The sequence below is a fragment of the Rattus norvegicus genome, chromosome 7, assembly GCF_021556685.1.
Source record: "Rattus norvegicus strain SHRSP/BbbUtx chromosome 7, alternate assembly SHRSP_T2T, whole genome shotgun sequence".
In the NCBI taxonomy this organism is placed as follows: domain Eukaryota; kingdom Metazoa; phylum Chordata; class Mammalia; order Rodentia; family Muridae; genus Rattus; species Rattus norvegicus.
In genome coordinates this window covers 24,689,978-24,762,066 of record NC_141540.1, presented here as the reverse complement: position 1 = coordinate 24,762,066, position 72,089 = coordinate 24,689,978, and the positions used below count along the sequence as shown (strand labels likewise).

The 72,089-nt window shown below is 43.5% G+C and overlaps 1 long non-coding RNA gene and 2 pseudogenes across 3 annotated transcripts; all 3 read right to left on the bottom strand.

Moving 5' to 3' along the window:
* Positions 1-34,629: 34,629 nt before the first annotated feature.
* LOC148004551 (uncharacterized) lies at positions 34,630-35,498 on the bottom strand. The gene is made up of 2 exons (XR_015624550.1): positions 35,302-35,498; positions 34,630-35,138 (listed from the first exon to the last, which is right to left on the bottom strand). It is a non-coding gene; the product is annotated as an uncharacterized LOC148004551 (long non-coding RNA).
* Positions 35,499-39,887: 4,389 nt separating this feature from the next.
* LOC148004550 (putative sperm motility kinase W pseudogene) lies at positions 39,888-52,970 on the bottom strand (annotated as a pseudogene). Of its 2 annotated transcripts, XR_015624549.1 has the most exons (11): positions 51,373-52,970; positions 45,559-47,533; positions 44,846-45,045; positions 44,567-44,707; positions 44,090-44,307; positions 43,733-43,861; positions 43,531-43,645; positions 42,563-42,716; positions 41,243-41,280; positions 40,436-40,604; positions 39,888-39,994 (listed from the first exon to the last, which is right to left on the bottom strand). The product of XR_015624549.1 is annotated as a putative sperm motility kinase W pseudogene, transcript variant X2 (transcript). The 2 variants fall into 2 exon arrangements; XR_015624548.1 differs by having other exon boundaries at positions 44,846-47,533.
* Positions 52,971-53,678: 708 nt separating this feature from the next.
* On the bottom strand, positions 53,679-55,837 carry LOC148004549 (nucleolar RNA helicase 2 pseudogene; annotated as a pseudogene).
* Between the last annotated feature and the right edge of the window lie 16,252 nt (positions 55,838-72,089).

Here is a 72,089-nt window from a genome sequence, read left to right as displayed (position 1 = left end):
TTGAGTCTGTTTTGTGTGCTTTGTTTTGTTTTGTTTTGTTTTGTTTTGCTTTGTTTTGTTTTGCAGACAGGGATTCTCTGTAGACCAGGCTGCCTGAAACTCAGAGTGCCACCTGCCTCTGCCTCCTTAGTGCAGGGCCTAAGAGTACATGCCACCAACCAGTCCAGAATCTTTTTTTAACGTCTATTTTTTTAGATTAAGTGCCAATCAAGTATTGTTCTTTGAGAACGTGGCTTCTGAATTGAGATGTGCTATGAAGTGTACCATACAGAGCAGGAGGTGAAGATAGTATGAAAAAATAAAGGATCTTAACTTTTATATTAGTGCACTGGCTACCATGCCTTTATATTATTTTTCAGTCTCTTTGTGCTCTGGTCTGTCTGCTAGAGAATTGAATAAGCACCACCTATGTCAGCCTTTGTATTTCTCGGGCACACATTTGCTCACTGGCGGTCCTACATGCATCGTTAGCACCATTTTTGAGTATACTCATGTTATACTGTCATGTTTCCCCCCAATAGTCTGGCTTCAAGTTGTTGACATGAGGCCTAATTTTGTTTGTGTTATTTTTTAGGTGAGAAGAGGTGAACGGTACCGGAGGCCTCCCCCCCCCCTTAAAGCACAGTTTTTAATGTTATTTTTTCCTTCTTAGCTTTTTCTTCAGTTCAAATTGTTTTAGAAATGATTTCAAGCCTACAGAAATGCAAAGCTGTTCAAACGACTCTGGTGGAATCTCCCCGCACTCAGCATTGACATTTGAATGTTTAGAATTGGCTTCTACGTGTCTGGGGTGTACTCAGTGCAGAGTGCCCAGCACCCTGGAGTGGGGAAAGCATTAATCATTTGCTCCGTTACCATTATTGTATTTGTTGCTGATCTGCCTGGAAGTCAGTTGTGTACACCACCCTCGTTGCCCCTGAAGACCCACAGCAAAGGCATTCTCTTATGTAACATCAGGACAGTTATGATCTGGGAGATTTAATATTGATATATTATTCTGTGTTGTGTCTGTGCATCAGTCTGTTAGTTGATCTGGTCAATTTTGTAAAAAAAAAGTAATATGTTTTTGAGCTATTGGCATTAGTATGTGAAAGGTTATATAATTTTTCCAAATATAAAGATCAGATTTTTAAATTACCTGATAGTTTCAACTTTAGAAAATGAAAACATAACTTTTCAAGATTCTTAATGTACTGAGTTCTCAGGATGTCATACTTCTTGCGTATTTAAGATGTGGGGTCTTGTATACCAGGCTGGGCTAATGTCATGGTTTCTTCTACCACCCCCACCCCACTTGGGGCTGCCGAGTGCTGGGACTGCCTGCCTGTCACAACCACAACCGGCTTGCATTTTTTCTCTTTCAAAGGAACACAAGAGAAATTGTGTAGGTAATGCATAGATAGTCATTGTAAGATGTAAAAAACAAAACAAAAATAAATGAGAAATAGCTTGAAATTATATCATTCAAAGAGGCCTGGACAACATTCTGGTGAGGCTTCTATTTCCAGATGTAGGATGTGTAGAAGTTTTGTAAAAGTGGCACACACTGTGTATTGATGCCGATATCAGCACTTGTTAATTCTCTTAAAATGAACTACTCACAGAAAATAACATTTCTGTGTGACTCAAAGCAGGCGAATCTCAGTTCAGATTGCAGTTGCTATGGAGGGCCAGCTGAGAAGAGGATTCTAAATGGCCTCTAATTCCATTTTCATGTTCTTTTTTAGTGAGATAAACTAGATCACTTGAAAACCTAATTGAGTTTAGTATACTGGACCTTGATTTATAGCTTAAATTGGAAAGTAGACCTTTTAGCTTCAGATAGAAGGGATTCCAGTCCTGTACATCAAGCATAACAAACAATTTCTTTTCTGTCCTTTTGTTTTGAGAAGTGAGGGTTTTTTTTGTTTGTTTTTGAGGCAGGTTCTCACTATGTACCATATAGCTTTGGCTAGGCTGGAGCCTTGCTATGTAGACCAGGCTGGCCTTAAACTCCCAGAGCTCTGTCTGAAGGCATGCTACTACAGCCAGCTGAGGAGAATCTTAAGAATATGTAAAAACATACTAAACAAGCATTCTACTCCTCATGTCCATCTCTAGCTGAAGCTGTTTTTAAAATGAGGTTGTCTTAAATACGACTGTAATCTACTGTTTTTATTATTATTACTATTGCCATGTGTGTATGGTAGTGCCTGAATGTATGTCTGTACCACATGTGCTCCTGTACCCGAAGATGCCACATTAGGGTGCCAGATCCCTGGGAACTGGGTGGCTGTGCGTCACTCTGTGTGTGCTAGGTATTGAACCTGGGTCCTCCCGAAGAGTGACCAATGCTCTTAGTTAACCTCGAGTCACCTCTCCAGCCCCTGTAACCTATTTTAAAAAGGGAGATTAGGAAGCTGATGGTTCATTTCCTATTTGTCCAGCTAGTGCTAACCTTATTGGTTCAGTACAGAATGCCAGATGGTGCAGCGGTGGAAGCTGCAGCGGTTGCTTCCTGCCGTCCAGGTGTACTCCATGTGACTAAGGATTTCAGTGGCCGCATCAGGGATGCTGTTTCCAAAAGCTCCTCAGGCTCCTGAGGTATAGAGAAGAAACTAGGAGAGGAGTGTTGCTCCCACACCAGGGTAGTCTGGTGAAATAGTTGTTCTTACTGCCCCCAAAAAGTGCGGCCAGTAGATGAATCTGTCTTATTCCAAGTTCACTGCTCTTTTCATTCTTCTCAGGGAGTCTCCTGTTGTTATTGGCTGTAGGTTTCTGTAAATTCAATCAATTTATGTTATGGCCTGGTTCACACCAAACTTACCTCTTTGAAGTCATTGTCACAGTACTGAAGACTGTACCCATTACATTTTCCACTGATTATAAAGATCTTTTAGTACAAGCTCCCTTTAATAGTAAGCTTGTTTTATCTTTATTTACTTATCTATCTACGTTCTTTGTTTGCATGTATGCCTGCATGACAAGAGGGCATCAGATCCCATTATAGATGGTTGTGAGCCACTATGTGGTTTCTGGGAATTGCACTCAGGACCTCTAGAAAAGCAGCCAGTGCCCTTAACCACTGAGCTCTGGTTCTAGCCCTTTGTATTCCTTCAGCCCTTATCTTTGTATTCTAACAATAAGAAAATAATTAAGACATAATCCTATGTCGGGGGTTGTATCAGAATTGGGGTTATGCCATTATTCTGAGAAGAGGCTGCCAGATTTTTACAAATCTTCATCATGTGCTGTGTAATTAGTAGACTGAGGTTCAGAAAAAAAGTTACTTAGATTTTGATAAGGGACAGCAGTATGGCTAGCTTATTAACCGAGCAACTCGCCACCAACCTTTTCACTTGGCCTTCCTGAGACTCACTTCTCTGAGGATGGTAATGTCCACAGGAAGAGCACATTGCCTTGTATATCTCCTTTTGTGTTGAGGAAACATTTCCTAGTCGGGTGGCACAAGACTCTGACCAATGCAAGGCTCCTCTGTTGAGGAGGGATAGTCCCACGTCAATGTCTCAGGTCCCTAGGACCTGCCATGGAGGAGAATGGAGCAGCCTTGAATCAAGTTGGGCTTGGTTTGAAGAGATATTGTTGGTAGAAACCCAATGCCTGTCTGTTACTCGAGCTCTCTCCATTGGGAAGCTCTGTACATGAGTTGGCTTAAAGAGAAACAAGCGATTCCTACCTACGGAGTTATTCTGGGTTAAAAGTTACCTGATGAGCTTTACCATGTTCCACTTCCTTCTAAATACATGTGAGTGTGTGTGTGTGTGTGTGAGTGTGTGCGTGTGTGTGTGAGTGTGTGCGTGTGTGTGTGAGTGTGTGCGTGTGTGTGTGTGTGCGTGGGTGTGTGCGTGTGTGTGTGTGAGTGTGTGTGCGTGTGTGTGTGTGTGTGTGTGTGTGTAAGCCAGAGGTCAGCATCAGGAATTTTCCTGATGGTGTGGTCTCCAATACCTCAACAAAGAGACATTGCCTTAAAATCATTTAGAAGCCTGGTTTCTAGGATAAGATTTCCATAAAAATATTATCCCAACTTAGACCTGTTTTCCTAGACTGGCTCATGCCACATGTTGGCTAGAATGATTCTATCCAAATTTACCAGTTTTATGTCAACTTTCTGTTACCAATGTTCCTTTTTTTAACCATATCCAATAACTTAAAAATCCATAACCAAGGCATGTAGAGAATATTTATACATTTAAAACCAATCAGAAACAAAATTGAAGTGGCTACACATATCTTAAATATTTAAACCAATCACCATTTTTACTTTTTCTAGCTGTAGTTTTAAGAGAAACACCTCGTCACCTGTTGAGTCCAATAATCACGGTCAAAGATTTTTCTAAGAGAAACAGCCATCAGTTCCATTACCTTAGAAGCTGTGAAACTCCTGGTGTCTTTAGGATCGGCTAGTATAAACATTTAGCCAGCCCCCTGGGGAGCTTGCCCAGGCGACTTAGGCTTCTAGCTACAGATGCAGGCTCCAAAAGCCAGTTGAAACTTTTTATTTATTTGTTCCTTTCTTGAAAGGAGTTAAAGCTGCATCAATGGGTGAATCAACCAGCATTTAAAATTTTAACCTTTTCTTTTAAACATGAAACACAAAACATTCAAGCAATGAGAAGCAAAACCCAGACATAAATTGACATACATGGACAGCTTGGTGCACCAAGGACAGACAATAGACATAGAGGAAAAGAACTAGATGGTGTTCCACCAAAGGGACCCAGACATCCTACCTAAAGAACCCAGAACCAGAAATAAGCACTTCTCCAATAGGAATCAGCAAGGCGGCAAGACGTCTCCCACCTCCTTCTGTTCCCAGGAGAGCTCCAAAAAGTTTAAGCTCATTTCCTTCTTTTGCCAAAGCATCTGTGGAGAGTTCGGGAGGACTGTTTTTCTCAACCCCATTCTCTCTCTTGTCTAGGGTGTAAACTGTCTCTAGTCAGGGTCCAAAGACTAAAAGCATCTATGAGAATCGACTTTGCTTCTCTAGATTTTAACATAATTCTAAGAGAACACATACACAAAAACATTTTACCATTATTACCTTGTCCCCTTTTGACCACTACCACTACCCCAAATCTTTATCTTTGTACATGCTTTCAATTTCTGCGATCCTTCTGAATTCTGCTTACTGGGTCCTTTAAAATCTCTATCCACCACCTGAGTTCCCATTCGATGGGTCAATATGAGTCTGGTGGTGGAACTGAGGTTGAGTCCTGCGCTTCCTTTTGTTGCTCTGCAGGGCGGCCCCAGACCCAATGGTTGTACCTTTAGTTTCACTTTCTCTAAGCTGTTGGCGATGCTTTCTAGATTGTCTGACATTTCTAAAGTCAAGGCTTTTAAAGAAGAATATATCTTATTTGTTTCCTGGTCCTGATTATCCTCTTTTTTATCTCTGCCTTCTCTCTGTTCCTTTTATCTCCTTTTCTTTTCTTTTTTTCTTTTGAGACCTTTTCTCCCTCTGACATACTTTCTTGTTGCTCTGCAAGGACCCTCTGACCTGTCCTAAGGGCTTCCCACACAAAGAAAAAAAATAAACAAAATTACAAGCCTTACCTACAAAGGATTCATTGGAAACAACATTGCCTTAGTTTACAAACCTTTTGGCCTCTATACCAAGACTTTCATCGTCTCTGCTTACCTCCAGAGAACTTTATTCATCGTCTCTGCTTACCTCCAGAGAACTTTATCGTCCCTTACCCGGAACTTTCGGACGTCGCTGTCCTGGAGCTGAAGAGTTCAGAAATCCACGAGGATGTCCTCGGGTCTCCGTGCAGGCCACCACTTGTCACGCCCACCTCGGCCGGCAAGGAAGACGCAACACGGTCTGATTCTTCTCAACAGCCTTTACTGCAGGACCACTACATTGTTGACACAGGGACCATGAGCGGCAAAGTCGCTCGCCTTATATACACAACAGTATGCTAATAATCCTTCAGGGATTGGTGTAGCACGAGTCACCCCACTATCATCCCAGCTACTTGTCCTCCAGAGATTGGCGCAGCATGAACCACCCCATTAGCATAGTACCGCCCCAGCCAGACTGACGCCAGGTGCAAAACCTGTGCATGCGCAGTACTGTTGTTCACCATAGGAGGGCGCCAGATCACCTCATTATCCTACGGCTGCCCTAGCAAGGGGACAAGTCTGCGCATGCACGGTAAATTGTTTACAATCAGACAGGGCTGGATGTCGGCACCCTATTTGCTTTACCGCGCCGCTCCCTACACCTACCAAGTGTGTTTTTCTGTGACTGAGTTACCTCACTCAGGATGATATTTTCTAGTTCATTCCATTATCCTATGAATTTCATGATATCATTGTTTTTGATAGCTGAGTAGTACTCCATTGTGTAGCTGTACCACAATGGCAACCCCAACAGTACCCACTGGGTCCTGAGAGAAAGAAGGATAAGCCCAGGTAAGGCAGAAGTTCTCACAGGGACCTGGCATAGAAAGTGAGCAGAGGTGCTCTAGGCAACACCCTAAAGGCTCTCCCCAGTGACAAGATAGAGGTCACAGCTTCCAGTACAGTGAGAGAAAAGATTAGAAGCAAGCATCACATGGCAGCATTTCCCTGCCTGAATTCATGCCCAGAAGCCAGGGTTACAGGGCCCTGGCCAGATAGTCAGCCTTAACTGGCCAGAGTCCTGCTACTCAAGTTGCCCAAAATGTAGCTGTTTACAGATTCCTAACTTGTAGATACCAGCCTCCATCACTGTCCACAGGACCAGCAGAGTGGCTGTTGGACCAACTGGAATTATTTCCCAGCCTCCTTCATCGTAGGATAAGAGATTCTAAGTTCTGCATCTTCCTTTCTTTTGCTCCAATAAGACTCCATGACCAAGGCAACAAATTTATAAAACATAGCGTATTCAGACTCATGCTTACAGAACAAGTCCACTGTGGTACAGCAAAGGCAGAGTGAGAGGAACAGCTGAGAGTCTCTAGGGCCACAAGTGGAGACAGATTGGGAATCACTTGGGCTTTTGAAAACTATAAAACCAACCTTAGGAACACGCTCTTCCCCAAGAAGCAGTGCCTTATCCTTCTGAAACAGGTTTACCAACTGAAGCGCCCACCTCGACCAGCAAGAAAGACGCAACCCTGTTGGATTCTTCTCAACAGCCGTTATTGCAGGAATACCTCATTCTTGATACGGGGGACCACAAGGAACAAAGGCACCAGCCTTATATACAAGACAGGCTGTGGCTGTAAACTTGTCCTCTGGGGATTGGTGGAGTATGAAATACCTTATTAGCATGAATATCACTCCAGTCTGATACCTGCCAGAGAAATGCCAACACATGCGCATTGCAGGTGTTTATCACCAACGACCACCAGATGTCGGCGCCATGTTTAGCCGCTCCCTACAACCAACTAGGAACAAATACTGAATCACATAACATAAACATTCTAGACTTCATGGAGCTCTAGACCAATGCATATTTTGGCTAGCCCCTCCACCTTGCACTATATGTCCTTACTGCAAGTCCTGGTTCTACCTGGTAATTTGCTGCTTTGTTAGCTTCTTAGATTCTGGCTTCTTCACTTCTTTCATCTGCATATAAAAAGTCTACCTGGAATAATTCTGTCCCTGATACCTCTGCCTCCACAGTTTTCAGGCTGGAAACTCTGCAGTCTCTACATCTCTTTATTGAATAGAGACTTCCCAGTCTTTCAGAATGCATCAGTACCCACTCACCTCTTGCAGTTTGCACTACACCACACTGCAGTCCCTCTTATTCTGTCATTCCTGTTAGGCCCCAGGAACTCCTGGGATTCCTTTTAGGCCCCTACAGATGAGCATAGTGTCTGGCCTACACCCAAGTAAATCATGAATAAATAACCAGGTATCTCTATCGGTGTTAGTCTGTGTTCCTAGTCTGGCCAGGAAAACGCTCCAAGGTTTCTTCCTTTGCTTCCGGATAGCTGGACATAGAAGACTGCGTAAAAGATCTGAGTCCCAGACCCAAGGCAAGGCAACAGGTCCTGAGGGACCAGCACACAGCAGGTTCAGGGATCCAGTGTAGATCACCAACACCTGCTGTGGTCTCAGTTTTCCAGAGATAGCTGGTGGCCAGACCCAGTGCTCCCATGATTCCTACCTGTTTCTCTACGTTCATCCTTCTGGCTACCCCTGCTCCTCACAGTACAGTTGTTGTTTGTTTCTTTGTTTGATTGATTGATATTTTGAATCTCCATCCATGCTTGCATCCACTTTCTTGCATTAGTCACCCAATCATTTCTGTTGCTTTGTTCCAAGACCTTGATGGATTCAGGAAACAAAGATTGCCTCATACAATAGCAAATGAACAGTTTAGATCAGGGATCTGTGCACAGGCAAATGCCTACCTGGTAACAGGTGTACACATCCCATCCTCACTCCATAAAAAAATCACACCCCAAAAGATGGTGGTAGCAGTAGCATCTGAAAAGGATAGTTAGAACCTTGAATAGAACCCAGAAACTGTTCGTAATCAGGTCTAAAAAGTGAGCTGGCTCTTTAACAACAAACTATTCCAGACCCGAGCTCTCTAGTGTAAGGTTTACAGCTTGCAAGTATTTCACATTTCATATGCACAGCTTGCAATTGACAGAGCTGTGACTGGAGCCTGGGTTCTAACTCCTAACAGGTCTGGGTTTACTGGGCTATATCGTGGCTTGGCTTGTCAGAAAAGGTAGAATTGTTCTGTTTTCTATACATGGCAAGAGTTTTAAGATGATAGGAAGGTTTTATTTTTCAATATTTATTTTAAAGATCTACCTGACTACAGATGAATTATGGGATGGGGAATTGGGTTAATGAATAGAGCACTTGCATGAGGACTTGGATCAGCATCCTCAGAACTCAGGTAAAATTCAGGCTCGGTAGCACTCCTGCAATCCCAGGTCTTCAAAGGCAAGATGTGAGGTAGAGACAGGAGCAGACCCAGAATCTAGCCTATGTGAAGCAGCAAAAAACAAAGAGACCTTATTCAAACAAGGAAGAAGGAGAATATGGGCCGACACCTTAGGTTATCTCCTGAACTCAATGTGTCCCCCTAACATGCACACTGTAGTATGTGCCCATACCGTCACAGGGAATTAAATAAGACTCATATTGAAAGCTTGGAAAACAGTGAGATTGGGAACAAACTTGGTCGGGATTCTGGGGGATTAGAGTTGCTTTAGCAATTGGAGGGATACAGAAACCAGGAGCTTTGGAGTCTATACAAGGAGGATCAGTGGTGCAAGAACTTTTCAATTCCATCTGCCCCCATGCCTGTTCCACCTGGATAGGTGATTACAGTGTTTCACTTCTGAGCCCTATGAAGCGGAGGGTATAGCAAAGAATCCCAAAGTGTGTGGTTATTTTGTTGAATTTCTGAGTCAAGGCTCCGCAATACAATGCTTGAGGCTAAGACTGAGAGAGATTCTGAGCTGAAGACTTGGGGGAGGCTTCTGCTAGCTTGTGTGTCTTGTGGAGTATTTCTGCTGACACTGCAAAGAATTGCCATGGCAACCAGTAAAATAAATTTCTGAGTTCTTTCAGTCTCCCCTCAAGGGAGGCAGATGCCAGTAGGTGTGGCTGTGTCATTAAGGGTGCTAGGAAGTCTCAGATGATCATGTCCCTCTGAAGGTCTAATAAATTGTCCTCCAGGTCTCAGGCAGAAGCAGCTCCAGCATGGTAAATGGGGGAGTCCAAGGCTATGGGACAGGAGATGGAAATAGTTTACCAGAGATTCATTCCCATAGCAGGCTGCACATGTCAACCACCTTCCAGTTTAAAATGCAAGATGCATGGATTACTCATTTCCTTACATACAAATAAATAAACTGACAGGGGTGTGGCCAGGACATCAGCAGGTAGATATTTTATCAGAGTCAGTCACTTTTCTGTTGCTGTGAAGAGACAACACAACCAAGGTAATTTATAGAAGGAAGAGTTATTGGGGAATACAGTTCCATAGGATTAGAGTCCAGGGCCATCATGGTGGAGAGAATCCCAGCAGCACTGCAGACAGAGATGGTGCTGGAGCAGTAGCTGAGGGCTAAAACCTTATCCACAGTTGCAAGGCAGAGGGAAGTCACGGGGAACTGTATGCTCCTTGGGAACCTACAAAGCCCATTGTAAGAAGTAATACTGCCTCCAACAAGGCCACACCTCCTAATCCTTCCCATATAGTTCCACTGATAGGTGAGTGAGTGTTGAAACACATGAGGTTACAGAAGCCATTCTCATTCAATCTACCACAATCAGTATTATGTAATCAATGTTGAGGAACCCCGAGTGAGAGAGTCCATATCCAGAGCATACTGTGTCGCTGTGTCGTCTTGGGCTAACGTTCATCACTTCTCCAGGCTTTGGGTCCTTTACCTGCAAAGTAATGTACTTGTGATGTGCCATCAGCCTTGTCACCTGACACAACACAGAATCACCCAAGAAGGACAGCATGCCAGTGAGGGACTGGGTCCATTGGTTTATCCTGGAAGCGTGACTTTAGGGGATTGCTTTAATGAAATTAATTGTGTAGGAAGATCCGTCCCGTTGAGGGTAGCAACGTTCTCTAGGCAAGGGCTACTGAACTAGGTAAGTCAAGAGGTTGCACTGAGCACAGTCAAGCCAATGCGCAACTGAGCACACACAAATCCATTTGTCTGTTCTTGGCTGTGAATGAGACATGGCCAACTGTCTCGAGCCCTTGCTACTAAGACTTTGCCACAAGGATGGATTTTAACCTAGAATTGTTAGTGAAAACGAACCCTTTCTCTCCCAAGTCTCTTTTTGTCGAGATATTTTATCATAGTAAGACAGAAGGCACTAGGACAATCATCCAACTCACTGTGACTCTTAAGCACAACATTCCACCCACCACCTATCATGCCCTCTGTCAGTTATGCTCTGGATCAACCCACTGTCATGTACAGACCCTACCTCTCAAGACTCACTGCCTGCTTGTATCCTTCCTATTGATGGTGAGTCTGTTTTTGACATCCTGTAATTCTTCTTAGTTCAGACTATTATTTTGCCTCTGTGATCCTTCACTTTCTGTGTCTCTCTTCTGCAACTGGGCATTTCCACTTCACAGGAACCTTCTAATAGCCCTGGGACTTTTATCAAAGGAGTGCTTCTCTCACAGGAGCTCTTAGATCCTGTTGTAGGAATATAAGGCTTATATTTTGAGGTAGGACGAAGGGCACGAATCAAATTAATTTCTTTGTACACAAGCTTATGGCACTTCTGGCATGATTTACAATACCCATCTGTGTTTGTGAATGAGGCATTATTTAACCAAGAAAATATTTTCTCTCATTTCCACTTTGCCTAGGACAAGTTTGGCAGGAGAAACCCCAAAGAGATGAGGAGGCACCAAGACCATGTTGAGCCCATGGCAGCCTGGGAAATGCTTGCAGCTCATCCCCCATCTCGTTTATCTCTAGGAGTCTCATTATATTGCAGGGTCAGTGGTGTGCTGAAGTATGTGTGCCTGTGGTAAGGACTTACTTTGTAGCGCTGTTTTAAACCATCTCTGTTCATGGTTGTTAGAATGGATGAGTGGGCAATAGCAGGTCCATGCCTGTGCAGTAATATAGAACTGAAAAGGATGCAGTTGATTTCTATGTACTAATAAGTATTGGCTCATATTGCAGTACATATGGTACATTTTATAAAAAGTAAAGGAAAGTGCTACAAAAGATTGTCCTCAAGGGTAGGAAGGAGAGACTTACTATGTGTATTTGCATAGGTGGGTTTCAAAATTCTTTAGTTTTATCCATTACACGTAAGTGATTATGGGATTGTGTCAATTTTATTGATATAATTAAAGTTGACTTCATCTAATCAAAGCTTCAAACTCTTGGATTTCTCTTAATTATGACAGTGAAATATTTATAAACAGAAACCTGAAAATGGTGCAGTGTAGAAGGAACACTAGGTTGAGAGACCTCTGCAATCTTGGTTATCTTCCTGGATTCTCAGTGGCTTCTCTTCGAAATGAGAAGGTATCTGTCCGTATATACAATTCCGTGAGCCTACCCTGAGATAGATCAACGGTCATTGTAATGTGTGTGTGTGAGTGAGTGTGTGTGTGTGTGTGTGTGTGTGTGTGTGTGTGTGTGTGTGTGTTGGTGGGAAGAAGCACCTTGGCAGGACATCTCTAACTTGTCACTCATCCTCTGCACTAACACTTTCTGCCCGATATCCTGTCATATAACTCTCACTGGGATCCCTGTGTTGGACTCTAGAGATATGGATGTTTCCTGTCTTTAGTGTTGAGTAGAACAAACATGAAGAACATTCAGACCACTGATCCTTCTGATCACTTTATGAGGTTTGAGTCCAGTAACTGTCACAGTCACCTTTCCTATCAGCTCTAAAGATGGAGTTTCTTCTTTCGAATCTCATGCCCTTGGCAGAACAGAGCCTGACATCTAATTTCCACAAGCAGACATTTTTCCTCCACTAACAATTTCCATCTGGATATTAGAGCCTGGACCATCCCTTGCATGCCTGGCAAAGTGCTGCTTGGCTGTCAAAGTCTGGTGTAGTTCTGATAGGTCTGTCCCTTACTACTTTAATATTCTTTATTTGGAGCATTTAATATTCTTTATTTAGTGCATTTGGAGTTTTCAGCAATTTTATGGTCCAATTTATTAGGCGTTCTGTAGGTTTCTTGTATGCTTATGGGCATTTCTTTGTTTTTGGTAAGGACATTTTTTCTATAATTTTCTCGAGGATATTTACTGGCTCTTTAAGTTGGGAAACTTCACGCTTCTACACCTAATATCCTCAGGTTTGATCTTCTCATTGTGTTCTGAATTACCTGGATGTATTGGCTTAGGATATTTTTGTGTTTTGCATTTTCTTTGACTGCTGTGTTAATGTTTTCTATGGTTTCTTCTGTACCCAAGGTTCTCTATTCTATCTCTCACTTTCTATTGTGATGCTTACGTCTATGACTCCTCATCTCTGTCCTAGGTTTTCTATCTCCAGGGTTGTCTCCCTTTGTGATTTCCTTATTGTTTCTATTTCCATTTTTAGATCCTGGGTGGTTTTGCTCCATTCCTTCACATGTTTGGTTGTGTATTCCTGTCTTGCTTTAAGGAATTTTGGTATTTCCTTTTTAAAGTCTTCTACCTGTTTACCTGTATTGTCCTGTATTTCTTTAAAGGAATTATTTATATCCTTCTTAAAGTCTTCTAACTTCATCATGAGGTGTAACTTGAAATCAGAATCTTGCTTTTCCAATGTGTTTGGGTATCCAGGACTTTCTCTGGTGGGAGAACTGGGTTCTCATGATGCCAAGTGGCCTTGGTTTCTGTTGCTTAGGTCCTTACACTTGTCTGGCCATCTGGTTATCTCTGGTGTTAGCTGGTCTTGCTGTCTGTGACAGTGGCTTGGCCCTCCTCTAAGCCTGTGTGTCAGCACTCCTGGGAGACCAGCTGTTTCCTAGTAGGATCTGGGTACAGAGAGCTCTGGCACAGGGTCAGCTCCAGCTGCAGACCGCAATTTCATTTTGAATAAAACTTGCATTCTGAACAGGTGTCAAAGGTTCACTTCCCAAGCCCTTCCTGAATGAGTGTCATCTTGGTTGGCAAGTTGAGATATGAATGCTGGGCAAACCACTCTCCCGCAGTTGAGCAAGCCAACCAATGAGACAAGCATAAATGTACCACGAAGAAAAGTTCCTAGTATAGTCCTGATTGACAGACAATGAAACTGCAATGTGGCACAGATGATTACAGCCATTGTTCATATTTGATTAAAAATTCTATAACATTCTGACTCAGGGTCAGAGTTTATCTCCAGATTCCTGTCCACATCTCTGCAGTGGCTCATTACAATAAACTTTTCTGCATTAACTTTATGATTACATTATGTTAGATACAAGGGGCCACCATAACAATACTACTTTGGTAAGTTGGGGCATATGTAGGACCATAGCCTAGCTGGAGAAAACAGGTATCTTGGAGGATAGACTTTGAGTTATAACCTGGCTCTGATGCCAACTTGAGCCTTCTGCTTCCTAAACAAGGCTCAGGTAAACAATCTCCTATGCTTTGGTTCCCATCACCACAGGCCACATGCTCTAACCACTGTGTCTTCCCTGACACAGTACTGAACCTTTTGAAACTGTAAAGCAAAATAAATCCTTCCTCATTAAGGTGCTTTTGTCATAGGGATAAGAAAAGCAGGCAACACTGACTGAAGGACTCCAGAGTCATTGTATAAGCTGCCTGTTTCTGAAAACACTTCTCGGGAAGTGCCGATATAAAGCATGACTTGATAGGTGCTGGCCTGATGTTGGTGTGCTCTCGCTAAACAGCCACGTGAACTGCTATCACCTCAGTTTTCATCAGTGTAGCATTGACTCTCTTCATGTTAATTCCTAACTCTTGTTCAGCATCGCCTGTCCCAGGCTGTATTTAATAATCCACAAATCTATAATCTGTTGACTCAACCCTCAACAGGCCCGAGCAGTAAATACTGTTCAAGAGAGCCCTGGGTCTGGACCGTTTTCAGCTGAACTCGCTGACAGTACTCTACACAGACATTTCTGGACATAGAAGATAATCAGATTTTTCCCCCTGCAGCGGTCTCAAGGGATCTGTACTTACTGCCATTAGAGTTCATATTTTTGTCAATGGTGGGAGCATGATGTCAAGTCTCATCAGATTGAAACAGGTCATCTTCTAACCAGCACTTTGCCCCACAGGATATAAAATTCGTGGTGAAATGCCTCCTATGCCTGTCAGGAAACAGCTGAGTATTTGGGTATATTCTCCTTAAATTTTCTTTCTGAAGCTTAAATAAACATTCCTGACCCTTTTGCTGTTTTCTTTCACTAACAGAGGAGAGAGACAAGTGTCTCCATCTCTGTTATCAAGCAAACTGGGCAGATATCCTAAAGGGCACCACACATAAGAATCCCTGAGGAGAGAACCTGAACCAATAGACTCCTCTTGGCTCTTTTTGTTTCTTTTTCTTCTAGAGCTTTCAGGTGTGCCCTTACATTGCTAGTATGAGATCTCTCCATTTTCCTTATGAAGGCACACAGTGCTATTACTGTTCCTCTTACCACACTTCTTACTGTGTGCTGTAAGTTTGGGTATATTGTGCTTTCATTTTCATTGGATTCTGAAAAGTCTTTCATTTTTTAATGTTTTCTCTAACCAAATGATAATTCGATACAAAGTCGTTCAGTTACCCTGGGTGTGTGTTTTTGCTGTTTCTGTTGTTGTTGACGTCCACACTCAATCTGTGCTGATCTGATAGAATGCATGGGGTTATTTTAATCTTGTGTCTATGGAGGTTCCTTTTATGCTCAATATATTGTTGATTTTGGAAAGGTTCTGTGAGTGCTGAGAAGAAGGTATATTCCATTATGTTCGGGTGAAATGTCCTGTAGATATTTGTTAATCCATTAGGTTTATAGTCTCTGTAATTTTCATTGTTTCTCTGTTTCACTGACCTGTCCATTGATGAGAGTGGTGTGTTGAAGTTCACCGTTATTATTGTGTGCTGTTCAGTGTGTATTTGAGCCTTAGTAAAGTGTCTTTTATGAATCTGGCTGCCCTTGCAATTGGGCATAGATGTTCAGAATTGAGATTTCATCTTGGTAGATTTTTCTTTTGAAGAGTATGGAGTGTATTTCGTCCTCTCCTTTGATTATGTTTGGTTGGAAGTCTATTTTATTACATATTACAATAGTAATTCCATCACATTTCTGAGGTCCACTTGCTTGGAAAATCATCTTATAGCTTTATAGTCTGATATAGTGTCCACTGTTTTGCTGCGTTTTGTTTCATGTATGGAGTAGAATGCTCAATCTTGTTTTAGGTTTCAGTCTGTTAGTCTGTGTCTATTTTTATTGGTGATTTGACATTGAGAGATGTTAAGGACCAATGATGGTTAGTTGCTATTATTTTGATGTTGATGTTGGGGTTGTTACTATGTGTATGCAATTCTCTTCTCTTCTCTTCTCTTCTCTCTCTCTCTCTCTCTCTCTCTCTCTCTCTCTCTCTCTCTCTCTCTCTGAGTGTGTGTGTGTGTGTTTGTGTGTGTATGTGTGTGTCTGTGTTCGTTTGTGTGGGTGTGTGTGTCTGTGTGTGTGTGTGTGTGATCATTAATCTCTTGTATTTTCTCAGGTGTAGTTATCCTCGTGTGTTGGAGTTTTACTTCTAGTACACTCTTTAGGACTGGAATAGTAGAAAGATATTGTTTAAAATTTGCTTTGTCATGGAATTTCTTGGTTTCTATATCTATGATGATTGAGTGTTTTGCTGAGTATTGTATTTTGGGGTGGCTCCTGCCTTCTCTTAGGATCAGAAGGAATATGTCCAGAATTTTTATCTTTTAGAGTCCCTTTGGAGAACTCAAGTGTAATTCTGATACTGTTATTGCCTACTTGTCCTTTGTCCTTTGCAGCTTTGAGTACTCTTCCTTTGTTCTATCCATTTAGTGTTTTGATTATTATGTGGTGGAAGGACTTTCCTTTCTGGTACAATTTCTTCCTTTAGTTTGGGAATGTTTTTTCTAGGATTTTGTTAAAGATATCTTCTGGCAGTTGGTACTGAGAATCTTCATCTCTTCTACTCCTATGATTCTTTGTTTGATCTTTCCAAAGTGTCCCAAATTTCCTGGATGTTTTGAACTAGGAAATTTTTTTTTACATTTATTTATTTTTTTTTTTAAAAAAGAAATTTTTTTATTAACTTGAGTATTTCTTATATACATTTCCAGTGTTATTCCCTTTCCTGGTTTCCGGGCAAACATTCCCCTCCCCCCTCCCCTTCCTTATGGGTGTTCCCCTCCCCCCCCTCCACCCATTGCCGCCCTCCCCCCAACAGTCTAGTTCCCTGGGGGTTCAGTCTTAGCAGGACCCATGGCTTCCCCTTCCACTGGTGCTCTTACTAGGATATTCATTGCTACCTATGAGGTCAGAGTCCAAGGTCAGTCCATGTATAGTCTTTAGGTAGTGGCTTAGTCCCTGGAAGCTCTGGTTGCTTGGTATTGTTGTACATATGGGGTCTCGAGCCCCTTCAAGCTCTTCCAGTTCTTTCTCTGATTCCGTCAACGGGGGTCCTATTCTCAGTTCAGTGGTTTGCTCCTGGCATTCGCCTCTGTATTTGCTGTATTCTGGCTGTGTCTCTCAGGAGAGATCTACATCCGGCTCCTGTTGGCCTGCACTTCTTTGCTTCATCCATCTTGTCTAATTGGGTGGCTGTATATGTATGGGCCACATGTGGGGCAGGCTCTGAAGGTGTTCCTTCAGTCTCTGTTTTAATCTTTGCCTCTCTATTCCCTGCCAAGGGTATTCTTGTCCCCCTTTTAAAGAAGGAGTGAAACATTCACATTTTGATCATCTGTCTTGAGTTTCATTTGTTCTAGGCATCTAGGGTAATTCAAGCATTTGGGCTAATAGCCAGTTATCAATGAGTGCATACCATGTGTGTTTTTCTGTGATTGGGTTACCTCACTCAGGATGATATTTTCCAGTTCCAACCATTTGTCTATGAATTTCATAAAGACATTGTTTTTGATAGCTGAGTAATATTCCATTGTGTAGATGTACCACATTTTCTGTATCCATTCCTCTGTTGAAGGGCATGTGGGTTCTTTCCAGCTTCTGGCTATTATAAATAAGGCTGCTATGAACATAGTGGAGCACGTGTCTTTTTTTATATGTTGGGGCATCTTTTGGATATATGCCCAAGAGAGGTATAGCTGGATCCTCAGGCAATTCAGTGTGCAATTTTCTGAGGAATCTCCAAACTGATTTCCAGATTGGTCGTATCAGTCTGCAACCCCACCAACAATGGAGGAGTGTTCCTCTTTCTCCACATCCTCTCCAGCATCTGCTTTCACCTGAGTTTTTGATCTTAGCCATTCTCACTGGTGTGAGGTGAAATCTCAGGGTTGTTTTGATTTGCATTTCCCTTATGACTAAAGATGTTGAACATTTCTTTAGGTGTTTCTCTGCCATTCGGCATTCCTCAGCTGTGAATTCTTTGTTTAGCTCTGAGCCCCATTTTTTAATAGGGTTATTTGTCTCCCTGCGGTCTAACTTCTTGAGTTCTTTGTATATTTTGGATATAAGGCCTCTATCTGTTGTAGGATTGGTAAAGATCTTTTGCCAATCTGTTGGTTGCCATTTTGTCCTAACCACAGTGTCCTTTGCCTTACAGAAGCTTTGCAGTTTTATGAGATCCCATTTGTCGATTCTTGATCTTAGAGCATAAGCCATTGGTGTTTTGTTCAGGAATTTTTTTCCAGTGCCCATGTGTTCCAGATGCTTCCCTAGTTTTTCTTCTATTAGTTTGAGTGTTTCTGGTTTGATGTGGAGGTCCTTGATCCACTTGCACTTAAGCTTTGTACAGGGTGATAAGCATGGATCGATCTGCATTCTTCTACATGTTGACCTCCAGTTGAACCAGCACCATTTGTTGAAAATGCTATCTTTTTTGCATTGGATGGTTTTGGCTCCTTTGTCAAAAATCAAGTGACCATAGGTTTGTGGGTTCATTTCTAGGTCTTCAATTCTATTCCATTGGTCTATCTGTCTGTCTCCGTACCAATACCATGTAGTTTTTATCACTATTGCTCTGTAATACTGCTTGAGTTCAGGGATAGTGATTCCCCCTAAAGTCCTTTTATTGTTGAGGATAGTTTTAGCTATCCTGGGTTTTTTGTTATTCCAGATGAATTTGCAAATTGTTCTGTCTAACTCTTTGAAGAATTAGATTGGTATGTTGATGGGGATTGCATTGAATCTGTAGATCACTTTTGGTAAAATGGCCATTTTTACTATATTAATCCTGCCAATCCATGAGCATGGGAGATCTTTCCATCTTCTGAGGTCTTCTTCAATTTCTTTCTTCAGAGTCTTGAAGTTCTTATTGTACAGATCTTTTACTTGTTTGGTTAAAGTTACACCAAGGTACTTTATATTGTTTGGGTCTATTATGAAGGTTGTCGTTTCCCTAATTTCTTTCTCGGCTTGTTTCTCTTTTGTGTAGAGGAAGGCTACTGATTCATTTGAGTTAATTTTATACCCAGGCACTTTGCTGAAGTTGTTTATCAGCTTTAGTAGTTCTCTGGTGGAACTTTTGGGATCACTTAAATATACTATCATATCATCTGCAAATAGTGATATTTTGACTTCTTCTTTTCTGATCTGTATCCCCTTGACCTCCTTTTGTTGTCTGATTGCTCTGGCTAGAACTTCAAGAACTATATTGAATAAGTAGGGAGAGAGCGGGCAGCCTTGTCTAGTCCCTGATTTTAGTGGGATTGCTTCAAGTTGTTCTCCATTTAGTTTAATGTTAGCAACTGGTTTGCTGTATATGGCTTTTACTATGTTTAGGTATGGGCCTTGAATTCCTATTCTTTCCAGGACTTTTATCATGAAGGGGTGTTGAATTTTGTCAAATGCTTTCTCATCATCTAATGAAATGATCATGTGGTTTTGTTCTTTCAGTTTGTTTATATAATGAATCACGTTGTTGGTTTTCTGCATATTAAACCATCCCTGCATGCCTGGGATGAAGCCTACTTGATCATGTTGGATGATTGTTTTGATGTGCTCTTGGATTCGTTTTGCCAGAATTTTATTGAGTATTTTTGCGTCGATATTCATAAGGGAAATTGGTCTGAAGTTCTCTTTCTTTGTTGGGTCTTTGTGTGGTTTAGGTATAAGCGTAATTGTGGCTTCATAGAAGGAATTCGGTAGTGCTCCATCTCTTTCAATTTTGTGGAATAGTTTGGATAATATTGGTATGAGGTCTTCTATGAAGGTCTGATAGAATTCTGCACTAAACCCGTCTGGACCTGGCCTCTTTTGGGTTGGGAGACCTTTAATGACTGCTTCTATTTCCTTAGGAATTATGGGGTTGTTTAACTGGTTTATCTGTTCCTGATTTAACTTCAGTACCTGGTATCTGTCTAGGAAATTGTCCATTTCCTGCAGATTTTCAAGTTTTGTTGAATATAGGCTTTTATAGTAAGATCTGATGATTTTTTGAATTTCCTCTGATTCTGTAGTTATGTCTCCCTTTTCATTGCTGATGTTGTTAATTTGGACACACTCTCTGTGTCCTCTCGTTAGTCTGGCTAAGGGTTTATCTATCTTGTTGATTTTCTCAAAGAACCAACTTTTGGTTCTGTTGATTCTTTCTATGGTCCTTTTTGTTTCTACTTGGTTGATTTCAGCTCTGAGTTTGATTATTTCCTGCCTTCTACTCCTCCTGGGTGTATTTGCTTCTTTTTGTTCTAGAGCTTTTAGGTGTGCTGTCAAGCTGCTGACATATGCTCTTTCCTGTTTCCTTCTGCAGGCACTCAGCGCTATGAGTTTTCCTCTTAGCACAGCTTTCATTGTGTCCCATAAGTTTGGGTATGTTGTACCTTCATTTTCATTAAATTCTAAGAAGTCTTTAATTTCTTTCTTTATTTCTTCCTTGACCAGGTTATCATTGAGTAGGGCATTGTTCAATTTCCACGTATATGTGGGCATTCTTCCCTTATTGTTATTGAAGACCAGTTTTAGGCCGTGGTGGTCTGATAGCATGCATGGGATTATTTCTATCTTTCTGTACCTGTTGAGGCCCGTTTTTTGACCAATTATATGGTCAGTTTTGGAGAAAGTACCATGAGGAGCTGAGAAGAAGGTATATCCTTTTGCTTTAGGATAGAATGTTCTATAAATATCTGTTAAGTCCATTTGGCTCATGACTTCTCTTAGTCCGTCTACGTCTCTGTTTAATTTCTGTTTCCATGATCTGTCCATTGATGAGATTGGGGTGTTGAAATCTCCTACTATTATTGTGTGAGGTGCAATGTGTGTTTTGAGCTGTAGTAAGGTTTCTTTTACGTATGAAGGTGCCCTTGTATTTGCGGCATAGATATTTAGGATTGAGAGTTCATCGTGGTGGATTTTTCCTTTGATGAATATGAAGTGTCCTTCCTTATCTTTTTTGATGACTTTTAGGTGAAAATTGATTTTATTTGATATTAGAATGGCTACTCCAGCTTGCTTCTTCCGACCATTTGCTTGGAAATTTGATTTCCAGCCTTTCACTCTGAGGTAGTGTCTGTCTTCGTCTCTGAGGTGTGTTTCCTGTAGGCAGCAGAATACAGGGTCCTCGTTGTGTATCCAGTTTGTTAATCTATGTCTTTTTATTGGGGAGTTGAGGCCATTGATATTCAGAGATATTAAGGAATAGTGATTATTGCTTCCTGTTATATTCATATTTGGATGTGAGGTTATGTTTTTGTGCTTTTCTTCTCTTTGTTTTGTTGCCAAGACGATTAGTTTCTTGCTTCTTCTTGGGTATAGCTTGCCTCCTTATGTTGGCATTTACCATTTATTATCCTTTGTAGTGCTGGATTTGTAGAAAGATATTGTGTAAATTTGGTTTTGTCATGGAATATATTGGTTTCTCCATCTATGTTAATTGAGAGTTTTGCAGGATACAGTAACCTGGGCTGGCATTTGTGTTCTCTTAGGGTCTGTATGACATCAGGACAGGATCTTCTGGCCTTCATAGTTTTTGGTGAAAAGTCTGGTGTGATTCTGATAGGTCTGCCTTTATATGTTACTTGACCTTTTTCCCTTACTGCTTTTAATATTCTTTCTTTATTTTGTGCGTTTGGTGTTTTGACTATCATGTGACAGGAGGTGTTTCTTTTCTGGTCCAATCTATTTGGAGTTCTGTAGGCTTCTTTTATGCCTATGGGTATCTCTTTTTTTAGGTTAGGGAAGTTTTCTTCTATGATTTTGTTGAAGATATTTACTGGTCCTTTGAGCTGGGAGTCTTCACTCTTCTATACCTATTATCCTTAGGTTTGATCTTCTCATTGAGTCCTGGATTTCCTGTATGTTTTGGACCAGTAGCTTTTTCTGCTTTACATTATCTTTGACAGTTGAGTCAATGATTTCTATGGAATCTTCTGCTCCTGAGATTCTCTCTTCCATCTCTTGTATTCTGTTGGTGAAGCTTGTATCTACAGCTCCTCGTCTCTTCTTTTGGTTTTCTATATCCAGGGTTGCTTCCATGTGTTCTTTCTTGATTGCTTCTATTTCCACTTTTAATTCCTTCAACTGTTTGATTGTGTTTTCCTGGAATTCTTTCAGGGATTTTTGTGATTCCTCTCTGTAGGCTTCTTCATGTTCTCTAAGGGAGTTCTTCACGTCTTTCTTGAAATCCTCCAGCATCTTGATCAAATATGATTTTGAAACTAGATCTTGCTTTTCTGGTGTGTTTGGATATTCCATGTTTGTTTTGGTGGGAGAATTGGGCTCCGGTGATGCCATGTAGTCTCGGTTTCTGTTGCTTGGGTTCCTGCGCTTGCCTCTTGCCATCAGATTATCTCTAGTGTTACTTTGTTCTGCTATTACTGACAGTGGCTAGACTGTCCTATAAGCCTCTGTGTCAGGAGTGCTGTAGACCTGTTTTCCTGTTTTCTTTCAGCCAGTTATGGGGACAAAGTGTTCTGCTTTTGGGCGTGTAGTTTTTCCTCTCTACAGGTCTTCAGCTATTCCTGTGGGCCTGTGTCTTGAGTTCACCAGGCAGGTCACTTGCAGCAGAAAAGTTGGTCTTACCTGTGGTCCCGAGGCTCAAGTTTGCTCGTGGGGTGTTGCTTATGAGCTCTCCACGGCGGGAGCAACCAGGAAGATCTGCGCTGCCCTTTCCGGGTGCTTCCGTGCACCAGGGTTCCAGATGGCGTTTGGTGTTGTCCTCTGGAATCAGTAATGTGTGTAGAGTGCAGTCTCTTCTGGTTTCCCAGGCGTGTCTGCCTCTCTGAAGGTTTAGCTCACCCTCCCACGGGATTTGGGTGCAGAGAACTGTTTATCCGGTCTGTTCCTTCAGATTATGGCGGTGTCTCAGGCGTAGCGGTCCTCCTGCTCCTGGGCCCTCCTCTGTGGGAACCCAGTTTCCGTTTGGGCCCGGGATGTGGGCAGGGGTGGGCACTGTTGGTGGTCTCTTCCGCTCTGCAGCCTCAGGAGTGCCCACCTGACCAGGCGGTGAGGTATCTCTCCCATGGTGTCTGGGAGCAGAAAGCTGCTGCCGGCCGGGATCCGCGGGTTTGGGGTTCCCGGTAAACACAGGCAGTGCCCGGTCCTAGAAGAATTCTGCCTCTGTGTGTCCCGAGTTCACCAGGCAGGTCTCTTGTAGCAGAAAAGTTGGTCTTACCTGCTGTCCCGAGGCTCAAGTTCGCTCGCGGGGTGCTGCCCACGAGCTCTCTGTGGCGGGAGCAACCAGGAAGTAAGTTATTTATTTATTTATTTATTTATTTAGTATACATCATACAGCTTTCTGCCTATATGTATGCCTGCAGGCCAGAAGAGGGCACCAGACCTGATTATAGATGGTTGTGAGCCACCATGTGGTTGATGGGAATTGAACTCAGGACCTCTGGAAGAGCAGACAGTGCTCTTAACCACTGAGCTATCTCTCCAGCCCCAGAGCTAGGAACTTTTTACATTTGGTGTTTTCCTTTACTAATCTATCATTTCTTTCTTTCTTTTCTTTTTTGCACATCACTCCTTTATTATACTGATCTGGAAAGAGAGTTAGTTGTTATGCCCAAACGAGTTCTGAACCCACACATCCTCCTGGTATGCATAGGAAACTGTGGACTGGGACTTTGTGCACTGCTTATAGCTGCAGGTGCAGAGGTTAGAGGTCATTCACTGGGAATCAGTTCTCTCCTTTTGTCTGAGACCTGGGAATTGAAGTCATGTCTTCAGGCTTTGTAAGAAGTGAATGTCTTTATGTGATGAACCATCTTATTAATCCAAGTATTTTAGGGTTTGGTGATGTTGTTTTCTGGTACTGGAAACTGAATTTAAGGCCTCATATATATTAAGCAAGCCGCCTACCACCAATCTATGTTCCTAGCTCTGTATCCTTTATATTCCTTTGAGTTTGCATAATAAATCTATAAGAAGTGCGACTACAAGTCAAACTCCAAAAATTCTGGACAAATTTTTTTTTTAAAAAAGAAAAAGAAATAAAGAAGAAAAGGTTTATTTTTCTTACAATGCAAGTTAGAAAATATAAAAACTGTCCCCACACTATAGTTTTTAAGTATTGCCTCCTTTGTGTGTGTGTGTGTGTGTGTGTGTGTGTGTGTGTGTGTGTGTGTGTCAGGAGAGCAGTGTGAGCATCACAGAACATAGCCCTCAGACTGCCAGGCCAACAGTGTTCCCCAACCTTCATAGGGCAGCACTGTCTACTTCCATTCCTGTTAGGAGCTTCTTTCATTGTCTACCCTCCTACTCCCTCTTAAAGTTCATCCCAACCGTTATCTAAAACTGTGGTGAGTCATATTGTGTATCTATGCAGGGGAATGATGTCACCAGGGACTGAATGTGTCTCGTTGAATCCTCTGAGGTTGAACTTAGCACATGAAAACGCTGGAAGAGAGTACATGCTTGGGGTGTATGCCCCTGTACTCGTGTACTCAGTCTTCTTCCTTGTATCCAGAAAATCTTTCTCTTTCAATAGGACCCTTGTCTACCTCTTTCTTCTCCACGAAATTGCAGGGTTTCATGCATCATTGTAGTGTGGAATAAGAGTATTGACATGATTTTTCCAATGGATATTATCAGAATAGATGGACAATTATACAAGACACCATCTAATAGCAAGTAGATCTACAGAAATGATGCCTCCTCTCGGGAAAATAAAATTTATGCTTTTTTCAATGGTCTGTTTTGGTGCTATTGTATACCAGATAACATTCTAAGCAGTTTTTCTCAACTTCACTTTTAATAAACAAAACCTCCTTGTAAAATTATTTATAATATTCTGGTTCTTCAATGTGGCATTTCAGGCTTGGAGCTCTTACATAACAATTAGTTAATTTTTTAATTGATGTAATAAAATCCCTGACAAAAGAAAACTCAGGGTTTCTTTGGGTTTACAACATTACTATACATTTTATATCTCAGGGAAGGATATGTTGGCCAGACAAGGAGGTAGTTGCTTCTACTGTGTCTGCAGTCAGGAAGCAGAAAGATAAATCTATTCACTTTCCCCTTTCCTTCAGTCTGGGACCCTGTTCCATGGAATGGTGCCTTTGCATTCTATCTGGATGTTTCTATTTCAGGCAAACACTTTTGAACACAAATTCACGAATATGTTCAGAGGTCAGTCTCTGACTCAGTTACTTTAGCATTGTTATAATATGGCACTATGACCTTGGCAATTTAAAGAATAAGGAGTTTCTTTGTGGCTAATAGTTTTGGAAAGTAGTACCTGACCATCTTGTCAGGGTGTATGGCTACAGGAAGGCAGTTATGGTATGTCAACAGTAGCTAACAAATTATTTCTTGAAGCACAAGCTAACTGGGAAAGATTTAGGCTTTAAAATCTTTTCAGGGGAGGGTGGGGAGGGGAACACCCATAAGGAAGGGGATGGGGAGGGGGATGTTTGTCCGGAAACCGGGAAAGGTAATAACACTCGAAATGTATATAAGAAATACTCAAGTTAATAAAAAAAAAACTTTTCAACTGGCTCTTAATGACATACCTCCTCCAACAAGGTCACCCTTCTGATTTAATCCTAAACAGTTCTACTCCCTGGAGACCAACTATTCAAACATGTGAGCCTTTATGGGCTGTTCTCATTCAAATGACTACAGCTACTATTTTATCTGAAACTCAAATAACTCAAATAACTCATCTCAAATAACTTTTCCCAAATGACTCAGATGAGTGTTGGAACTAGAATTTCCATTTAGACCATGAATGAACCTGTCTTATTAACCAGTACAAAATACCTACAGTATTAATCCATGTAGTATATTGATTATATCAAAATAGTGGTTACAATATCTTGTGACTAAGCTGACTCTTTATAATCTAGAAATGATAGCCAAGCAAGACGAGAAACATGGTAGCTGACATATGACAAGAATAGTGCTGAAACCAGATTCCACTCCACATACTTTGATCTTAAACGATAGGAGAGTTGGAGAATTTCATTAAGATGACAAAGGAAATCCTGTCTGCCTATATGGAGATTTCCTTCATTCTTTTTCCCCCCAGAAATAGGTCCAGCTCTCTTAGTTGATTCTCATTTTTAGACTCCCACTATATGACATCACGTAATGTCAAATAGTCTTGTTATCCCTCAAAATGTCTCAGTGAGGGTCCTCAGCATATGAATAGGGTCACCAAAGCTTAGAACTGTCAGTAACTTTTTATGATTATGTAGATAATAGGCATTAGAATCCAAATGATTATTGAAGGGATCTTAGAGAAAACATACATCAAAAGAGAGTCCCTTGGAAAGGCTTACAAGGATTAGTGCCATAAATATGGATGTGCATGATTAAATATATGTCATAACTTTTCTTTTCCAAAGATACTTCTCATGACTGCTTTAATGGGTGTACCAGAGCTGTGAAGCGAATGAAACATTTCCTTCTGTGAACTCTGGGTATTCTTCCCCTAAAATATACCACCCAGACAGGATGATATCGACCAGATTACACAGGTACACAGAGAATGCTTGACATGCTCACTTTGAGTGAATCACCTTTCTCTGGATGGCAGAATTAGGCAGGATCAAATCCAATAAGCATTGAAAGTCAAGAAAGAATTCTGACGTGTGTAATGAGGTCAGACAGGTTCAATGCCTAGGGCAACTTGGATCTGTTTCTCCTTTAATTAACCTTGAGACTTTATCTTATATTATAATGGTAGTAAATTAACAAAAATGCAGGAAGTAGGAAACAATAATAACATAAGGGGGAATATTTCTTGTAGTAGAGCTTAAATGATTGCCTTATTTCTTCATTTACCCTGTCTTAAGAACTATAACAAAAATGCCATTGTCTTCCAGGTATAGCCAGTGTGTCCCTGCATGATGTCAATCATGCAATCATTTTTCAGGCAGATGAGCTCAAGAACTTGATTCATGGCTTCAAATGTGGCTCTGTGGATGCAATTCTCTCTCATAAACGCTAGCATTTCTGTAGGAAAATGCTTTCTTTTGTTTATCGGTATTCATTTTGTTCATAAGTATAAATTGCTTTGCTAGTTAATAGGCTTATAGATCTCATTGGTCCCTAAATATTTTGATTTGTTTATCTTACTAGTTCCTGCCAGTCATATCGGCATCTTCAGAAACTTGGACAGACTCCACCAGCCTTAAGAAAGTTTCCTTTTTCCCCTTTAGTGAAAATTGTAAAGATCTGTTTCTTCAAGATATGAAAACAGGGACTGGAGAGGTGGACAAATGCTGAGAGCACTGACTGCTCTTCCAGAGTTCCCTAGTTCAATTGCCAGCAACCACATTGAGGCTCACAACCATCTGTTATGGAACCCGACACCTTATTCTGTTATGTCTTAAAACATCAGCATACATTGTTCTTTCATGAAACAAATATATATATATACATATATATATATATATATATATAGAGAGAGAGAGAGAGAGAGAGGTTTTTGTAAAAAAAATGTAAAGACGCATCTTGTCTCAAGACATACATGCATGTGTGCTCCCCTCACATCAACTTAACAATCAAAAATTCTTAAACAGCATACCAGAAGTCACCCAAGAAAAGTCCCCAGAACAGGGTCAGGAACCTCCCATATAAACAAGAATTTCCCTAGAGTCACAACATAATTTAACAGATTTAGGACTTGTTCCCATCATGCCACATAATTTCCATGATCTTTTCCCAAACAGTAACAAGATATGTGGACTTCTTCCCATGTGGGTATCCAATGAACAGAACTGTTTCTCCTGCTGTTTCATTATATCAAATGTCTCTCATGTGGATTCCAATAACAAGGCTACTTCCTATACGGGTAAATGTTCATCTACAACATGCAGGAATTTCTGGTATGTGGATTTGTGATATCTAGGAGTATCACAAACACACACACACTCACACACACACACACACACAATATAAACAACTTCTTCCTATTCAAGTAGCAAACATCCAAGACTGCTTTTTATGTGGGTCCCTGATATGCAAGAATTCTTTCCATGTGGGAATATGATATCCAGTGCCTCTTACCATGAAGGTATAGTATTTCCAGGACTTCTTTCACTGTGGGTGAGTGAGATCCAAGACTTAATTTCATGCAAGTAAAATATATACAGGACTTTATCATTTTGGGTTTGAAGTAAACAGGTTTGTGCCCCACCTTTTTGGATGATATCTATTGCTTCCGTCCATGAGAGTACCATATCCAGGATTGTTTTTTTACATATGTGGATAATATACACGGCCTTTCCTATGTAGGACCGTGATATCCAGAGTTTTTATCCATATACGTTCCAAATTTCCAAGACCTCTTTTCCTTCCATTGCAGGTACATGATACATAGTATTGCATGAATTCTTCCCATGCACTCCTTACCATGCATGTACGAATATTGAGGAATGATTCTCACACAGTAACATGATATCTGCAATTACATCCCATGTGAGTGCATAAATTTAAGGACAGCTTGCCTTATTAGTCCAACATATCCAGAGCTGGTTCTTATGAACGTATATGATATCCATGACTGTTTCCAATGCTTATACAAGACATATAGATCATTGTCCTATGCAGTTGTGTAACATCCTGGACTTCTGAACATACCCATACACTATAAGCTCTCAGAGGCCAGCCCTGATGATGACCAGGTCCCACAGAGGAGGTAAGGAGTCAGAGAGAAAGAAGTGAGTCAGTCATGGTGGTTTGGAGGAATCTTGCAGCCTGACTGATTGGCAGTCTGGTTGCTTCTTTATTTATAGAGAACTCAGTAGGCAAGGATAGATTCACGTTCCAAAACATAGAAAATATCATTTTTATACCCAAACACGTTTAATCTCTATTGGCCAGAAGTTAGGCAACATTCATAAATCATGACAGAGCAGAGTTATTTTTTACAATTATTGTCCCTCCTTAACCCCAGAACCCAACAGTTAGGATATTGTGGATTCCAGAGCACTGGACAGAACAACATCGATGCCGGCCTGGGTGTCATGTCCTGAGCAGTGGAGCAGGGTGCTAATCGTCATTAGGCCCAAGAAAAACTTTGAGCCAAAGCTAATACAATTATTATTCAATTTCCAACATAGTACGATGTTTATATTTATTTATTTGTAGAATTTATTCATATGTACAATCTTGTTCTTTGGACATAGGACACCACTTCATGAGAAAACTTTTCTAAGAAATGGAGGTCTTGACACCTCAGTATCCTATCATTTTTTTCAAACCATCCTCTGTTTGTCAGAAGAAGCTGGAGATGACTCCAGGCCATCTAACTTTCTTGCTGTATCTTTTCCTGCAGAGTCTTGGTATATGTGGCCACCAATCTTTTATGCCACATGAGTGCCTGAGGCTATAGTAGTGAGAGGCTTTTGCCTGTTCTGCTGCTAAATTTTCTAGTCCACTGAATCTTGTTCACCTTTTTAAGTTTAGTTTGCTCTGATTACCTTGCTGCTGAGTAAGTACAGGGCAGATGTTCCAAGAATATCTATGAGCCAGAGACCCACTACGTGATCTCTGGTGTCTTTGAGTTACAACCTTCAGAGTGCAAGGATATCTTTCGAGTAGGGCCAGAAAGGCTAGCTCCCTAAAAACAGTAGTAATATGCTCAGGACTGTTGTGGGAAATCTTAGAAACAACTGAGATATCCCTCAACAGAGGAATGGATACAGAAAATGCAGTACATTTACACAATGGAGTACTATTCAGCTATTAAAAACAATGACAATGAAAGTTGCAGGCAAATGGAAGGCACCAGAAAATATCATCCTATGTGAGATAAACCAGTCACAAAAGATCAAATGCGTGCACAGTAAGTGTATATTAGGAGAAAAAGCTTAGAATACCAAAGATACAGCTACCAGACCATGTGAAGCTCAAAAGGAAGGGGGATTAAAGTATGGATTCTTCATTCCTACATAGAAGGGATAACAAAATAATCACAGGAGGTAGAGAGAGGTAGACACATGGAAGCGAAAGGGAGGGGGTGGGGAAAAGGGGAGCAGGATCAGGTGTGAGAAGAGACAGAGAAATACAGAGGAACAGAAAATTACAAGAATGTGTGCAGCAATGCGGAGTGGGGAACTAGGGTAGCCACCAGAAAGTTGAGATTCTAGCAAAGCAAGCGGCTCCCAGGACACATGGGGATCACATTAGTTGAAATACCCAACAGTGGGTTTCGAGATCCTGTAGAGATCATATCCAGAGGTTAGGCATGGTTCACCCCTCGGGTATGGGGCCACCCACTCATCTCAAAAATATTAACACGGAATTAATTGTTCCTACCTGAAGGAAATGCAGGGACAAGAATGGAGCAGAACCCTTGTTCCTTAAGTACCTTGCAGGGATCCCTGCCCCTAGTTGAGAACACTGTCCTGTATCAAGGCTGAACTGCAGAAACATGCCACACAGCTATTCCACCTAAGTCTGGGGTACTCATCCAGTGGGTTCACAGGAGCTCCATGCTGAAGTATGCACATGGAGTCAATTATGGGAAGGAGTGACTCAAGGGCTGCTGATGTCCAAATGTCTGACTCAGCTCTGGCTTCACCTTACAAAATCTGTATTTCTGGAGCCTCAGGTAACCCGATATTAGCCATGCTGGTCATTGTTTTGGCTCATAGGCATCTCAGATGGCTGGGACTATGCATTGCCTCTCTCTTCAACTACCTACTGTTCATCAGTCTGAAATGAGATGATAAACTCAACAGCAAAGGACACTGAAGTACCTATAGGCTTTGACTCAATGAGTAAATGTCAGCCTGCTTGATCCATGAAAGCAAGAGCTTCTAGTTCTGCATCTTCCTTTCCTTTGCTCCTTAAGACTCCATGACCAAGGCAACAAATTTATAAAAGATAGTGTGTGATGCAGACTCACGTTTACAGAAAAAGTACATTGTGCACAGCAAGGGCATAGTGAGAGGAACAGTTGAGAGCTCTCTGGACCACAAGCGGGAGGCACATTGGGAATCACTGGGAATGACTTGGGCTTTTGAAATCTATAAAACGAACCCTAGGGACACAGCTCTTCCCCAAAAAGCACTGCCTTATCCTTCTGAAACAGGTTTACCCACTAGGAACCAAATACTGTATCACATGGTTCTATGGGCACCAAACCCCTAAAGAGATCCTTAGCATCATCAGAAGGAAGGAAAAGGCCCTGACGCAAAAGTCTAGACCAACACTGTGGAGATGTGCTGAGGGCACTGTCCATTTCATGTTCACATGGAGCATTTTTGCAGAAGTTATAAGGGAAAAAGGAACACCATGTATATAAGTCTGTAGTCTGGGTTGGGATTTCATCCCTATTGTCCAGAGAGCTGTTTTTTGCATCCAAAGGACTCCTATGTACCAGTCTTGGTTTAATTTCTAGTCTATGTGTCAGGATTTTCCCTGGACCTGTCAGCAGAGGCCAAGGAAAATACTCAACCTCGCTGCATGGCCAGCCTCTTCAGAAGGACAAACCTCAGGAGTAATCATAGCTCCCTGGGCTTTACATTGTAACATTAGCCTGTCCTGGCCTTGCAGGGACCTGACAGGCATAATCCTACCACCCTGGAAACACAGAGGAGCATCAGTACAACATTTGTCTCGATATTGCTGTTCTCCAAAAGTAAGAGCATCCAAATTTAATGTTCACATTCCACGTCCTGATGACATCTGTATTTTATTTTAATCTTTGATGGCTCCTCCTGGGAAAACATTCTTGCCACATCTGTGAAGAACATGACCAGAAAGTATCTGAACAGAACCTAACATCAAATAATGCCCCCAAATAAAGCCCAAACCACTTATTAAATGCAGGAAACACTGGACACTTACTAGAGCAGTAAGGAGTGGACCAGTTCTGAGAGGGGAAGACAAGAGATATAGTGGCCAAAATCAGTAGGCATAGTGTCTAATGTTTATGACCCAAGGTTAGAGTGAGGAATGGATGGAGACCCACAAATCAGTGTCAGGAAAATAAACAGGGCATGGGTAAGAGAAAGCAAATAAGACACATTGCATGCACAAGTGCATTCACAGAAGCTTGCACATACACGCATACACACACACACACACACACACAGAGAGAGAGAGAGAGAGAGAGAGAGAGAGAGAGAGAGAGAGAGAGAGAGAGAGAGAGAAAGAGAGACTGACTCTACAGGACATGGTGACACGTATGGTGTGTCATCCTGGCTGGTTCCTTTTCTGAGCTATAGTGAACAATGCAACAATGATGCTGGATGTCTGAGGATCCCTGCATCACATCGATGGATCAGACAGCTGTCCTATTTTACTCCTTCTGAGGGACAAAATAGCTGGCAGCCAGTTGGGTGGCCCCAGTTTCATTTCCCACTATCAATGTGTAAGCCACCATGATTCTCCCTGTCCTACCCGTTGTTTGTTGACCTTGGTTTCCTTGTTACCTGTCATGGTGGACAGGGCACAGGTCACATAAAGCACTTTAAATTCCTCTTCCAGGATGATGAGGATGGGGAACACTTGTTTATGTATCTACATTTGAGGGTCTGCTTTGGAGGACCATGTCTTTAGTTTTCTAGCCCCTGTATTCATTTGATGACAGGGTTGGTGTGTGTGTGTGTGTGTGTGTGTGTGTGTGTGTGTGTGTGTGTGTGTGCATGTGTGTGTGTGTGTCCACATGCGCACTCACGTGTGTAGCTTTATGTGGGTCAGTGGTGTCTGCCACAAGACAGAAGAGCTGGCACGGATGAAATAGGTTTAAAAAATTCCAGGAATTCTCCTAATTGAAAAGTGTAGGCATTAGTTACAACTCAGGCCTACTGGTCTCAGAACAAGTGACATGACATTTCACCAGGATGATGATGTCACTTAGGGACAACACCTGAGATCCTCCCCCCTGCAAATGAAGCATCCTAACTTCTCAGATTGAGCCAAAGGGCAGCCTTCTTCCCTGTATCTCACCTCACCTCACCCCATGATGTTTTGAAGTTCCCTGTTCACAAGGAAAAAGGTCCATGAGTTATTTCACCGAGAATCGTGAGAGCATCCATTTACTGGGCTGCAATTCTCCCAGGAAGAGTTTTCTCTTAGGAAGTGTTCCTTACTGGATCTTGGCACCATCCAGCAGGCTGGGTTTGAGGTTTCTCTGCAGGTTCTTAGCTTGCTACCGAAGATTCTGTTGGCTATTAATTGCACACTATATCCTGCCCCTGACGTTGTAACTCTGGCTCTGGTCCTGGGGATCCATATAATGTGTAAAACACTCACTGGACAAGCACTGTCGAGTCAGGAACCAAATTCCTGGCCTGTGTCAGCTTTGATAGATTTTTCTTTGTGGTGTAACCCGTGTGGTCCTCTTGAGCAACTCTCAGGTCAGTCTTAAGTGCATCTCAGGGTGTGAACTCAGCATGCAGGCTTAGGGTGACTTTGAGGTCCATGCTTAGCACCAGGAAATAGGCAGCAGAAGGGTTGAGTAAGAGGCCTGGCTTAGATGAATCCCAGAGTATCATTCTTGATAAGACTCCCGGACTGACAGGTTTATTTTGGCCTCTAAGAGCAGGAAATCCAAGGTTAAATATTTCCCTGATACACTATGGGAATGGTCAGAAGTCCAGGCCTAGGGATCTGGTCTCCTGTCCCTAGTCCAGCACATAGGTAGGAGGAGAATACATTCTTGCATGCTCTGCCTTTAACGTGAACAAAGACCATGTGATTTCGGGAACCAAGGCAGTTGTTTCATGATGCTGTGAGTTGCAAGAGAAAGAAGCAGCTAGAGCCAAGGTACAGGTAGAGGCTGAGGCAGGCCATGCTTTGGTTCTGCTTCAGAGCAAGAAAGCCCATCAGGCCAGCTGTGTAGCTACATACATAGCTCATGACACCTGGCACTTGATCTCAGTGTGTCCTATACTTCTGCTGGCTTGTCAGCCATCCTGTGTGGTACTCAACCTATCCTGTATATTCCAGAGATTTCCCCTATGCCCTTGGTGTGCCAGTTCCTATAAGGACAAGCTATCTTGTGGCTGTTCTGGTGTAGTGCAAGATGTCATGTAAAGCACTTTCCTCTTGTGAGCATTGACCCTTTGTTCCCGGTCACATTCCTGACCTGAATCCTCCATACAGAGGCAGATGTGCCCTTCCAGACTGATAGCTGACACCTAGGCTGCTTTGGGCCAAGAATACAATCACACACTCCCTCCCGTGTTCCTCTTCCTTTAATTCTAGATGTAGAGGGTGGTGTCATGTCAATATCTCCTGGAACCACCCATGACACCACCCTAGGACCACTGTACTGCTCTGCTGCCCTGCACTAGTATTCTACTAATGGTGACATCCTATGGAGTTTGACAGAGAGCATGGCAGTCACAGCACTATGGGTCATGGAGGCCATGATATGTCAATAAGAGTCTCCAATGGTCATTTCAGTGAATGGCAGCTCCCAAATTCTAATGTTGGAATCCCTGAATGATTCCACGTAGGTGTAGTGTTGGTGAGTCCTGGACCTTTAAATAAATCTGTAAGATTCTCATGTCAGACACCTTGTCCTTGGATTCATTTCTGAGTGTTATCTGTACTGCTTTGAGCTGTGGGTATCTGAATTTGTAGGGGTGAATCTTGGAAATATCAGGCTCTGAGCCTTGTTCCCAGTCAAACAAGTTTTAAAAGGGCCAATAACCACAAAGGACAGAACTTCAGTTTTAATGGTAACTGTGAGTCCAGTCTATTTCCAGCCCCTTCAAGGGGTAAAAATCTTTCTTGGACTATATGTCAAGTGAGATAGCATAAGGACCCAACACTTCCAAAGTCAGGACTTGCAAAGTTATACCAAGGAATGTATGAAAAAAGGCCTGTGGATACCTGGGCACAAGATTCGTGAATCTGTTATCCACAGACACAAGTTTCACAATCATAGTCCTGGTTGCAACAGCATCAGCCACAGGCTTCTCCTGTGGAGTGGGGCCTTTTTCATGATCTAGGCTTCAGACGTAACCTTTGACCTGAGTCTGTCAGAACCTCTGAATGCTGGAAAGTCTGAGGAGACTTTGGTCCTTGCACCTTTATCCTGTGCACACATGCTTTCAAATATTTCTTAAAGATGTGACTTGGCCTTAGATGGGCCAGGCTTCTTGGATGTAGTCCATCTTCTAGGCCTGGGCTCATCAGGTAGAACAATCTCTTCAGTATCAAGAAGCTGAATGTGGAGAACAAAAGGAAGGAGATTGTGTAAATGGAGGGAATATTTTTTTCAGAAGATATGTTCCCAGCTCTTTCCCAATAGTTTTTGAACATACCAGACATTCTACCACTCTACCAATGAATAAGAAAACCCTCATTGCCATTCCTGTCCCTCTAACCTGATGTCTGAAGGATCAGAAGCTCTGAAATGTTAGCCAAGGAGACATGCAGGAGCTGAGGGAGTCCGACAGGGAGCTTGTGTGTGCTCTATCCACTGTGTCATCAGCAGCCTTTTTTTTTTTTTGTTTTTTTTTTTTTTTTTTTTGGAAAGAGTTGATTTCTGCCATGCTGCCTGTCCAGAGGCTTGCTAGACATCCTGTAGAAAATGACAGGGTTTGAGCACTCAGAAATTCTGCTATTGGTTGCCCAGTTTTCTTCTGTATGGCCTGTACTATGGAACAACATGACATCTCCAGGTCTTTGTTCTCCTCCCTACAATGGGGTAAAAACTGGAAGCAACCTGTCAGGGGTGTCCTCAAGTACACATCAAATGCCTGGTCACTTGTGGACAGACCATCACTGGGGATCAAGTTTTACAAAACTTTGAGAATGGGGTGAGCACAGAGAACATGAAGATCCTGGGTACTGAGGGAGAGAGACACAACTACACCTTCAGGGACCTACGCCGAGTTATAGAAAGCATCACCTGTGCTATCAATGTACAGAAGACAGTCAAGGAGACCCACTGCACATCCTGCAGTAACATAACCAAGATTCCCCCTGGAGACTCAAAAGCTCAAGTTCTGTGACACAAATATAAACACATCCAGAGGTGAAGATGATGGCCAAAGGGTTTTTCTCCATAGCTGAAAAATGTTCAAATGGTATTTCTGAAGAATGACCACTCTACTGTGCACAGCCCAACAGTCATACAACAGAGTTTATATTTTAATGTGATTGTGTGCTCTCTCTTTTTCCTGGTCTCATAGGAGCATCGTGAAGATGTAGGGACACATTGCAGATATGCCACTGTCCAGAGTTTTCTTCGCAGAGCAGTACCTTGCTAAAGACGCAAGCAGGGCTCTAATGACCCAAAAGACTTCTATAGACTTCTTACGCCTTTTGTGCAAATGTGGGTGAGGAGGGTAAAATAAACTTTCTGAGCACTTACTTAACAAACAAAGGGTCTAGATCAACTTAGTACATTTGATAAAAGTCGCCTGGAATCTGCTCATCACGAACCAGAAGAGACTCTTTCCTCCAATGACGGACAGATCTCTATCCTCCACCAGGATTGGCTTATGAGGGCACAAAGATGTCATTGCCATCCAACAATGATCTACTTTCTGGAAAATGAATTCTCAGAGATGGATGGAAGGTTTATACATGATGATAAATGTTGGGAAGAAGTCTGGAGGGATCACATGACTTGGTGATGCCAAAGGCATGGCTCAAAATGGAGGCACACAATGGTCTACAAAACAGTATCCGTTGAGAATCCTAACTCATCAACCAACCCATAGAGAGAAACTTATAACACACTAGACTGTGCCTTGATCAGAATCAGTGTGGTCCAAGATGAAAACCTGTGAGAGAGTAGTGAGGAGCAAGCCAGCTAAGCGTCCAGTTCTCGTTCTGTACTGCCACCCACAGTAGAGCAGTGTACATATAAAGCTTGACCAGATTCCAGACTGTGGGTACTTGTCCTGCCTCACTCTACTCAGGTACCTTGAACTCAGGAAATCCCCACAACTCAATCAGCTTCTATTTAGGGCATATGCCAGCCGACCCCTCATTGCAACATCATCCAAACTTTGTAATGTTCCAGATTATGGGAAGGCTGGTACTTCAAAGAAGGGAACATGACATAGTCTTAGAGACAGCAAGGACACATGACAGATTAGGTGATAAAACCCTAAAAGATGACAGTTACCTACAATAAAAGGATCATTTGTGACATCCAGTAGGACCATCTGTCTTTACACAGTTCTGGGAATGCCAAAGACTTTTAGTAGATTTGTCTTTCAGTACTGGAGAACAACTGTTTGGACTCTGCCTGGCTATGCCTGAGCCTAGCCTTTTAAAAAGGACTATTTAGGCTCCACACTAACAAATGAGTTCTCCAAATCTTAAGCACCATCTTGAGCATCACACATTTGAACACATCACTGGGAATTTGATAGAATTTCACAGTTTTTTTTCTTTACTCACGTCGGTCTCATGTCTACGAGTTTCCTTAACAATTAAGCCCATGACACAACATTACAAGTGGTCTTTTCAACTGCTTCTTGCAAGCTATGTTATACTGACTGCACATCAGACAATACAAGTGAGAGGGCCTTCACAACAACCATCTGAGAAAAAGGACATAGTCTGCCTGCCTAAAGCAGCAGGGTCATTGCTAGGAACCAGGAGGAGACATCCCCAGGAAACACTGGCCAGATGCGACAGAGCCAATCTTGGGGGTTTGATAACTCATAGGGATGGAGCAGTGGTTCAGGAGTATAATGGCTTAGAAAAACAGCATTTACAGTTTTTGAATACATCTTGTATGTAGAGTTTTGTGTTGATTTTCATGAATGCTCATATGTACCAAACAATAGTAAAAGCATTTAATGGCATTATGAAGAGCACATGGCATTTCAGGATGCAACCTCCAAAAAAAGTGGTAGTACCAAGCCAGATTGAGTCCACCTTTGAGACTGGGAAGCTTAGAGTACAGCGTAGCATTCTGTGAACCCAGAGAGCATGGTTGCAATGTAGCCACAATGTGCAGCAAATGGAGGCACAGCAACATTAGAGACCACACTGACCTGTATCCCAGTGGCTGCCTATGTTAAACTCAGAGGATCCTGGGATTTCCAGGGACCAGAAAGAATCAGATATGTGATCCACGGATCTGTCGTGAGCCAGAAGAAATTGACAACCCTGCTCACATCTATAGGAGAAGGAGCCCACCTCTCCCCCGAGTTTTAAATAGACAGAAGCCTCTGCTATGAAGAGTATGGGGCATTGCCCCTTTAGAGACATCCCAATGTCATTGCTTCATGTCCCGAGAGGATATGTTGCTCACAAAGGTCAGCTTGCAGTCATGGTCTCCCTCTATTTTGGTCTTAATAGCTAAATTCTCTGAGGATCATCATGAGAGGATCTGTCACCTCTGCATTCCCTTCAAGTGCCAGCTCATAATCTGGACCTCAGAGAATTGAGAGATGGATTAAGTGCTCTAAATAGTTTGGAGGTGAGATCTGGGCCATGTCTGGAAAGAATGGGGTGTGAGTTACTGCCTTTTGCAATGGATGGAATTGCGGCTTTGGCTCACCTCAAAAGGCCAAGGACATGATGGAGAAGCTGTGAAGACTTACATGGTGGAGGGATATCCTGAGATATCATTCCCTTGTCTACTATACATGGAAACCATACAGAAGGAAGAAGATGTCCACACGGCTCACAGTACAGCCTGCTGTGACAGGCCTAGTTGAAGTGAAGTGGGCTCATTCTAGCGTTGTTAGGACACTGGGCATGGCCGACATCTGCCCATGTTACACAAGAACGAAGCCTGCTGTGACAAGTCTAAATGTGCAGTAAAGCAGGCTTACTCTAGAATTGTTAGGACACTTGGCATGACCAAGAACTTTCCCTGTTACACAAAGAGGGTGGTATGAGTTGGAAGATATCGAGACTGTGTCAAAGTGATGGCTGTGAGAATGACTGAAATGGCTGTGTCTGGGGAGGAGACTGTTTTCAAAATAAGCCAGGAGGGAAGGAAAGATCCTGAGTCTGTGGCCTGTCAAGCAGGGACTCAAATGTGGCCCTTTCCTGTGAGACTTGATGAGTTTCACTGTTGTTGGGGCAGTCACTGTCAGGAGAGACCTCAGAAGGGCCTTGGTTTCCCCTTCACACAAGGACACAGTGTATTACTTAACTCAGTCATGGACAGACATGGGTACATTTACCAAGACACAACCAATACCCTGTCCTTCCATATATCAATAATTTAGAATCATTGAGTTGTTATTCTAGTCAGTATCTAACTCACACCTGCATCACATAGGATAAAGATGTACAGGGAACATCCCTTACAACAGTTGCAGGGAGAGTGGTGGCTCTTGTCATTTGCAACAATGTTTCCAACCTCACTTGCTTAAGATGTGGTACAATCAAAGACTCAGCTCTAATTACAGGGACCTCAGACTGCTTGTAACAGTTTCTTTTTACATGAAATAGATACATGTCCTCCATGCCTCCTGAGAACAGAACCTCAGGACATCAGCTATGTGTGGTATGAGAGGCAGGACTGAGCTCCACTATGTACCCTCTCCTCTCAGAGTTGTTTGGAATCCCAGTATCTCAGCAGCAAAGACTAGGTTTCCTAAGATGATCATCTTACCTGCATCTAATAGATGAGGTCCATAGTGATGGTCAATTCTGATTGCAAGGGGAGACTATGGAAAGACCATATGAATGGCAATCTCAATCTTGTCCTTCCGATTTGTGGTGAACCTCTGAGAGCCTCATGTCAACAATCATCCTAACTGTAACACCTTCACTCATCTTCTGGGAGGTAGGACTATATAGATTTGTTAGTGATGCCTAGAAGACAGAGTTGGAAGCATTACGGTGTTAGCCCTCAGACCCGTTTCCTTCTGAGGATTCCCTTCTACCTTGTTGTCCTCATGTCAGAGGCACATTGATCCTTGAACAGGTTGTTGGTTATTTACAGGAGATGGAGGTCCCAGCGAGAAGTCACGTGTTTTTCAAAGCATCATTTGTCCATCTCAAACTCTCTGTCACAGTCAGAGCTTGGCCTTCACTCTTTTGACACTTGCTCCAACTTCGTCACTGAGTGCAGCACACTAGAATAGGCATGACCTTTGGAGAGATGTGGTATATTAAATGTTAAAGGTGGAGATGGAAGACAGAAAACCCAACATGGGTCAAGATCATGTGAGAAAGTCCCGCCCTTTGCTTTCTGGACTCCCAACTTCTACAGAAGTTGTGAATGATACTAACAAGAAAGGAATGAAAACAAGTCCTGTTCTAAGTTTTAAGTTCCTTCTCACCACTGAGTTAAGATTGGGGTTACTGGCTTGGACTTCTCAGGTAAATAAGAGTACATTGTGTATGGGCTCTGGGTACCCTCGTGTGGGCTTACACATCATAAAGTGTTATAGATGGAATAACTTACCCATAGAAAATTCTGGAAAAATTAAGGTAGAAAGAACAGTGGCAAATAAAGTACTATGCTAAGAGTCGACATGACTTAACATTAGAGAACTAAGCTGAGAGATTGAGGATCTCCAAATCTACAACCAAGACAACTCCAGTAGACAGAGAAGATTGTGTTGTTGCGACGGGTATCCAAAGGAGAACAGCACATCTGTGGGCCAATGCCTAGGCTCCTACTCCCGAGTCCAGTCAAGTATTTCTCCAGCATGTACTGGCATAGCCTCAGATCCTTCGGGTTCTTCACCTACAAAAGCTTTTCCAATAATAGGTAGTAGAGTTCAGTTACTAGGTCCTTTATGAGTCTGAGAAAGACCTCACTTGAGTTAAACTTTGACCTCCACAGGCTCTCCAGGAAATATACATGCTACCTGCCCCCACATGCATTCACACACACACACACACACACACACACACACACACACACACACACACACACGCAGAGAGAGAGAGAGAGAGAGGGGGGGGGGGAGAGATAGAGAGGGGGTAGGGAGAGGGAGAGGAAGAGAGAGAAAGAGAAAGAGAGACAGAGATAGAGCAAGGGAGAGAGAGATAGACAAAGAGGCAGCTAGGCAGGAAAAAAGAGAACGGAGAGAGTCAGAAACTGATGCCAAGAATGAGAAAAAGACAGAACAAAAGATATAAAAACCAGAGAAGAGAGAGAAGAGACAGACTACAGACAGGATGTAGGGGAGAGTGAATAGGTAAATGAGAAAATATGTAAATAATTTAAAATGCTTTGCAGGGCTACATGTTCTCAGTGCCCACACCATCTGTTTAAATTAGGGTAAGGTGTATAAGCATCATACATACCTAGTAGCACTGATTTGGACTTACTATAAGAAGCACAATCTAGCTGCCATAAATGCCATGAAAGCCCAACAAGTTGCTAACCTTTATTGGTGGGAGGGGCTCCACAACTGTCAAATGACCTGGCAGAGGAAACAGAAAAAGAAAAAGATCAACCTGAAGGCCAACAAGTCTGCTGTGAAATTTTTATCTCTGCCTAGAAAGTACTAGTCAATGACACAGTACATACATCATAGTGTTGAGCTGATGGCTGAATGGAAACACTGTCAGGTATCATATGGGGAGAAACTGAGAGGGCCAGAAAGGACACTCTACAAGATGTCAGCTTTGACCCTAGGTAAAATGAGAAGCTAAAGCCTCTAGTCACAAGTCTGACAGTTTTCAATGTTGAGCGGCGAGGTGGCCACTGGGAGAAATTTATGATCTTTATTTATAACTGTCAATTAGTACAGGAAACGTGACCTGGAGGGAGACTCTTCACAAAGGAATTCTCTAGATGATGTTCTCCTGTGAGCAAGTCTGTAGAGAATCAATTTCATGATCTTAAATGACATGGGAAGTAACAAGAACTTTAGCAGTGCCATTCCCTAGGCTTAGGGAAAGACTTCATAAGAGCAGAGGCCTTTAGATGAGCACTAGCAAGCAAGCCTACATGCATGCATTAATTTCTCTACACTCCTGCCTGTGGATAGAACATGGGTAGCCCCTTTGTAGTGCCTTGGCTACACTGTGCTAATGCAGTATACCAGGAAGTGTTAAGTCACTGGATTGAAATGAAACTAAGAATATTTTGTTTCAGATAATCACACTGACACTTAAAAACAACAACTCAGACAACAGTGGAAGTTATCTGGTGGTTCTCTTAGTCAGTCAAATTTATCAAACGGTAGCTCCCAACTCCTGCTCGGTGGGACCAGGTGGGCATGGCTTCTCTCCCTATGAATGTCTGATCTCCATTCATATTCTAAGAACCGCATTCAGGGTGTCCTCTCAAGGGTTAGAGAGACTGTCAGTGCCTGTCATATGTCAGACGACAGCAGAGAGGAGTTGTCAGAACTCTGAACATCTCTCCACTAATGACCTTCTAGGAAGTACCAATAATGTCAAGAGGCATTCTGATACTAAGCTCATTGCTTCCTGTGTGCCACCATGTTGCTGAGAGACAATTAGTGAGCAGCATCCTTCCTAAAGCATGGGGGAAGAGCAAGAGAAGAAGGCACTCTGCAACAGTTGGATACACAGATTTCCCACATTTAAGGAATAACCAAAAACAGAAAACACCATCACATTTGCACTTGGACCTTTCCCAAGCCCTAACCAGCAGAGGAATTCTAAATCTTGGCACTGAAATGGATGACCTATATGATACTTGATGGTGGCAACCAGGGAAGGGAGGGGCCATACCATGTTGATCATATATCCACACTGCAGATGCTTGTGACGATGCAAATGAGGTTGCTTGACACATTGTTGGTGCCCTCCTGTCTGCAGACACAGGCTTATGTTTGTCCTGCCTGGTAGCCACATTGAGCAACTTCTTGTGGGAAAGCACCAGGATCTGCAAGGGACAATTGAGAGTATGGAATACCATGGGATGATAAGGACAGCGTCCCCACTACTTCTTCACATAATGACACTGTACTGAGACTCTGGAGAGAAGATGTGTAAATAGACGAGAGGGTGAGCATCCCAGGAAGACAGTCACAGGGATCAAGTGCCCAGAAGTAGAGGACAGCAGAGGGTGTGTATATGGTAGAACATTAGAGGATATTCCCATGTTCCTACACAATCAGGTCAGTTCTGGTATTGAGTATTTAGTTCTAGTATTTAGAAAAGAATCAGAAAAGATTTAATCAAAGAAAAGTGTTTTTCTGTGCTGATAACTAATCACAAATTCTATGGTGCTGAAGGATACAGGGATGACTGTGTCCAGTGGCCCCATCTTGTGCTGCTTCTAGGCATCACAGAAGACCAGCTATTCAACACACTGTGTTAGTCAGATTCCTGTTTTACAGCACTAAGCACCCTCTATAGAAAAGGAAGCTGGATCCCAGAAGTCAATCAGAGTGGGAGAACTTTCCTGAAGTGCTAGGCAGGACTGCAAACTGACCAGTGAATATCGGAGTGTTCAGGGAGAGCATTCATAACCTATGATGTTCAAAGAGTGAGGAGAAATCTGCCCACACCAAAGATCCTGAAGGGTCTGTTCATGGGACACGCCACCCAGGGAGCCCTCAGTCTCTATCAGCACTTCAGGGCTCTATTCATGCTAGGCCTACTAATTTGATGCTGTAACTAAAGGATCTTTGGGAAGTGGGTTGAGATCAATCACATAGTGAGAAATCCACATGGGACCTCCCCATCTTCCTCACCTGGTCTTTCCTTTGAAGTGTAGACACGGTCCTCTCTGAGACAGAATGTTCCAGGAGATTGTAAAGTGTATTTTTCCCATATTGAACTAGATTTTTAAATCAATAGCAGCAGTACCTACAATTGCAGTTCAAAATCAGAGGTCAAGTGGTTTTGCCTTCACTGAGAGATCAGGTCCAGACTTTCAGGTCAGACTCTGCTCACCAGTGACAAATAGGGAAAGACTTTGGTGCACAGCCTCGGGATTTGGGCTCCAGGCTGTGTTGCTTCAGTCAGAAAAGCATCATGGCCCTCGACTGCTTCATTGGATGTCAGAGTCATAGTTGGTGATATCTAAAAAGAGGACAGGGACAGAATGTAAGAGAACAGAGGATTCGGCTAGGTCATTCGACCTGTAACAACCCAGTGTGTTATTTGTAGAGGTAAGAAAATTCCTGGACAGTAAGAGGGTGTGCTGAGGGAGACTGAGTGTCTGCATGGGAGATAAAGCCAACTACAGTGCTGGTGTACAACCAAGGTTCAGGATTACCTCTGGTGACAGTTTTTATCTGCACTCCTTACCGGCTTAGAAACTGACATGCAAAATCAACGATGGTTAGCCACATGCAGCAACATGGGCTGTTGTTTCTGGGATTCCTACACTGTCTCTATCAGGATGGCCTCCTCATCTTCTGACAATCCCACCACCAGCACAGCAGTAGTGCACACTTCAGGCCTTTGGCAGGTAGCAATACCCAACACTCCCAGGGTCTGTGCTCTGCGTGGAGAACATCATTTCACTAAGAGATGAAACACAATAAATTTCCTTTTAGGGTGTCCATAAATATCTATCACAGTATCACAGACACTCGTCAGGTCCAGTCATTCATGATGGCTGCCTGTCACATGGCTGCCATTGCCTTCCTTCTCATGCCTTCTTTCTCTCCAGGCTCAGTTCGACAGAGCTGTCTTCTCAGGGACAGTGTTTCCCAACAACCTGTACAAGGATGGGAACTGACAGTTTCATTACTGTTTTTACCTGTTTTGATGCAGACTTACCTCACCACCTCTGTCTTCCTGGATGTCCTGGACTCTGCCAGAGTGTCAGCAACTTGGGCACAGTTTGTTTGTCACACTAATGCCACTGGGATCTGGCTTCTCCTGAGAGCCTTACACGTCACAATGCTTACTGAATGGCAACTGACAAAAGGACAGATGACACCAATTCACATAGACAGTTTACAAGCTGTACTCACATCTAGAGTGAATCTACATCCTTACTCCTTGGGGGTAAGAATGACAGGACTGTGGAGAGAGTAATGGCTTCCATGATAGTACCTGAGGACTGGAGCCGGCAAAGTCCAGGATGTGAGGAACAGGTTGCATAGCAAAACGTGGAACCCAGCTTTCTCAGACATCCCACAATTTGAACACCATCCCAAGTAAAAGCAGTGGTAGTGGTCAATGGTCCAGAGCCAGTGACTGACCTACAGAGGCCCTCCTCTGTGCTCTTCAAGTCTCAGGACTGGGAAGCAAGGCTGGGGAAGAGTCAGGGAGAAGTTGTCATTCGCTAGCAGGGCTGTCACTAGGAAGACACCAGAATAGAATGAAGGTCTGAACAGGGCCTCAGGGATTGTACCATGTAGCTTCCAGGTACATTTTTGGCCCCGCATCACTTTTGCCTGCAGCCTCCCACGGTCGCATTCCTCCTCTGCTTTCTGTTTCCTTGGTGACAGAAGGCTAGGTCTCCTACATGCACAACCATCATATGAGCTTGAAGGGCAGAACAACCTTGTCAAGGATACATGGGCTTTAAGAGGAGATGGTGACAACATTGCAGCTTGAACTGAAGGCAAACAGATCCAGCTACACTGTTCATGTCGAAATTCACTCATACAGGCATTAGAGTGTTCAGCAGCCTCCCTTGTCTTCGGGCTCCACATCATGGCACCCTGTGTTCTATATGTACTCGGGCGTTCCTCTTGTATCTTTTTGTCCTAATGAGGACAAACTTCATTCCTTAGACCCCAGAGTCCATCCAACGTACTCACATTCTCGCACACTGAAGTCCTCCAGAGCTGGATTCTGGACAGAATTCCTGGAGAGGCCTCAGAAATCTCTGTACAGTCTTGGCTTCTGATCACCAGAATATTAATTTGATTGGATCAGAGTTCCAAATATCTGTTTTCTTCTCTTGACTCAGTTGAAGAGTACAGGAAACAGAATTAGCAGAGTGTTCCAGGCAGTTTAAGAAGTCTGTAGGAGCTAACCTGTTCAAGCTCCCTTAAAAGACAATGACAATGGGAAGGAGGAGGCCTCCTTGGCTTTCCTGTCTGCAGGGTTTCTCAACAGGGTTTCTCAGGAGTGACCTTCGCTGATAAAGTTTATGTTTGGTTTAGCAGGAGGTGACCCTCAGGGCTCCTGATGGGGTTACAGGTCATCAGAACACCTGTCTCTTTATCCATCATAACTTTTGGCCTCTAGTGGTTTGGCAGTGTCCCTTGCTCTCAGGAAGTGTTCTAGTACTTGCAGACAGCATGTTTCACAGTGATTCAGGCCTTTGATGTTCTCTTTCAAACTGGGTGCCCTTCAAGAGTTCAACATATGTACATGCTCTGGGCCTCTTTCTTCCTGATAAAATTCTCCACTCAGGAAAGATTCTGGTACAGGCAGACATCCTATTTCACAGTCTTTCGAGCTCAGAGGTTCTCTCAGAAAAAGCATGACTTTTAAGTGGTCAGGATATATACACTATTTTTCTCATGTGGACCGATGTCCACATAGACAAGACTATTTCATTTCCTGGGTAATTACACAGAGTGAGGGATCTTTCTGTGCACCCCAGAAACTTACTACTCCCCTCTTCTGGTCAGATGCATCGTCCATCCAAACCTGGTGGATTCCTGCATGCTGGTTTGATTCATATCCAGAAGGAACACTCAGCTCTCACCCTTGCAGTCCACCTCCTTTGAGGCCTGAGCATCTTAGTCAGTATTAAAGGGAACTCATTGTTTTTTTGCACCCAGCATCCTACTCTCATAGTCCTCATGTCCTTAGTGTTCCCGCAGCGACATTAGCACAGTGTTGAGGTAGGCAGGTTGGTTCACATGGAGACAGGGGAATCCTCACTTCATTGTTAAGGGCAGGATGGCACTGTTAGGTAGTCTATTGGCTCAAGTGCTTCTGCCGTAGATATGGACAAACACAGCTGCTCAGCCCATCCTGCAGCTGTCACAGGATCTTCCAGAGACTGTCCATCCTGAAGGTCCATACGGACAATGAGGACATGGAAGTTCAGATCGACTTTTCAAATGTGTTCCATGAATTGCGGAACAAGATTCGATCAGAGCATGGGAAGGAAAGGTCTTCATGCGGATAGGAGATAGAAGGAATTGGGGAATGAAGATAAACGAGGACCAGCTCATGTATCCTATCAGAATGAGTGTTATTTGGTCTTGAGGTACAGGGATCGAAGGCTACTGCTCACGTCTTCTTGCCTGATTTCAGATGGTTTGGGTGGCTACCAAAGAGGCCCTGTTCTTGTAAATCAAGTTTGTGTGGAGAATCCTCTATCATTATGTACATACCTCATTAGGGGATAGGATGTTGTTTTACTGTTTGGGCGTGCAGAACTAAAGTGTGGGAACCAGTCTCTCCCTGGTCTACTGATGCTGGTGTCCATTCTTGGCAGATGCTCCACAGTGATACAGGAATCACAGAGCTCTGGACATTGGTGTTCTTCTGAGATGCAGGGAGACTTTGAGGGGGCCCATTAGATAGTTGACCATTGTTCCTCTGCCAGGCATAGATCATCACTATAGATTCCATATGGACACTTGTCCCTGAAAACAGCAGTCTCTCATTTTTTCTGCATACCTTGCTCAGGTAGGAGGATTTTAGTTTGTGTTTGCAGTCCAGTGTTGCTAATTTGAGTTGGGATCCTTAGCAACAATGAGCCACTTTCCTTGTACTCAGGAATCCATGAATGTCCTGGCCTCAAATGCACCATTATCTGCAGGAGGGAAGCTGAAGGAGGGAAAGAAATTAGTTGTGAGGGGGACTTAAACCCAGGTGCCCAGGACAATGGCAGAATCATCCTTTCTCAGAACCTCCGACTGAATGAGACCTCCCTTTGTAGATTATAACTAGGGGAACTGTGAAAGCACTCAGGAGGGAAGGACACTAGAGCAAGTACAGAGAATGGAGAAGTTATGGATCCTTTCCCTTTTCCTGAATGACTAAAGACTGTATTTGAGAGGGCCAGTGGCCATTAAGAACTGCTAAGGCCATTGACTGCTGGATGTCAGCATGTTGTGTATCAGGAAGCTAATGGATCAGCATGTCCTTTAGGGTGAGAGGGAAGAGTCCACATGTGTTGTTGGGCTTTGTCTCATGCTGACTCTGGGATACAGAGAGTGCAGACACGCTATGTACTGTCTGAATTTAGGTTCCAGAGGGACTCTATTGACCATCATCTGCAGATAAACACAGCAGCTACAAATCCTAGAACTTAAACAAATGGAGGATAGAATTGATGAGGAGATGGTGAGTGGCTGAGACACCTAATAGATACCTGAGTGAAAGTGTGACAAAAGACAAATTCAAGTTTTCCACAGATCCAAGTGACAGGACAAGTGCACACCCTGACGTGACTGGCATGCAAGAAAGGGATTGCCCCTCCCCACATGGGTTGGACACTTTCCTGGAAATTTGGTCAACTTTAGGCCATTTGAGATTTAAATGTTTGTTTACATTATGCCACTGTCAGATTGTCCACTGCATTTATAGTACATTTTCATGATTAATAACTAAGTGTTTAGGGAAGTTATGGATGGTAGCTCATCTGGCAATAGGAAAGAAGTCAAGGAAATCATTGTGAAGAAGCCAGTAAAGAGCACAGGTCATGACCTCTATTCTTGTTTCTGCCTCTAAATATCTACTTTCAGTTACTATGACTTCCCTCATAATAGTTACATACATCAGTTTTAAATTACACAACAGTTTCCTCCACAGCCAAGCAAGACCCACTGCTCTCTCTGTTCCTGGCAGCAATGAAGACAAAAACATTTGGTGAACACTTGTTGGACTGTGGCTCCAGCTTAGGGCAACCTAATCCCAGAAGACTCATAGTAGCTTCCTAACTTATTGAAAATTCTCAGCTGGAGAAATCTAAGAAGACCAGGGATAGATGGTGAAACATGAGAGAAAAAGCCAAGTCAGTATAGCTGGGCTGCTTTTCAGCTATACTTTAGAGTAGAAAGATATTCCTGTAACACTGAAAATGTTGTCTCGAGGTTATGGAGCCTTTGATTTGGATAGGAAGGGTGCGCGCGCACGCGCGCACACACACACACACACACACACACACACACACACACACACATCCATAGATGTACCTGGTGACACTTTTTACTTAGAACCACCACTGAGTTTGAAACACCTACAGGTGCATGTGAAGGAAGGTTGGGGCCTCTAGACTCTGGGATGCCACCATGAGCCCCATTTCTATTTGACTCTGTTCTTTCCCACTGTTCTCTTCACTATCTTGTCCTTTCCAATCCTCAGGACTCAGGAGAGTGCACCCCTCAGGTCTTTTCCATGTGTGGACCTTCAAGACTGTGAGAGCCTGAAAGTCAAGAGGAATTTCAGGAGTTTTCACCTAAAGGAGAAACTTGCAGTTTATTCTTAAGTGACTCAAAACACCGCACTATCAGAAAAAGACACCGTCATATGCATCATATACAGAGATTGATGCTGGCTGTATGTCACACAGCTTCCTCCATGGCCCTCTGTGCCTTCTATTAGTTTCTTCCAGGGTCTCTCCTGCTGTAACTCTCACAAAAGTGTCTCTTCTGATGCCCTGGACTACCATGCATGCTCTTTGGTCTCTTACCAAGTTAGTTGTTTTCATGCAGAACTACACCATCATTTTTGTCTTCCTGATTTTCCTGTACTCTGCCAGGTTGTCTGCTGCTTGGGGACAGATAGGTCGTCAGGCCTAAAGATCCCTGGACTCAGCAGTGAGTGAAGGCTTGGGACAGAGCACATTTTTATTCAATGACTTCTGACTGGATAACTGATCATAGCATGACACAGAGTAAACCTAGAGCACAGGATTGAATCTCAGATCTCATTTTGACACTGGAAGACTTGTTCCAGTTAGGAAAGAATGACGTGAGGCCTATGAAAGAAGACTTAACTCTAGCAATGAACTGGACACACAGATGCTGTAGGAGAAGAACTTGAACAGGCTCCGCCCAGAATGCAAAGATCAAGCTGGATGGCTAGGACACTGAACCCTAACCATGACGAAGAGCCCACACCCCATGGAGCCAAAATCCCATGGAAATGCAGGGACATATGTCATGAGGCTAACCTCTGACAAATGAGGAGAGTCCCAGCTCCAGGCTCTTCAGATGTGGAAGAGGACTGAGTGTCAGAAAGATGGCAAATGCTTAGGGAGCAACCCTTCTAGTTTCCCAGGCTTAGCCGCTTTGAGGTTCACTCACAAGTTTTGCATCTTTCTTGGACACAGTGAGAGAGATGCGCTGGGTGCCTACTCTTATCCTTCTCACAGGAGAGCAGGTCACACAGGCTGAGTGATCTCCATGATAGAAGCACTGTGTTTTGTTCTCTAAACCTCAGTGTGGCATCCTTCAGCCCAGTACTGAGACTCACACCAGACATGGTAGACAGAAGCCTGGACTTTCCAAAGCTGGAGCATTTTTGGAATGTGGTGCACGATCACATCCTGGAGGCACTTAAGCTCTCACACCTGAAGTCCACTTCCTATGTCCCTCAAGTCTGCTGCTGTATGCTTCATGCAGTCACCAAGCCTACCACAGTAGATTCTCAAGGGGATGGCTATTTCAAAGAAATTCGAGCTTTAGAGTGAGACCGCAGTGAGCTTGGTTTGTATGAGATACTGGGAAGGTGTGTCCTAGGTATGTAGCACATGTGGGAATGTGAATAGATGTCACTTTGAATGCCCAGTGGCCTGACCAGGAGCTGACCAAGCCAGCACTTGCACTGAATGCCTAGCAAAAGCAGTAAGAACAGAGCTATGGAGGGAAACTTCCCATTTCTGCTCCTTGTGAATTCTGGAGCAGGCATTTGCTGTACTCACAGGGAACATAGGTCTCCTTGTTGGTAGCATACCAAATGATGGGAGGAAAAGAAACCTAGGAGCCCTCAGGTCTGTGTCCCGGGACATTCAGTTTGAGGTTTAGTTGCCTGGACCCTTGTAGCAAGGAAGATCCCCTACCAGCTATTCAGCCCTGGTTAGCAGATGGTAAGAAAGACTAGCACGACTGTACGACCAGTCTCTGAATGCCAGATTGGAACTTCTGGTGACACTGACCCCTCTCTGCTGCATGCAGGATACATAAGAACTGGGTATCCACAGCTGAATCCCAATGTATTCATTCAAGCAGCATTGTCAGACCTCACAGGACTCAGTACACTCTGCCTGTCCAGTTCAATTGTAGGGAGACATGGAGGTGGCCCCTTAGTACTTTGACCACTGTCACTCTGCCAGGCACTAGGTCCCTAAGCAGAGTCTCTATCTGAATATGTTCCCCATAGAGAACAGGCTAATATGCCCCCTTTCAGACTGGCTGTACCCACAATCACTTGCTGATTATAGCTGGTTCGTTTACATCAGACACCACCTAGGCATTCTCCAAAAATATTTCTTCCTCAGATGGTATGGAAATGAGCAGGGTTTTATCCAGCTGGAGTAGACATACTTCTCCCTAACCCAAGAGACCCCAGGTATACTCTCTGATATTTCCAGTGAGAATACATGAATAAAGACAGAGAAAATAAAATTCAGAGTGGAGGTGCACCCTCCCACATTAGCTTACCTTTTATATGGTACTGCTTGCTGCCTTTTTCAGGGGGGCCACTCTCTTGGAGGATCTATGCTGGGGTTTTTTCTTTGGAGCCCGAGGGAGGCAGCAAAGTCTTGAAATGCAGTCTCTGATTCCTTTGCGGAGTCTCTTAAACCATCCCATCGTCTGAGGGGGAGATGACGTATTCATCTCAATGTCCTGCTTAGGTGGCAGGATTATTTCAACTCCCGACATGTTGTTGTAGACACATGGGGAGGCCACAGGTGTTGAGTGGAGGGCACGGGTAGAAGTGCTTCTCTCCTTCTTAGGATAGTATACCGAAATGGGAGGCATGGAGACACACCTGCTCATCTTGAGTCCTGATAGAATCAGGTCAAGAGGATTCTGTTCTCTTGAGGGAGGTCTGTGGTGGCCAAAGATGGGTTCACTGGCCCTTCTCCTGAGAGGAAGGACAAAGACAGAGGGATGTGCTGGTGATGGGGGTGGCGGAGGGCACGGATCCCCAGGCTTGGCTGGAGTGATATATCCAAGATCATACCCTTTGCTTACATGATCTTTTAAGCTCAAATATGCCCCCATTGGTTCATCGTATCTTTTCTTTTGGAGGGATTCCAAGATGTCATTGGCATTATACCCCATCGCACAGAGCATTTCTATAATTTTGTAATCTGGGTCAGTCATTGTCGGGATTTTAAACTCGCATTTCTTGATCCATGGGTGATTTTCAATTTCCTCTATAGAGGGCCTCATCTCTGGGGAAACCATGAGGATTTGATGTATCAGGTTTTCGAGTTGCCCAGACAGGTGATGTGGAACGGTATAGGTCCCCGTTGTAATCTTTTGCTCAATCTCATTGATGGTGTTTCCTCTGAAGGGAAAGTAGCCAGTGGTGATGAAATATAGGAGTACGCCCAAACTCCACACATCAGAACTCTTGCCATCATATGGCTGCTGTAATACCAGTTCAGGGGCATTAAAGCCCCTGGTTCCACAGTGCCTACTCAGTAATGTACCAGGTCTGCATTTGACTGCCAGGCCAAAGTCGATCAGCTTAACATTGCCCTCTCCATCTATCAGTATATTCTGTGGCTTGATGTCACGATGGACAATGTCCAGACTATGGCAATATCTTATGGCAGATACGATCTGTCCGAACATTTTCTTCGCCTTTTCTTCTGGCAGCGGGCCCTCCTCACTTATTAGTTCTACTAAGTTGCCTCCTGGAGCATATTGTAAAATAAAATGAATCTGGTTCGCTGTAACCAGGATCTGGAAGAGGGAAATTATATTTGGATGGTGCAGTAACTCCAAAGTGGTCATTTCGGACAGGATTGCCCTGATGGTCTTCTTACAGATCTCTACCGTTTTGATGGCAACCAGGGCCTTTGTTCTCCGGTGCCAGGCCAATCTCACCCTGCCATATGAACCCTGTCCAAGAAAGAAAACCACCCTATACTGACTGCCCAAAGTCTTCTTAATAGAAGTGATGTCCATCCCTGTGATCTGGTGAACACAAGTTGTGAGGTACAATAACCCGTCAACTAACAAAATACACAGCTATCAAGGAGTCCCACAGGTCAACATTAACCGGCTCCCCGGTCCTTATGGACAAATTCAACAGGCTGGTCCACTGTCTTATACAGAGGACACTCATTCTTACATCCAAGTGGTTCTTTGTGAGGTCACAGCATGAAATGTACCAAACAGACAAGGCTGTAAACCATAGTGGCTGTCTCCACTCTGGGCCTCAGGGAACTTTCCATTCTTGTGAAAAGGAAACTAGCCTCTCTGAGCTTCTTCTTCAGCAGATCAAAGAGACAGATATTTACTGTTTAGCAATTACAGGCAGTACTGTGCTGCACAGGGAAGTGCATTAAAGCTGCAACCTGAGAGAGATTTGATCACCTCCCCAGCTGCTCTATTGGCTCCTGAGACTCCAGTTAGAGGAGCAGCACCTGGGAAGTGCATTGAGGGCCCAATATCAGATCGATTACTTTGTCGTCCTCACATTATGCATTCATTCATTCATTCACTCATTCATCCATCCATTCCTATTTCTTTCCAAAAGGAAGACAGAATGACGGTTACTCAGACAGGTCAGAAACCTCTCTGCAAGGAAGGGGAGCTGGTAAATCATCTAAAAGGAATGAAGCACTGGGGACTTTGAGAGCAGGAGGGACCCTGGGGTGCCCATTGTGAAGAGTTTCTTCTTGGCTCTACTCATTGACCAAATACTTTACTATAAACTCCACTTCTGGCCTTTGATTGTGGATCTGGTACCTTTTGTTGTCACCTCTTGGTCATTGTCCTCGGAAGTTTCTACTTCCTCCTTGCTGTCCCTGCCCTGATCCAGGAAGTTCCTGCTTCCACCCTGCTGTCCCATGAAATCACCATGGCTGCCATCTGCTGCCCCTGCCCCCTTGATATCTTTCTGAGGGTCCTTTCAACTCTGGCTCCTCAGTGGCCATGGTGAGCTGCCAGCATCTCCAACCATGCCACTTCACCTGTGTTTCTGTGTCTGCTTCAGTGCAGACATCAAAACAAACTCCTGGTTTTCCTTTGAGGAAGACCATCCCCTTCATTTTGGCATCGATGCTCTTGCCTAGCTACTCCTCGAGTTCCTTCCAAGCATAGCTCAGTTGGACATCTCAACAAAGCACTGCAGTATCACGGTCTCAAAGGCTGCTGGGCAGTGGATCAGGGAGCACTGGTCGACCGATGTGGCCCCTGATCCGTGGAGATAGAGCAGCTGCCAAGGTCTCTACAGCTCCTTTCTCCTCAGTCAGCGTCTCAGCTGACCGCTTGAAATGGCCAACAGCAGTGGGGACACAGTGTCCAATAGTCTGATGGCATCTTTGCTGGAGGCTTTCATTATTTGTTTCAGAAGGAAGACCTATCCACTCAAATTTAGTGCTGGGTTTCCACTCCACCTGGGGTAACTGGTACTCTTCTTTGGTAAAAGCAGTTCAAACCCCTATCCTTCCAGCTCTGCCTCTTCTTCTTGAAAGATCAAAGACTCCACTTCCATTGGTGTACAGCTGTGACCAACCAGGTCAACCTCGGGGATGTCTAACCCACTTGCAGCCAGTAAACCCACGAAATTGCCATTTCAGCACGTTTCAGGGTGATTTCCTTTTGCTTCTGCAGAATGTCCCCATGTAAGGACTGGGCATTCCTGCTTTATGCATGTTTTTTGTGACAGCTCCTGCCACTGTTCTTGGTTTCACAGAAGTTGAACATGTCCCCTTGATGACCACTGTAGCCTCGGAACACATCCCCACTCACCACTGTCCTCTCTGTCTCCTGTGCTCCACAGTTAAGGCTGCTTTCTGAGTCTTTTTCCAATCAGGTCCACCGGTTCATATGTTGGTTTTGTGTATTTCTTAGCAACATTAAATACTCAATGAGAGCAGATTACAGAGAAAAAGCAATGTTTGCGGGTTGCCTTCAGAATCGTTCTTGTATGCTATACATAAAATTTCTTCCACTTGATCTTCAAACCAATATCTAACATCTGGTCATCTTCATCTAGGACAACATGTTAAAGGTTGGTGAGATCTAGCTTGCCATTCCACAAGTGATCCTCAATACGAGCTGGGGTCCCAACCAGGATATCAATCCCACTCTGCACTTGTTCTTGTTGACCACCATAGGGAGTTTCACCATAAAAAACACTGATACTTTTATTGATGTCACTGAAGTCTTTGCTCATTTGATTTGCTAATTCTCTTGTAGGTGCAGCACTAGTATCTGATTGGCTTGGCCTCTCTTCCTCTCTTGAAGTCCACCTTTAAGTTACCCAGTCAAAGGGATGGCAAAGGAGAAGGTCTTCCTGCTTACTGTCCATGCCTGGGCAATGAAGTCTGTCTCACTGTATACATGATGGAATGTCTTGGCTTTTAGAAAAAACGGGTAGTTCACCCCTCAAGCTTTGAGCTTTGAGAAGCTTGACAGTCTCTTCGCGTATGGGAAAATTAGAGAGAATCCTTTCTTCTCCATGAGTATTTCCTTTTCTATCTCATTACTATTTTCTTCCCCAGGAGCATCCCTGGAGTTGGAGTTTGGTTCGGAATGGGAGAGGACATTCTTGAGCCTGGGCTCTTCTCTCCCATGTCTCATTAACTTCTTTCCCTTTCTTCTCCTTGGGCTTGGGCATGTCTGCCTCTGCTTCAGAAACTTCCTGGTTTTTGTCTCTGTTTTATTTTTTTCCCATTGGCTGTTTTCTTCTCAAGGGACTCCTTTTCTTCTGGGATGTTTTGCTTTTACAAGCATTGTGGTCTTGAGGCTCATCCTCCTTCTTGGCCTTGTTGGATTTAGCAGAACACACATCAACTTCAGAAGGCCCTTTCTCTTTCACTGCTTTTGCTTTGGAGGAACAAGTCTTTTCCATTCCTTTCGTTGCTTCTTCTGTCTTCGATTTTGGCTTCTCCTTTCTACTTTTCCTCCTGCTTGCGTTGGCAGCATCTCCTTGCTCTCCTCAGCCCTGTCTTCTCCCTACTTGGATGCACTGGGGAGTTTCCTGGTATTTTTCAGTGTGAGCTATGCAGGTCTGACAGTCCTTCAACTGTGTGCAAAGGAGAGAGAGCGACACAGCAGCCTTCTACTTGTGATCCACTCTGCATCTCTCAATAATTTCTTCCCTTGGAAAGAGATGATGCTTACTTCCCCTGCAATTTCTGTTAGAATTTCTACTACTCTGAAAACACACCATGACAAAGGTAATATATTACTGCCTTGTCATGTACAATATTTTCTTGTGGCTGGCTCAATGTTTGTGAGTTTCCGTCCAAATCATTATGGTGGGAAGTTACGCAACTTCTAGACAGGCAGCGCAGTTGAGGCGCTGAGTGTTGTACATCATGCTCCAAAGGCAAACGGAAAACTCCTTCCAGGCAGATAGGAGGAGAATCTCCAAACACACGCATACAGTGACACACGTATTCCAACAAGCACACACCTCCAATAGTGCCCCTCCATTTGCCACGCAAGTACAAACAAACACACGCAATTTCCAAGCTCTGTGCTCTGTGTCCTCCCAGCTCCTTTTTTGGTCAGCATTTGTCTTGATCAAACAATAAACTTTCTGAACGTAAAGTACTTCTTTCTATGGGCTCCTTAGCTTCCCAGAAATCAACCTTCTTGGTGACTGTGACAGGCGCTTAGGTGCAAACATTTGGGCAAGTATCTGTGTTTTTGAGATGTTTTTCTCTAAGGAACATAAGGTCCACCCTGCATGATTTTTGGAACATTTCCTTGGGGTTTATTTCCAGCTGCATCAAACTGGGAAAGCAACAAGATTCTCAAGCATCTGCTGCCTGGGATTCCTGACCATGAACACCGGGAAATCAGTTGCTTTTTCTCCTAATACCCTGCTTTTCCCACCTTGAGATACTATATCATCATTATATCTGAGCCAGGACAAACCATTCCTTAAGTTATTCATTATTTAAGGCTTCATTATTTTCTCACAGAAGGAGAAATGGAAGTCACAGAATTCCCTATCAGCTCTAGAGTCATTCCATTAGTCATGTGTCTACTCTCCTTTCCAAGTCACATAAGTATTACCAATGCCTGCCACACTTTTCAGAGAAAGCAAGTCTTTCAGACCACAGACTCTTCCAGTGATTTTTGTCCCCTCCCCCATCTCCTTCAACTGAATCTAAGGTAAATCAGCTCCGGGTCCTGACTAGAGCCTCAGTGGTGGAGGTGACCTGTGAATCTACATCTCTAGGTGGATTCCCCTACCAGACACTGTGCTAACTGGGTGTGATGGTCTCTGCACCTGTGGTTGAGCATCTTACAAGTTCTGATCCTCTAAGTATGGATAAAAGCTGAACCACTGGGAACAAGAATTACACACAGCTAGTGTGGTTTCCTTCTTCTGCAATCAAATATTTCCTAGTGAGACATTACATATGGATCACAGTCATGATGCAGATGAAGACATAATGCTAGGCACACTGCAAAGCTGAAAACACTCAACCTGTCATCAACGAGCTCTATTAAATCACAGCCGTGAATGCAGTTCTGAGAAACGATGAACCCTTCTTCAGTGATGGGAGTCCTCAAATGCCCCTTAGTCCCTTATTAACCCCATGTGTGCCCTATCAGTCACAGCCCTTGGGGATCCAGGAGTCAGAAGATGTAGAAAACAGGGCTCCATCTGAGTATAGGTAATGGCACTGTGCCTCTGAAAGTGTCCTAGGGAAGCATCAAGAACAAAACTAGTCAACAGAGGTTGGTTTGTCCAGACTGAAGACCAGTCTCACTCTCCTTTTCATCCCCTCTGATCCTCCTCCTCTTCTTCAACCTCTCCCTCTCCCTCCCTTCCCTGTTTTGCTCCTCCTCTGCCTCCCCTTCCCTTTCCCCCTCCCTCCTCCTCTCCCTTTACCTTCATATCTCTCGATCAGGTCCAGTTTTTGTTACCCAACTAATCTCAGTCATGAAGTGTGAGTTGGAGAATCATTGACCTCTCAGGGTTTGGCATCAAAAACAGCCTTTCCCTCTCCCAGCAGCTGTCAAGTGCCAATGGTCTCTCACTTTGTAGTTGGATTTCCAGTCCTTATCCCCACTTCCTTGTTCATAAGATTCCCTCTGGTATGAGCTTGCTTACTCTCATGCATACGCTGACAATCACTGTGAGTTTGTATTTCAAACAACACCGCCATTTCTCAGACATTGACTAGTTAACTACCACTTTGGCTTTAAAGATCTTTCTAGTGCTTAACATTATTCAATTTCGCCTGCTCACTTGTCAGTGTGCTCTCTCTCTCTCTCTCTCTCTCTCTCTCTCTCTCTCTCTCTCTCTCTCTCTGTGTGTGTGTGTTTGTGTGTGTGTATATATTTCCCTTCACAAGACACAATCTCACTATCTCCCTCTCCTCTCCTCTCCTGTCCGTACTTACCCCATGCCATCTTCCCCAATAATAGTGGAAAATGATTGTTGTGGAAGCTATACTATGTCACCATGGCATTCACACCTTCTCATCTGCAAATTTTCATTATGGTGGTTGTTTGGTGTGGTATGAGGCTTCAGCTACTCTATCAACACTGGAATTTCAATGGACCTCTTCTCAGACATTTTGTTGTCATGGTGGTTATCTGTATCATAGACATTCTGGACTTTTAGATCTATAAAACTGGCCCTGCATGCACTCCAGAAGTTCACCAATAGCTAGATATTGGTGTCAATTAAAAGTCCTGGATTTGTGCCTGAGAAGTATCTTGTCAGGCTGATGGCTTTAGCACCCTTCAAGGAGACTGCTTAACTTGTAGTACCTGAAAACATGGCCAGAGACACCCTACTCTTCAGGTGAAGCGCCAGTTCCTGTCTCTTGAGTATTGCAGCGAGTGAGGACATGGCCAGGTCTGTTACACATGAGCACAGGGCCAGCTCTCCTGCCTGCCACAGACATCATGATGAATAAGGGGAGAGGGGTTTCTCCATCATCCTCACCACTGCCTAGCAGACAAGAGACAGAACCCTTGGGGCCTTTTCATACACAGCCCATTTATCCAGGGCTAGATCTATTGTGCTGCCCAAGCAAGGTTAAGGACCTGAACTCCTGAGTGTTCTAGCAGGTGAATGACAGGGGCTGCTCTCCTGTTCTAGTCACACCAGAGTCAAGTGTCATGCATGCCATAGGTGGTGAGGTACAAGGGCAGAGGAGGGTGTCTTTTTCTTGTCCACACCACTGAATGGGCAACAGGTGGCAGTGCCAGGCAATGTTGGGCAGTGTCTGACATGCCTCATGGGAGTTTTACTGGAGAGCATGCTTATGTTGTCTCTTTTTTAGCATGAAAACCTCCAGAGCACGTCTGAAATACAGTGTCCTTGTTTTGGAGTCAGGTAGCCAACTAATGGTCCCAGTGCTTTGGAATCTGGTGACTAAGATAACCCAGCTGCACTGACCACTTTTCCTGTGTTGAGGAGCAGCTTTCTTGTGCAAGACAACTCACACCTGCACTGAACACAGCTGACTAAATATTTGCCCCTCTTTCAGGGCACTGGTAATTTTGGATTGCTCATACCACTCATGAAAAACAAAACCAGTATCTGTGTTTTCAGCCCCACTCTATAAATCTGACCTTTGTCCCTCCTCTATGGTGAGCTCTGGTTCCCAGTTATTATTATTTGGTTGCTGTCTTGTTTTAGACAAGAAAGTCAAGCTCAAAAATATACCTACACCTTTCTCCAGACCTATTTCCTTCTAAACTGGTTAGGTACCAACACTTACTAGGACCATGAGGCCCTCGACAGTGTTTGCCAAGCTCATGGTAGAATTCATGGGACCTAGTAGGAAACTTTGCTGTTGTTTGCTATTTCCTCAGATCTTGGAAAAGAATCTAAAAATGGTTAAAAGATGTGAGTTTAGAAGTAGTACCTGATTACTGGAGACTGCTCAAAAGGGTTTAAAATAACCATGACTATGTAAGAGAAATGCTACTAAAATTACGAGAGACCCTAGAGTGGAAGCCAGAGACACCAGGAGAGGAACAGGGATGAATGATGTCTGGTCCTATGTTAGTAAGATTACAGAGAAGGTCCATGTTCCATGCTGTATTGGCCTTTCTCTGGGGCAACAGAGGTGGAAGTACAAAGCTCAAATAATTAGGCAGTTATCCTGGACTAGCACCACATTCAATACGGTTAATTTCAATGCTGCCAGCCTGCTGCCTGACTCTACGCCAACAGAGCCTCTTTCAGAGAGCAGAGAAGTTGTGGTCATGACTCTCTCTCAATCTAGATGGAGGGACAATAGGATTTGACATGGTGATGCTGCAGTGGATGCAGACAAGATGTCTAGCCATGAACCAACGTGAGGACAAGGTACATTCTAGGTTCTTTCCTTGGTCGTATCTCTTATGGACATTGGAGCTCAGCTCATCCAGATGGACACTAGGAGTTCGGCTTCAGCTTGTAGTGGGTCCACAGGACCTCTGAGTGAATATCTCATTTGTGGTTGCAGGTGGAAGGACCCTTTTATTTGTACCTCATGGAACATAGGATCTGAAGAGGTAGAATGCTTCCTCCCCTAGGTATATGCACACTGGTACAAGACTGACATATCCTGTTTGTCAAGGAAAAGGTGTGTGTGCCTCTGCCTGTTTAGGAAGACAGTGCTTCTGGTAGCTTTTCCCAGGGTTCCTCTAACTTGTTAACTCTGCATAATTTGAATCAGGGGCTCAGTGGAATGGGCTCTACCTGCTAAGGCATCCATAGGGTCAGTAACCATATGAACTGCTTGGAGTCTGTCTTCTTTTGCTAGATTATTTGCAATACCTCTCCATCTGTCTGTGTATATAGAGAAGTACGAAGCCATGATTTGTTTTGTATTCTGGTCTTCACCCTTGCTTGGACCTTTAATCTAAAGCAACCATTCCAAGTGGTAACTCCATAGGGAGATCCAGGGGGCCATGAAAGTTGGACAAGGGATGGGACACAGATTAGTGGTGAGAATGTATTCTCAGAAAGCAAGAGGAAAACTCGTACCCCAAGACTGATTCTTAGCATAGTGCCTAGCTCCGGTTTAGCTTTCTGTCTGGATACAAGATGCTGTACAAGCAGGAACTTTGTGACTCTACTGAGGTAAGGCCCACCTGCCTTGTGGGGAGAAATTTTGCCTTCTTTTATGAATGCCTGACTGTCTGCTAGAGTCAATCAGACCGGGGTCTACCAGCAGATTTCCTGATTTGCTGCTTCATGGAAGGTTATGAGGGACACACTTGAAGCTCATGTTAATGGGATCAATGTTTGTTGATCTTAAAGGAAGGAACTGGAAGAAAAAGAGAGGCCTCCATATGCTTAGAGATACTGAATACATATCAGTCATCATCTCTGTGGGCTGGGGACTTTGATTCCCATGATACTATAAACTATTGTCAAGTCCAGGAGAACCTTGAGACTCGTGCGGTACGGACTCAACAGCCCTGGCCATTGCTTTTCTTTGTTTCATTTCTTTTATTTAGTAAGCATTCCATTCATTCACATTTCAAATGCTATCTCACTTCCAGGTTACCCCTCCACAACCCCTGTCCCACATCTGCCCTCACACCCCTCTGCCATGTCTATATGAAGGTGCTTGCCCACCCTCCCATCCTCTCCCACTTCTCCAGTTTCTCCCTATGCTGGGGAAATCAAACCTCTACAGGACCAAGGGGATATCCTCCCCTTGCTATCAGGAAAATATTTTCTTCGACAAATAGGTACTTGTAGCCATGGATCCCTCCCTGTACACTCCTTATTTGGTGGCCTAGATTCTGGGACCACTGGGTTGTTTGTTAGGCCAATGTTTTTCTTCCTATTGGGTTGCAATAACCTGTCCTTCTCTACTCCCTGTGACAGCTGCTCCACCAGGGTCCCTGAGTTCAGTCTGATGGTTAGCTCCAAGCATCCACATGTGCATTGCTCAATTGCTAACCAGGCCTCCCAAGAATCAGTCAAACCAGGTTCCTGTTAGCAAGTACTTCATGACAAAGACAACAGTTTCAGGTTTGGTGTCTGCACACAGTGTGGATTCCCAGGTAGGAAAGTTCCTTGAGGACCCTTCCTTCAGTCTCTGCTCCATTTTTTTGTCCTTGTTCTTCCTGTGGACAGGAACATTTCTGGGTAAAATACTTTGAGATGGGCAAGCTCAGCCCTCCATTGGGGACTGTGCCTATATACTGGAGGTGGTCTCTTCAGGATCTATCTCCCTGTTCTCTGCATATTTAGGCTAAAGCCATTCTCAGTGGTCCTAGGAGCCTCTCATTTCCTGGTCTGTAGGACCCTCTGGTGGCCATCTCCAGTTCATCATGCCTATTACCTATTTTTATCCATTTCCTAAACCTCTCTTCCTCTTTACCATCTCCTCCACTATCTTATATTGCCCCTTTATTTCCTCCTCCTCCTGTCTCCCTCCCTGGTCCCCTTATTCCTCCACTTCCTGCAATAATCCTGTAACCTCCTCAATGCAGAACTGAAGCATCCACACCCTGGTCTTCCTTCCTCCTTAGCTCCATATGGTCTGTGGGTTTTATCATGGGTATTGTGAGCTTTTTGGCTAATATCCTCTTTTCAGTGAGTACAAAGTGTGTGGGTTTTTTTTTGTGTGACTGGGTTACCTCACTCAGCATATTTTCTAGCTCCATCCATTTGCCTGAGAATTTTATGAAGTCATATTATTTAATAGCTGACTAGTATTCCACTGTGTAAATGAATCATTTTTTTTGCATCCATTTTTCTACTGAGGGACTTTTGGTTTGTTTCCAGCTTCTGGGTTTTATAAATAAGGGTGTTATCAACATAATGGAGCATGTATCCTTGCTGTATGTAGGGGAATTTTTGTGCATATGCCCAGTATTGATAAACTTTGTTTCTGAGTCTTTATTTTCTCTCTTTCCAATAATCCCCTCTCCCCACCTAGAAGACTACTGGACGTTTTGCCAGACAGACCCACATACTCTGCTCTCCTTTTTAGGGGTAGTTAGGTTTTATTGTCTTTTCACTCTCATCACAGACACAGATGTCCCAATTTCAAGTTTATTTCCTGTCCCAGTCCAGGAGGATTTGGATCTTTCTTGCATGAACTCTGTTCTCTCCTCAATTAACCATGTCCTGTTTCTTCAGCCAGCTGAGAAGATGCCAGAGCCACTACATGTACCCTAGCCTTAGCAGACAGGCCTTGCCATACTTTCAGAGTCCTCTGCCTATCACAAAGTCACTTGCTGTTGTTGTTGTTGTTGTTGTTGCTGTTGTTGTTGTAGTTGTTGTTGTTGTTGTTGTTGTTGTTGAGAAATATCCCTAGCTCACCTGTTGTTGTCCTCCCTCAGTCACCTTCTCTTCACTGTGACCGAAATGGCAGGAGGAAAGTAAACACTCTGCTGAGCCATCTGTGTCTGTCCACAAAGTTTACCCTTCTATTCCTAATGGGTGAGGTCTGCAGTTGCCATTCTTTACTGTTGTGTCTCTCCGTTCTCAGTTCTAACAAGGCTACATAAAGTACACTGGGGTGGAGTAGGTAAGGCAGTAACCTGAGACGTGGAGCTGAGATACTGTGGCCTCAGCTCATGCTCCATAAAGGATGCAGCCACTTGGCCCCATGGAGAACAGGAGCACTAGATGTTGCCTTGTCCAGCAACCCCTCAAGCCTATTTCTGCTGGAGTAAGGGAGGCCCCAGCCTGCCTATGTGGGATGTGGTTCAAAATGAACATCTTTTATATTATGGTTCCATAAAGAGTCGGTTCATATATTCACATGTTTGGAAATGAGTGGTCAGAATTGTCAGCTCAAGTTACTCAATACATTTTGAGTCCCTTAAACTTAGGCAAGGAAAATCAGACCTGTATATTCCCTGAGGTCTTCAGGGGTCCCAGTGTCTGTCTAATGGAAAACATTCTACAGGAACATGGAAGGATTTCTAGAGAAGGTTATGTATATTAGGAGGGTTAATTTAGGAATATCTGAATACAGAGGGCACTTAACTACTAAAATTGGGAGTAAGTCTTCTACTATGTGGCAGTTCTCTCCGCAGGTATTTTCCCATCTCCTTGGTTGATGCCTCCATTAGTGAGACAAACTTAGCGACAATCCAAGTGTCAACTCTAGACATTTGTGAGAAGAGCTGCGGAACATCCAAAATTGACACCAACTGCCATCTCATCTGTACATTGGCATTTCTCTCCAAATGCCTTTTTATTGTACAGTGAGCATCTCTTTCCAACTGCCTACCTCCATGTACATATGAAATCTGTTTTCAACTGCCTTTCTTTTTTGTAAATAGACTGTCTATCTCCAATTACGTTCCTGTCCAAATAGAGGGCATCCCTCGCAAACTACCTTTCTCCCAGAATGTAGAATACCTCTGGGCAAGTGCTTCCCTGACTTCCTCTAAAATTCTTAACTGGAAGAAAAATATTCTTGGGGCCCAGAACCAATATCTCAAAATTGACATCTCTCAAAACCATTCAGATGAACTGTGAGAACAGTAGAAGATAGGAAAATTCAGTATAATTATATCAGGGTAGAATTATCCCCAGTTTCTTATAAAGTTAGGTAAGGGTATGTCAGGTAGTGTCTTGGAGATATTTGTGTAGATATGGGAGTATCTGATGGAATCTAAGTTATGTCGAGTTCTGAGCGACCCTGTCTGACAAACGAGCAAAGTTCAATGATGAGAACATACATAATTGAAAAATTAATAGATCAGGAAGAAGGTGGGGATGCAAGCCTTAAATTGTGTAAAGTACTGTCAGGAACCATCCAAGAAACCTAGCCTTAGGGCCAGCACCACAGGAAAAAAAAACAACTCAGGAATCATTACATGATACTTTTCCCAAATGACCAGCATGCATTTGAGACCATGAATCCAGCCTGCAACACAAAACCACAGGCCTTAGTGATCATAAAACTGTAGAGGTCATGAAATATCTCATTGGAAGGATCCAGCCACAAATACCAACAGTGGAAACACTATACCATTCTAATATCAAGAGCTTCTAATAGGTTCTAGGAACATCAGAGAAGATCCATCTACTTTCTGAGAATGCTCCAGAAGGAAACGTCTTTGACCAAATAGTGGAGGGGGGCATGTTGCAGAAGGAAGATCATAGAAAATACTTGGTCACTTATGGGCATCAATAAAGTACTGCCACAAAAATTGAACTTGTCCATCCAGGCATAAAATTCGAGAATACCCAAAAAGATGCAGTGGATTATGTAAAATCATAGACGTCACCAGCCCATCACCGCATACACTGCCCCTCACTGAAATGGCAGCATAGGACCAAGGATTTTATGCTCCAGAACTGATACTACGGGAACCACAGGATGGCAAGGAGGCAGAAGGGTAGAGTGTGGACATGCTACTCCATTATATCACCACAGGGTCCCCTTTCTTCAGTGGAAGGACCACGAAAGAGATCAGAAATAGATTGTCACAGAGACCTATGACATTGCAACTCACTTCTGGCAACCAGAAACCTAATCCACCAAATCCTTACAGTTTACCCAGAAATAAGGCCCTCCATTGAGAACATTGAGACATTTTTGTGTAATGAGAGGAAATGTGAAGTACTTAGCTCGACTGTCACCTATCCAGATTCTCAAACTGTAGACATGCTCTGAGGTATGGAATTTTATAGTTGCAAGAAATTAAATCCTTGAACAAGTAAAACTACAGCAAAATGATGGGGGACATATTTAAATTTAAAAGAACAGGAACAGAGGGCACTTGAGCATGGGTCTAAGACTTTTGTCATTACTGGGCTTACATGCCCTATGCCACCCAAATCATGAGCACATCCCTTTATTCTCTTCCTCCACCAAAGAGAAAGGGGAGGAACCCCAACTTTGGCCTCATCCATATCCAGCCCTAGGAGAGCATTGGCCTGCTGCCCTGACACAATAAGGCCAGTAGTGGCAAGAAGTGCTTCCATGCCTGCCACTACATTACAGTGTCCCAAGAGAAGGAACACAGAGACTGCCATTCTGGAGATTTGTCTACCCACTGAGTCCACATCAGCATACCAGAAGAGTAAATGCCCCTGCGATCTAAGGAATTCTTAGACAAGGAGCTCTAAGTAAACCCTCAGAGGATTGAGTGCTTCAAGGGACTAGACAAGAGTATCAGGGTTTTCCTGTCAAGAATCTGTTGTGTTAAGGAGTCTCTGAAGATGAAAGCCTACTATATAACTTTCAAAAATATGGGTCCTATGAAAGAAGCAGGACCCGAACCCCATGAGTTTCTAGGCAAGTACGGGATGGTGCATCACTTCTTGACCTTCTTCACTATACCATGCTACACCAATTAGCCTCTTCTAGGACCTAGTAATGCCAAAGTGGGTCCATGTAGATACTGAGTGTGCTCCAGCAGGGGACATCCTGACCTAAAAATGGAGAAGGACCCAAGCAGGAAAAAGAGGCAAAGAAATATTTCTGCAAATAGTTGAAGCCATTACGTACTGCCAGAACCTTGACATCCAGATATAAAGCATCAGATTGTCCTCAGAGATTCAGAGCTTGATTCGAAATAAAACAGGCATGTCCTGAACCTCGTTGCAGACTGCACATCTTACTGAAAAGGCAGCACGGGACCAAGGCATTTTATGCTTCAGAGTTCACATTAGGTGAGACATGTAATGGCAAGGAGGCAGATGGGTAAAGTCTAAGCGTGCTCCTTTATTTTATCACCACAGGGACCCATCCCTTTGCTGGAGTCACCATGAAAGAGATGGAGAAGACGATTGTCACAGGAGTCTATAACATTAAACCTCACTTCTACTGGCAACTTGAAATCTGAATCACCAGATCCTCACAGTTTGGAAAAAGATGAGGCCCTCCATTCAAAGCATTAAGAAAGATTCTTGTGTAATTAAATGAAATGTGAAGTAAGTATCTCGACTGTGATCTATCCAGAATCTCACATTGTACACATGCACTGAGGCATGGAGTTTTCTATTTCCATGAAATTGGTATCCTTGAAAAAATAAAACTATACCAAAGATGGGGACAAATTCAAATATACAAGAACAGGTACAGGAGGTACTTGATCATGGATCTAATACTTCTATCATGACTGGGGATCCATGCCCTATGCCACACCTATCATGAGCACATCTTTTTATTCTCTTCTTCCAGCAAAGAGTGACCCCAAATTTGGCCTCTTCCATAACCAGCCCTTGGAGAACATGGGCCTGCTTCCCTGACACATTGAGGCCACAGTGTGGGAAGAAGTGCTTCCATGCCTGCCATTGCTTTACATTGTCCCAAGATGAGCAGAGATACTGCCTGTGCCCTTCATGCACAACAGAGGTCTGCCCCATGTGTCTGCACACCAGAGGAGGAAGTGCCCCTGCCATCTAAAGAATACTTGCACAAAGAACCCTTATTAACACCTACAGAATGGGGTGATTCAAGGGACTGGGCAAGAAAAGGAGGGATTTCCTGTCAAGGATCTGTTACATCAAGGAATCTCTGAGACCAAACCCTGCTATATAACTTTCAAGAATATGGGTCCTGTGAAAGAGGCAGGATACAGAACCCCATGAATGGGTAAGAAAGTATGGGAGTGAGCACCGCATTGTTCACATTCTTCCCTATACCATCGTAACAGCATTAGCCTCTTCTAGGGCCTACTAACATCAAAGGGGTCCATGAAGATACTGAGTGTGCCCCAGCAGGGGACTCCTTGACCTAATAATGGAGAAGGGTCCAACCAGGAAAAAGAGGCAAAGAAAATATTTTCAGCAATTGTGGCAGCCATAAAGTAGTACCATGCCCTTGACCTTCTCCATTCAGATATAAAATGCAAGAATATCTGAAAAGATGGAGAGGATAATGTGAAATTTATAGCATCTCACCTGACCATCAAGGCAGACCCCGCCCCTTACTGAAGTTGCAGCATGAGACCTAGGATTTCATGCCTCAGAGCTCACATTAGGTGAACCAGGAGGCACATGTGGCGAGTCTGTGCAGGTTACTTTATTTTATCACCACAGGGTCCCACCACTTCAGAGCAAGCAGCATGAAAGGAATGGAGAAATAGATTGTCACAGCGACCTATGACATTGCAACTCACTTCTGTTAACCAATGAAAACTTAATTCTGCAGACCCACAGCGTTTCTGTAAAAGAAGCCCTCCATTCAAAATATTGACATTTTTGGGTAAAAGAAATGTGAGTAATTATCTCGACTGTGACCTATCCAGATTCTCACATTATAGCCAGGTTCTGAGGATGGAATTCTATATTTTCAAGGCATTGCATTCCATAAAAAAGAAAAATTTAGCAAAATGATGTGGACAAATAAAAATTCACAAGAAAAGGGACAGAAGACATTTGAGCGTGGATCTAAGACTTCCGTCAGCCCTGAGATTCGTGACCTATGCCACACCTATCATGAATACACCCCTTTATTCTCTTCTTCCACCAAAGAGACTGGAGAGTGACCCCAACTTTGGCCTCCTCCATATCCAGCCCTAGGATAGCATAGGACTTCTGCCCTGACACTGTCAGGCCAAAAGGGGGCAATAAGTGCTTCCATGCCTGACCTTGCTTTGCATTGTCTCAAGAAGAAGAGCAGAGATACAGCCTATGCCCTCCATTCTCAAGATGTGTCTGCACCTTGTGTCTGCATCAGCACACCAGAAATGACAATGTCCCTGCCATCTAAGGAATCCTTGCACAAGGAACCCTCATGAACCATTCAGCGAATTTGGTGCTTCAAGGACTGGGCAAGATATCGGTGATTTCCTGTTCCTCTCTGAAGGAGTCTCTGAGGACAAAACCCTACTACATATGTCTCAAGAATATGGGTCCTCTGACAAGGCAGGACAAAGAACCCATGAGTTTCTAGGCAAGTACCGGATGGTGCATCACTTCCTTGACCTTCTTCACTATACCATGCTATAATCATTAGCCTCTTTTAGGACCTACTAATGACAAAGGGGGTCCATGTAAATACTGAGTGTGCTCCAGCAGGGGACTTCTTGAACCAATAATGGAGGAGGCCCCAAGCAGGAAGAAGGGGCAAAAATATTTGTGCAAATAGTGACAGCCATAAATTACTGACATAGCCTTAACTTGGTCTGTGCAGACATAAACACCAGAATATCCTCAGCAAGTCAGAGGTTGATGAGAAATAGACAGAGATGACCTGAACCTCAATGCAGACTTTGCATCTTCCTGAAAAGGCAGCATGGGTCCAAGGGAATTATGCTCTAGACCTCACACTAGATGAGCCATTTGATGGCAAAAAAGGCAGATGCGGACAGTTTGGGCATGCTCTTATATTACCTGACCACATGTTCACAGGCACTGAGAGTAAACACCATGGAAGAGACAAATATTGTCACAGGGACCTATGACATTGCAACTCACTTCTCCTGGCAAATTGAAGTCTAAATCCCCAGATACAATTTCCCCAAAGTTGAGTTCCTCCATAGAAAACATTGAGGGACATTCATGGGTAATGAATGTGAAGTTAATATGTAAACTGTGACTTCTCCAGATTCTAACATTTTGGACAGGCTTTGAATCATGGAGTTTTATGTCAAGTAACTGGAATCCCCAGAAAAGTAAATGGAAAAAATGGGGCCCTAACTACTCTAGAAGAACAGACACAAGATGTGAGCATGGATCTAAGACTTCATCCAAGCCTGTGGATCCAGGTGCTCCACCACCCCGACTCCTGCACACCCCTTCATATCTTGTATTCCACCCAACGGAGGGGCCTGTGAGCCCAACAGTGTCCTCCTCCTTTACCAGCCCTCAGGAGAGCATGGACCTGCTGCCCTGACTCTGTCAGGACACAGGGGGCAAGAAGAGCTCCCATGCTTTCCATTGCTCTACACTGTCCCAAGAGGAGGAGCAGATACTGCCTGTGCCCTGTATTCTGTAGATGGGTCTGCCCCTGTGAACACATGAGCACATCAGAACAGGAAATTCCACTGTTGCCTAAGGAAGACTTGGACAAGGAAACCTTCATCACCCTCTCAGAAAATTGGGTGTCTCATCAGAATGGGCATAAGAGAGAGCTTCCCTGTTGTTTCCTGTTTCCTTTCTGTTATTTCAAAAGTCTCTGAAGAAAAGCCACAACCCCCCACCCCCCCATATCTTCCAAGAACCTAGGTCCTCTAAAACAGGCAGGAAGCATTAAGAAATGAAATGGTATGCTTGTATGGCAGTGTTCATCACAACATTGACCTTGTACATTACACCATCCTATTACAATTAATCTATACCAGGTCCTCGTTACATCAAAGCCTTTCCACCTAGATACTCAGTATGTTGCTGTAGGAAACTTCTTTGACCTCAGAATAGAGGAGGGCCTGCTGCAAGTGGAGGAGTCAAAGAAAACTATTTTCGCAGAGAGTGCCGGACATAAAGTATCGCCACTATCTTGACATTGTTTATTGAGACATTAAACATCAATACATTTTGCAAATTGCAGACTGACATATGAAGCTAATAGAGCATGATAACTAGGATCTAAATGAAATATTCTTATCAATATTCCTGTATCTTTTTTCTTTAAAGCATTATATGTGCACCAAGGTGGCATTGCCTGAGAAGACGTAAACAAATACCTGTGTAACCCAGATGTGGAATTAGCAAAGACCACAGAATTAGTCTACCTGAGTCTATCTTATTCAACATTGACTTCACAGGTGCTCCATGCTCAGGAGAGCGTGTGGGGTCACTTAGAAGAAAGGGTTACTTGGGCAGTTGTTCTCTATTTGCTTCAGCCAGCACTGGCTTCAGCTTGGATAAGCTGCATTTCTGAAGCCTCTGATAGCAGGATCACCGCTCATGTTTGTCATGGTTGAGATTTATAAGTACTCCAAGTGTCCAGGACAGTGGATCGCCCTTCCCTTCAATAACATGCCTTTAGCATTCACAAATATATATTAATGACTCGACAGCAAAGGGCACTAAAATATCCACTGGCTTTGACTTTTGAACAAGTAAATTTCAGTGCATTGGATCCACTAAAGCAATAGCTACTAAGGTCTGCATGTTCCTTACATTCGCTGCAAAAAGACACCAGGACCCCGGCAGCAAACGTATAAAAGTGAATGTGTGCTTTAAACTCATTTACAAGTTGAGTATCTACTGGGATCCTCAAAACCATTGTGAACAGAACAGCTGAGAGCTCACTTGGACCACACTTGGGAGGCAGAGACAGAATCAATTGGAATGGCCTGGGCTTTGAGACCTGTAAACCCAGCCCCAGTGACACTGCTCTTCCCCAGACTATACTGCCTAATTCTTCCTAAACTGTTGTCCCAACTAGGAATTGTATTGAAGCACGTGACCCTAGGGGGACCAACCTAATTCAATCTCCTACATAGGTGCTGATCATTGTCACTAGGAAGAAAAAGGCTCTGAAGGCAACAGTCAAGACAGGCACTGTGCTGAGGTATTGAGAGGGACACTCTCCACCTCTCCAGGTCCTGTTCTCATGGATCATTCATGAGGGAAGTATAAATGAAAAAAAAGGAAAACACCGTGTGGTTATGTTTGTGCTTTGGACTGGGGTTTGGTTCCTATAGTCCAGGGAGATGTGGTTTTTTTCCCCTGTAAAACGAAATGACTCTTATGTACCTATCTTGTCTCAATTTCACCTCCATATGGTGGGATTTTTCCTGTATATCTCAGCAGAGGTCAAGGAAAATTCTCAACCTCAATTAATGGCCAATCTCTTCAGAAAGAAGAACCTGGGCATTCAGTACATGCTGCTTTCCTGTATAGCTGTGAAGGCTTGACTCTGTAAATTATCCTACCATGGCCTTGCAGGGACCTGAAAAGCATATAGTGGCAAGGAAGGCACAGAGAAGCTTCTTACTACATTGTTTTGATATTGATGTTCTCCAGCATCTGAATTCAACTTTCAAGGGTTGTGCCATGAGAATATCTGTTTTCTTAAAGAAAAGTAACTGAATATTAATCCTGGCAGAAGAACCTTGCTAACTGTGTGAAGAAAGGGAACAGAAACTATCTGAAGAGACCGCAGTGGCATTCAATACTACCCCCAACCCCCAAACAAAGCCCAAACCAGCTGCTTATGCAGACAGCAGCATCAAGTGTTTGACTTTGTTCTTCTCAAAGGCTAGAGCCGTAACTTGTGAACCTGAACCCTTTTGGTCCCCAGACCTTGTCCTGAGGGAGTCATGCAATGGTAATGTTGAGTGCAGTCTGGGCAGGAAGCTGTCTGGGATAAGAGAACAGGGCACATCCTCTGTATAGGGAA